Source organism: Cherax quadricarinatus, chromosome 68, assembly GCF_038502225.1.
Source record: "Cherax quadricarinatus isolate ZL_2023a chromosome 68, ASM3850222v1, whole genome shotgun sequence".
Classification (NCBI taxonomy): domain Eukaryota; kingdom Metazoa; phylum Arthropoda; class Malacostraca; order Decapoda; family Parastacidae; genus Cherax; species Cherax quadricarinatus.
Window position 1 is genome coordinate 22,016,539 of NC_091359.1, and position 72,089 is coordinate 22,088,627.

At 39.6% G+C, this 72,089-nt stretch overlaps 1 protein-coding gene across 1 annotated transcript; it reads left to right on the forward strand.

Annotated features, from left to right (window-relative positions):
• Nucleotides 1-6,650: 6,650 nt before the first annotated feature.
• Nucleotides 6,651-56,069, forward strand: LOC138854773 (copine-9-like). Its single transcript, XM_070099773.1, has 2 exons — nt 6,651-8,935; nt 37,286-56,069. Exons 1-2 carry the CDS (start codon nt 8,918-8,920, stop codon nt 37,607-37,609), a joined length of 342 nt encoding a protein of 113 aa, XP_069955874.1. The 5' UTR covers nt 6,651-8,917; the 3' UTR covers nt 37,610-56,069.
• The last annotated feature ends 16,020 nt before the right edge of the window (nt 56,070-72,089 follow it).

Here is a 72,089-nt window from a genome sequence, read left to right on the forward strand (position 1 = left end):
ATGGTGAGCAAGGTGTACTAAAATGGCATTCCCACAATGCACCACTGGGTCCCTGAATTTTTTTCCTACCACGCACACTGACCACGCAGATCCATTCTCTCACATCTAGGCCTACCAGCTGTTTCCTGCTTAATTTGAAGCCTCTAGAATTTATGCGTACTAGTACGGCACCAACCCTGGCGCATGAGCCATACTAGTACGGCACCAACCCTGAAAGGGTTAACCCTTTCAATGTAGAAGAATTTAAAAAAAAATTGTTTTATGAAATGATAGAGAATCTTTTTCCAATGGAATGACACCATAAGTACAAAATTTAATAAACTTGTGGAATTATGCTCTCGCAAAGCTAGCGGTCTCGGCTATATTTACGCATCAGCAATTTTGCCCACTTTGAGCTCTATTTTCGGCCAGTTCCATTGTTCAAGTCGACCAAACTCATAGCTATTTTGCTAGAACTCTTTTTGTTCTATCGAATGAGTACAAGAAACCGCTCATTTACTGATTTTTCAACCACTCAATAAAGTGGTCAGAAATTGGTAATTTGGCCAATATCATACGCAATTCAAAATAGGGTCCAGAATTACAATACAAACATTCCTAGCACTAAAATAACATTTTCTCTGTTCATTGGTCATGTCTCCAGCCCCTCTTATATTATGCTTGCTTTCTATTTTGAATTTTTATTCACCCAAAAAATAGAAGATTTATTGTTATGCAGACTACTGCATTATTGTAAATATGGTATAAATAATATCAGCACATTTCTGAAAGCATATTAGATCCACCTGTTGACGTGTATTGGACGCGTGATGTGATTTGTTTACTCTTAAACATCAGCAAAAATTGAACATTTCTGCTGCTTTGAGCTCAACTTCAAGGTACTTTTAGTCCATAAACCATTCAAAATCATCTCTATTTCTGTTATAAATCTTCTGTTCTTTCAAATGAGATCAAGAAAATGAGAATACAAACATGTAAATGCACCGCAAAGTCGGTGTTTTAAACTAAAAACACGTTTGGAGTTTTTTTTTCTCATGCACTGTGTGCTGCAGGATTTTTTATACCACACACACTGGCTTACCAGCTTCCTCCTGCAAGATTTGAAGCAGCATATTATGGGACCGACACTGGCTTGCAAGCTGTAATATTACAGGACCGACAGTGAAAGGGTTAAAATATGGTGCCAGTCACCTTTCAGTTACGCAGCTGTTGTATGAAAATGGCAGAAAAGCAGTAAAAGCACCAAATATAATGAACAGTGGCTCAGTTGAAAGCCACCAAAAAGAGGGAGCTGTATATATGGGGCCCTCTTGTATAAGTAAATGTAAATACAGTAGACCATTATGTTACATGGTAGTTACGTTCGGTATTGTATACCATTCTTGTACAACTTGTCAGACACTGCAACATCATGGAATCTTAGTTCAAAGGATGTCTACATGACCTTCTTCACAGCTACTACAACAACTTACCCATCCCTTTGGGTATGACCTACTTCTACTGGGAAATCCCGCCTACCAGTGACTATGCCCTCGTCTGCTACCCATCCCAATCCACCTGACGTTAGTATATAAGTGCCACCCTCCTTGCCTCTGTTCCAGAATCTTCACGACTATGGTGTTCTTCACACCAACTCCAAGGCTGAGGGACTGATTACCTCATCTTTTGTATATTGTTCTACTGTCTTCAGATTATGTCCTAGAATCTGCATTGATAAAGCCTGTTAAAAGCAGGTGGGGATATCGTTTTGGAGTGGTTGGTGCTATTATTTAATAAATGTATGGAAGAGGGTAAGGTACCTAGGGATTGGCAGAGAGCATGCATAGTTCCTTTGTATAAAGGCAAAGGGGACAAAAGAGAGTAAAAATTATAGGGGAATAAGTCTGTCGAATATACCTGGTAAAGTGTATGGTAGAGTTATTATTGAAAGAATTATGAGTGAGATGGAGAGCAGGATAGCAGATGAACAAGGAGGCTTTAGGAATGATAGGGGATGTGTAGACCAAGTGTTTGCAGTGAAACATATAGGTGAACAATATTTAGATAAGGGTAGAGAGGTTTTTGTGGCATTTATGGATTTGAAAAAGGCGTATGACAGGGTGGATAGGGAGGCAATGTGGCAGATGTTGCAAATGTATGGAATAGGAGGTAGGTTATTGAAAGCGGTGAAAAGTTTTTACGAGGATAGTGAGGCTCAGGTTAGAGTATGTAGGCGAGAGAGAGATTATTTCCCAGTAAAGTAGGCCTAAGACAGGGATGTGTGTCACCATGGTTGTTCAATATACAGTAGGGCCCCACTTTATGGCGTTTTTCCTTACGGCGTTCTGCTAATACGACGATGTCAAATTGTGACCAAAATTTGCTATGCGGCAAGTGGTCTTTCAAATATGGTACGCCCCACCCGGTTTGTTTACATTTTCCGTGACCACATCTATTATGTCTGGAAACTTTCCAAAATTTCAAGTGTTTTAAAGTTATTGCATATTTTATATGTACTCTGATAATTATACTCATGTGTACCTGTATCTAAATATGCTTACACACTGTACTGATGTGCAGGTACACATTAAAATTGCTAACTCTCTCTCTACTCTTGATGCCAATACTACATAATAATAATCACTTTTGGGCACATTAAATGTCTTATTTTGCATTAATATAGACATTTTCATTAATCCATCTATGATATTTTCCTCAAAGTTATATAAGAAACACGTTACATAGCATATAAACACAATACATACACTCGCAGAATAAAAATTGACGTAAATATGAGATTTATTTACAAAGCTGCTGTGTAGGTAGTGTCGGAAGAATTACGTTTTCTCTAGTCAAACACTGGGGGATAACTGTAGAAAAATATTCCTTTCATATGCCTTCACTCTATATATAGAAATTCATGACCTTTGTGGGTTTAACGCTTTTTTATTATGATAATAATAATATCTTCATTCACTCTAAAAATGTTGTGTTGCATGAGAATGGGAGTGTTGCTGTTTGTTTATTCTGTACTAACTTGTACAACTTGTACACAATGTAAGAGTATTTGTATTGTGAGGTAATTATTATTATAATAAAAAAATTTTGTGAGGCAAGTTTTACGAACTCTTACAAACATACGTGAATGAACTTAAAGTAGACGCATACATATGTACTTGTATTAATACGCATTTACTTATTTTGCCTGACCAAGTGATCGCCCACTACCTGTTCAGTTTGCGTTCTTACATTGTCTGAATTCTGTATCTTGTTCTCTCTCTCGTTTACTCTTTCGTTAACTATTTGGCTCTCATTGACGATGGCATCTAAGCTTAGCTGTGATAAAAAGAGGAGTTGTAAGCCTCTTGGTTTAAGTGCCAAGTTAGAGGATGATGGTGTGCTATTCTGATTTTATTCAATAAACACCCTGCCACTCACCTCTCACACATAAATATTAATGTTTTAAGGTAAGTAATAAGTGTACTCTGTGTGTATCTTACTTTTTATTGTGTGTCTAATGCCTATTTCTCTTGTTAACTTAATTTAAGTTAGTGTAAACTTGTTGTCTGGCATTTATTGCATATTTTATATGTGCTCTGATAATAATACTGGTGGACCTGTGTGGTAGCCGGGCGGAGGAACAACATTACATTTTCTCTCGTCAGGCACCAGAGAAAACGTGTATGAATCTGCGTTTGGCCCAGCCACTCCCCCAATCCGTGTTTGTTTACAATTTTCAGCATGAATTATTCATTACTTCTCCCTTCGTTTATCATGGCATCTAAAGGTAGTTGTTAGAAATGATTAAATTCAGTGAACAAGGTATGTCAATGCTAATAATATAGCTCTGGGCCACAGTGTAGGTAGCCGGTAGGTGTAGCCCAGGCTACACCTACCGGCTACCTACACTGACTTCCTACAAATAAATACTACTCACCTCTCTTCCTACATTAAGACTACACATATTTTAAGGTAAATAATGAGTGTACTGTATGTGTATTTTAACTCTCTGGGATGTTTTAAATATCGTATATTAAGTATGAGACGTGGAGCCAGTGCTACCTACACCTGACTTCCTACAAATAAGTAATACTCACCTCTCACCCTACATTAAGATAAGTAATGAATGTACTGTGTATGTATTTTACTTTTTGTGTTTTTTAATGCCTAGTTCTATTACTAACTTAATATAATTTAGTGTAAACTTGTTGTCTGGCATTTATATGGCGTTCTGCTTTCCGGCGATAGCCTGGACCCTAACCCGCCGTATAAGTGGGGCCCTACTGTATTTATAGATGGAGTTATAAGAGAAGTGAATGCTCGGGTGTTGGCAAGAGGTGTGAGGCTAAAAAGATAAAGAATCTAACACAAAGTGGGATTTGTCATAGTTGCTATTTGCTGATGACACTATGCTTTTGTGAGATTCTGAAGAGAAGTTGCAGAGGCTGGTTGATGAGTTTGGTAGGGTATGTAAAAGAAGGAAATTAAAAGTGAATATAGGAAAGAGTAACATAACAAAAATTAGGCAACAGAAAATTGGATATCAGATGGGAGGGAGAGAGTATGGAGGAGGTGAATCTGTTTAGATATTTGGGAGTGGACGTGTCAGCAGATGTGTCCATGAAGAATGAGGTGAATCATAGAATTGATGAGGTGCACCGAGGAGTCTGTAGAGGCAGAGAACTTTATCCATGAAAGGAAAGAGGGGAATGTACTAGAGTATAGTTATACCAACACTCTTATATGGGTGGAGGCATGGGTTTTGAATGTTGCAACAAGGAGAAGGGTGGAGGCAGTGGAGATATCATGCCTGAGGGAAATGTGTGGTGTGAATATAATGCAGAGAATCCATAGTTTGGAGATTAGGAGGAGGTGTGGGATTACCAAAACTGTTATCCAGAGGGCTGAGGAGGGGTTATTGAGATGGTTTGGACATGTAGAGAGGTTAGAACAAACTAGAATGACTTTGAGAGTGTATAAATCTGTAGTGGAGGGAAGGCAGGGTAGGGGTTGGGGGTTTTGTGTGTAAGGGGCTTGGACTTCCAGTAAGCGTGCATGAGCATGTTAGACAGGAGCAAATGGAGACAAATGGTTTTTAGGATTTGATTTGATGTGCTGTTGGAGTGTAAGCAAGGTAACATTTATGAAGGGATTCAGGGAAACCAGCAGGCCGAACTTGATTCTTGGAGATGGGAAGTACAATGCCGGCACTCTGAAGGAGGGGTGTTAATGTTGCAGTTTTATAGCTGTAGTGTAAGCATTCTGGCAAGACATTAATGGAGTGAATGATGATGAAAATTTTTCTTTTTCAGGGCACCCTGCCTTGGTGGGAAATGGCCGATGTGTTAATAAATAAATAAATAAATAAATAAAAATCCCCTCTTTGTGACATCTATCTCTCTGCTTCTAAAGCCTTCTTTTCACAGTCTTCCTCCCTCTTTGAGTACCTGTTTATTCCTTTACTAATATTTTTTAACACATTGGCCATCTTCCACTGAGGCAGGGCAACCTCCTAAAAAAAAAAGAAACAAGTTTTTCTTCTTTTTACATGTAGCAGTTTATACAGGTACACGATGGTAGAATTGCTAATGTTATTTTTCTGTCGCATAAACATGCAAGATTTCAGGTAGGTCATGCTACACATTCATGTACAAGCATATATATATACACACCTCTCTGGGTTTTCTTCTATTTTCTTACTAGTTCTTGTTCTTGTTTATTTCCTCTTATCTCTATGGGGAGAAGTGGAAAAGAATTCTTCCTCCGTAAGCCATGCATATCGTAAGAGGCGACTAACATGTCGGGAGCAAGGGGCTAGTAACCCCTTCTCCTGTATACGTTACCAGCTATATCCCACCTGTATACATTACTAAAGTAATGTATACAGGTGGGATATAGCTGATGTGGATGTTTCGCCATCCAGTGGCTGGCTGGATGGCGAAACGTCTACGATGGGGATGCCCGGGTGTTGCGCATGTGTCTTAATTTCATCTTGTCGTACTACTACTACTACCACCACCTCTTCCTGCCTATATATAGCCGTCCTGCTACTTCTGGTTATTGACTTTGTACAAGTCGGACCGAAACGTCGTCGTACTTTTATGTGCGGGTTATTTGTGTACCAGTCACTGTACCTTTTTTTTTTTATTTTATTTTATTATCGATTCCTGAAAAACTTTCACCATCATTATATCACTGTCTTGCCGTCACTGTTTTTAAACTCCACTTCAGAGTGCAGGCACTGTTAGTGTGACTTCACACTGTCAATTTGTGTTGCGCATGTGTCTTAATTTCATCTTGTCGGTATTATATACCATTCTTGTACTACTACTACTACCACCACCTCTTCCTGCCTATATATAGCCGTCCTGCTCCACTTCTGGTTAGTGTGACTTTGTCAATGGTCCAAGTCGGACCGAAACGTCGTCGTAAGCTTCTCTCTTTTATGTGCGGGTTATTTGTGTATCGTTCCAGTCACTGTATTGTGCCTTTTTTTTTTTATTTATTAATGGGATATAGCTGGTTTGTTGAAAGAAGAAGAATTTGTACATGAGAAAGGGTCATTAGCCCCTTCTGGCATTTTAGTTGCCTCTTACGACATGCATGGCTTAATGAGGAAGGATTTTTTCTCCACTCCCATATTAAACACATACAGTATTTCAGTAAGTTGGTGATTATCTGTTTGTGATAACAGTACAGTATTTATCTGGTGTTTTCTCTTTTGAGATGCAGTCAAGGGTGTGCTTACTTAAATCAAGAACATTGTAAAAGCATGCATTGCTTATTTAAGTCACATTTCCTACTGTCTTATTATTTCTTCTCCACCATAGGAAATAACCTTGCCAATAAAATCCCAAGCTCAAATACTCCACCCAATGACTACCTCACTGGCAACTACCCGAACACACTGTTCCTAGCTCCGACTAACCCAACAGAAGTTTCCCTTATTATCAACACACTAAAAAACAAGACAGGAGATTTAAATATCTTACCACCCTTTATATACAAAAAAGCATCGCAAGTGCTGTCACCAATCATTGCAACACTCTTTAACAAATCCATCGAATCCTCTACCTTCCCTACAGTTCTCAAAATAGCGAGGGTCACCCCGATCCATAAAGGAGGAGACCAAACAGACTTGAATAACTATAGGCCAATGTCCAACTTACACACACTCTCTAAAATCTTCGAAAAATTAATTCGTAAGCGAATCTATTCCTACCTCATCTCCCACAACATACTCAACCCCTGTCAGTTTGGGTTCAGGCCTAATAAAAATATGAATGATGCTATTATACACATGCTAGAACACACTGCACTAGAGAAAAAAGAAGTCCCACTGGGGATCTTCATTGCTTTATGTAAAGCTTTGATACAGTTGACCATGACTTGCTCCACATAAAATTGTCGTACTATGGTATAAGAGGGCACTCTTTCAACTGCCTAAAGTCATACCTCAGCAACAGAAGCCAATATGTGTACACAAATGAAGCAAGCTCTTCTGCACAGCCAATTACAGTTAGTGTCCCACAGAGAAGTGTCCTTGGCCCTCTTCTCTTTCTCGTTTGCATAAATGACCTACCAAATGCATCACAACTACTCAAACCCACACTATTTGCAGATGACACTACATACGTCTTCTCTCACCCGAGCCCAGTCATGCTAGCCAATACTGTGAATACCGAATTACAGAAAATATCAACCTGGATGAGGACTAACAAACTTACTCTCAACATTGACAAAACCTACTTCATTCAGTTTGGTAACAGAGCTACAGATGTCCCTCTTAACATAATGATAAACAGATCACCTATCACAAAGCTCACAGAGGGAAAATTCTTAGGAATCTACCTTGATAATAGACTCAAATTTCAAACACATATACAACAAATTTTAAAGAAAATTTCCAAGACCGTAGGCATACGATTGAAGATACGGTACTGTGTTCCACAGTCAGCCCTCCTGGCCCTATATCACTCACTTATTTACCCCTATCTCACCTATGGAATTTGTGCATGGGGCTCAACAATAAACCATCTCAGACCATTAATTACCCAACAAAAGGCTGCAGTCAGAATGATAACAAATTCCCACTACAGGCAGCACACTCCACCAATATTCAAAACTCTAAACCTACTCGCTGTACAAAACATCCATACTTATTATTGTACCTACTACATACATAGAACACTTAACTCGGATATAAACCCTACCCTCAAACGTCTCCTTGCCAACCTCAACAGAACACATGACCATAACACAAGGCACAGATCACTCTTTGATGTTCCTCGTGTCCATCTCACACTGCAAAAAGTCAATGCACATAAAAGGCCCAAAAATCTGGAATTCATTACCTGTGAATATAAAAGAAACACTGTCTGTTTATAAATTCAAGTCTCTTCTTAAAAATCACTTACTCACCCACAACTAAATAAATACTGAATAATTGTATCTCATAAATGTTTAACCTGTGACCCAATCAAACTTTGTTATTTTTAATTACATTACCTAACAGAATACGCCATTCTACTGAATGCACAGCAACACAGTAAATGACCATATGACCTGTCTTTGAAATACTCATTTGTGCTTAATTGTTATCTGTTTACAATAATGTTTACCACTGAATATATCATTGCTTAGTTAATCTTAAGTTAATTTTAAGCCTGCCCATAATGCTCTGCATACAAGTAGCTTTGGCTTGTTACACTTAACCACTGTATTTCTTTGTACTTCTATGTATCAGGTTCAAATAAATAAATAAATAAAATTTACAGGAGTTCTAGGTGCTTACAACGAATGTTTGACTCGTGTTCAGCTGTATGGTCCCACAAACTTCGCTCCTATCATCAACCATGTTGCTCGCTTTGCTTCCTCTTACCTGACTGGTGACAAGTACTTCATTCTTCTGATACTGACTGATGGCATCATCACTGACATGCCTCAAACTAAAGAGGTAAGTGATAGATTGTTTGCATGTTACTATGTTTGCTGTTTCACAAGGAAACACATTCATCATTTTTTTTCAATAACTGTATTGCCAGAAGTGCACTAACATCAGAATTTAAATGATCCTTTGAACCACAACATCTCCACCCATTCTTTAGAGTTTAGGCACTGTACATCACCAGGGCCGGATTAAGAAGTCTCCGGGCCCTAGGCTATTCAGATTGGCAAGGCCCCTTTGAGTTACGGGTAAGCGAAGCGACCCCTTCCAGCTTGGGGGTGGGAGGGGGGTCGGTGTGAGCCTGTTAAAGGTCTAATTAAATACATTCTGGCTATTTAGATTAAATTTAATAGGGAAAGTACATCAAGACAACCAAAACCATTTACCAACAGCCATTATAACTATCTTGTTAAATCATGCATTTTAAAGAGAATAAACTCAAGACAGCATTACTAGATTAGGCTATTAAAGTAGTGACATCATGTACCTATTATATTCAGCATAACCACTACAGCACTATTATTCCCTTTATAAATCACTGACCATTATTGTTATCATTGCATCATGCATAAGACTATCAAATCATATAAACTCAAGAAAGTAAAGAATTGTTTATATTCACAGGCACTTCTTAAATAAACTTTTTTCTGGATTTCATATTGGCAAAATCATCAATTATATTCTGAAAATCAATATTTCTTGTTAGATCAGACTCAATGGTCAACAAGGCTAGGTTACACAATTTGTCTTGGCTCATTGTTGAACGGAGCTGGTTTTTCACTCTTTTCAAAACAGAAAATGAACGTTCTCCTTCACAGTTAGTAGCTGGAAGTGTTAGGTAAAGGCGATACACTATGTCAACATTAGGGAAGGTTTTTGAGATACCTGCATTTCTTAAATGTTTCAAAGCAGCTGAGGGCGCACATTTTTCAGGTGGAGCTTTAATCTGATTCATATACCCAGAAAAATGAACTATTTCTTCAACAAATGTGTCCTGAACATCTGCTGAAAGGTGTTGTTGCAACTTTAATGCAGCTTCTCTCAATTCTGCATCTGGCAAAGTAGTAATTTTGAACAGAAATCCAAACTTGTCATTGAGATTCTGGTAGATTTCTTTTCTTTTCACCAATTCTGTAATCAGTGAATCCAGAATGACGAAGTATGTAGCTGTCTTACATTTCTGCCTTGGTAGCAACACAATTTCATTGTCTGGCTCTTCAAAATTGCGTTTCCTCTTCCTTGACCGCTGATGATCAGCCCGGTAACTGTAGTCTTTCACCAGCAGTTTAGCTTTCTCTTCAAACATTTCAAAAGCTTCATCATTGCGAGGTAAGCTTACAAATTTCACTAAGCCTGCATAGAGGTTAGCACAAGTAGCCATTTCAGTTTCAATTTTCTGAAGTGTCTTGTTCGTGGCATTTAACCGTTCCAGTATACAGTCCCAAAGCACACAGAGTAAGGCCAATTCAAAATCTTCCAATTTTGATGCTAAGCTGGCTGCTTCGCTTCTTGTAGTTGCTGTCTGGTCTTCATCCTCTGCTATTTGGATCATAGCAGAACGTATTTCAGCAAAGCTGTCTTTCAAAGCATGTGTTGCATCATGCTGCTCTGACCACCTTGTTGTTGATAATGATTTGATGACATCTCCATGAATGGTTGACTTGAGTATACTCCACCGATGCGTTGAAGCAGAGAAAAAATTAAAGAGTGCTTGTAAAAGTCCAAAAAATGAAACTGCAGTGACACAACACTCCGCAGCACATGACCCAACAAGATTAAGAGAATGTGCTGAGCAGGGCACATATTCAGCAAGTGGGTTGATTTGCTTGATACGGACTTGCAATCCATTATATTTACCCGACATGTTACTTGCATTGTCGTAGCTCTGGCCACGGCAATCCATAATAGAGAGATCATGTTCAGGCAGAGTATCCAGTACTACATTCATCATTGTTTCTCCATCATGGCCTGAAAGAGGAATGAATTTTATTAAGCGCTCTACAGGCTTACCACTGGAGTCGACAAAGCGAACAATGAATGTCAATTGATTTGTATGTGAAATATCTGGTGTTGAATCTACACTTATTGCAAAGTATTTTGCAGTTTTCACAGCTGCTATGATGTTATTGAGGACCTTCTTAGTCATCAGTTCAATAAATTCATTGCATATAGTAGATGACATGTAAGATACAGTGGCTCTTCCTGCATTCCCAAGGCGTGACACATGATTTGCTAAGAATGGATCGAATTGTGCTAACAGTTCTATGATCCCTAGGAAATTGCCATTGTTTTCCGAGCCAAAAACCTCATTTTCTCCACGGAAAGCAAGTCCTCTTAGAGCTAAGAATTTTACAACAGCAACAACTCTTTCTAGAACTTTTCTCTAATAAGTGTGCTCTTTTTCAGTTTGATTTTCCAAATGAGAATCCAATAAGCCTTTTTTCTGTGCACGAAATACACTGGCTAAAATGCAGCTCCTGTGGGTGGTGCTGTTTTCATGTTCCGCGAAACGCTTGGAATTTTTCCAGTCATTGAACCCCTGTGTGAAGGTATTTTCTTTGGTAGAAAATAGCTTGCATGCTGAACAGTACACTTTTCCTGAGCTTTCAGAGTATACCATCCATGATCTTTTCACAGTTTCTGAATTTGCAAGCTTCCTATAAAACATAGATGGCTTTAAACAACAACGACTTCCATCATCATAAATCCTTGCTGATTTCCTAAAGTCAATGTTCAGAGTTTGACTGAAGTTTTCTGCAATGAAAGCATTACGTAGAGAATCTGGGATTACATTTGGCCATGAGGCAGGATCTTTTAAGACAAATCCTGTGGATGAAATGTCCGTTGAGACATTGAGAGGAGACACAAAAGAAGTAGATGCTGGCTGAGAAATAATGGAGGGAGGGCTTCCTGTATGATCTGACGTATCTGCAGATTCAACTGTACTGGTAACATCAGAAACTGTTTTCGTGAGCATGTCTGTGATCTTTCTGCAGCTTCCTACATCTTTCTTTTTCTGTTCTTCTTCTTGAATTTTCTTCTTTCTTTTCTGTGACCCACTCGCATAAGAACGTCCAACATCACGTTCACGAGATGCCATAATGAGGATGTATCACTGTTTGTAATCATGCAAATACAAATTTTTCATTATCAATTGTTATTAATTTTTTATTATTAAATTTTTTTTTTCTGTCAATTGGGGGGATATGGACCTTGTAGCCCCCTTTCCTCTGGCTGCGCATCTAAAAATTCAAAACGTTACCAGAAAGGAGTCATATACAGAAGTTTTACCATAGATTAGGTTAGTGATTTGGGCTACGAATATTTTACTAATTCATCCTCCTTGATCTCCAATTTACTTAAACAGAAATCATACCGAGTTCAAGAACAATGCACAATGGTATTTATATTACCATTTTCATAACTAATCATTATATTTTGCATGATATATGGCCTACCACCATAGATAAGGACATGAGAATTAAAGAATGCAGGGACAATTTTCAGTTTCACCCAACCAACGATTTTCTGATGTGGCTTATGTGTTTCTGGGGAAATGTGTAGTAAATTAATTGATGTTCTACATCACTTCCATTGCAACTTGAAAACTAAGCATTTGCGACGGAAGTGATGCAGAACATCAATCAATTGAGATCTGTTATTGAAATGATAAAGACTTAAAGAGAGGACAAAGTGCTTTTAAAACCTACAAACGGAAGTCAGTTTGTGTTTTTAGGTTTTTCTTTATAGTATTTTTACCAAAAATGCATCTTTACTGGTCCAGTAACCCTATCAGGTACCTCCCTTAACATTTAGAGGCGAAAACAAACATTTATCCATACACATCAATGTCTATCAACAACACTTCAGTTAATTTGTCACAGTACAAGTCTAGATAACGTGTAATTACTACAGAAAATTGGAGAGGAATCTCCCATACTCACCCATTAGCGGGAAAACACAGCTGTTCTGATGTAAACAAAGGCGTGTTGAGTGTTGCCATCTATGGTTAGGTTTATTTATTTTTATTTTATTTTATTTCATTATTTATTTTTGTTTTGATTAATTTTTAAAAATCAATTTTACTCTCCAAACACTTGAACTTTTTAGGTAGGGACCCCTTTGCACTTGCACCATGTGCGCAGTCTTGGATGAGCCCCTGAACCCCTTGGACCGCGGGGCCCCCAAATGCACGGGGCCCTAGGCAAATGCCTAGTTTGCCTATGCGGTAATCCGGCCATGTACATCACACCTTCATAACCAAAGTTTGGCTCGCATGTACATTTAATAATTTTTTTAATGCACTAGCCATCTTCTGCTGAGGTAGGATGATCCAAAAAAGAAGAAACACTTTCACCATTGATCATTCCAGCGCTGTCTTGCTAGAGGCGTGTCAACACTACAGCTCAGATGCCCTTCCATACTTCAGTATCCCCATTCATCCTTCAGAGTGCAGACACTGTACTTCCCACCTCCAGGACTTAAGTCTGGTTAACTGGTTTCCATGAATCTTTGTATAAATATTACCTTGCTGACACTCCAACATGTCATAAAGTCATAAATAATAAGATAAAACTGATAATTAAATGTCTGCCATTAAATAATAAATAAAACCCTTCATTATTTGCAATCTGTTTGCAGCCTTTTTACCTAAAATTGATCAGAGACTAAAATTCAAGATTCTGTGGAAGGTGTAATATGAAAATTTGGAGTACCAGTTGTAATAACAATGGGAGAACTTAATGTACAGTAAGATGTTAGGTAAGAAATATCTTTTTCTCCTTTAACCCGTAAACGGTCCAAACGTATATATACGTTTTTTCAACATTTGAAAGTATGTAAAAAAAGTAGATCTTCTTTTTGTTTTTTTTACATTTGAAAATGTGTAAAAAACTTTGATCTACTTTTGTAGCACTACACATGTGAACGTAGATCTGCTTGGACCGTTTACGGGTTAACCCTTTGACTGTTGCAAGCCCCTTTCTGAAACTGTCACTCTATGTCGATAAATTTTTGGAAAAAAAAAAATTATTTTTCCTTATGAAATGGTAGGGAATTTTTTCCCAATGAAAATGACACCAAAAATACGAAATTTGGTCAGAAATTCACGGAATTACGCTCCCGCAAAGTTAGCAGTCTTGGCGACATATACGCATTGGCAATTTTACCGACTTTGAGCCCTGTTTTTGGCCAATTCTGTTGTTCCAGTTGACCAAACTCATAGCTATTTCTTTAGAACTCCATTTTTTCAATCGGTTGAGTACAAGAAACCGCCCATTTACCGATTTGAACTACCCAATAAAGTGGTCAGAAATTGGCAATTTGGCCAATTTCACGCAAATTGAAAAAGATGCCAATTTCAAAATAGGGTCCAGAATAAACAATGTAGACATTCTTGGCACTAAAATAACATATCCTCTGTTCATTAGTCACGTCTCTAGGCCCCTCTTATATTACTATTGCTTTCTATTTTGATTTTTTATTCATACAAAAAAATACAAAATTTACTGTTATGCAGACTACTGCATTATTGTAAAAATGGTATAAATAATATCAGTGCACTAGTGAAAGAATGTTAGACTCCCCAGTTGAAGTGTATTGGACATGTAGAGTGATTTGCTTACTCCTGAACATTGATAAAAATCGAACATTTCTGCTACTTTGAGCTCAATTTCAAGGTCGTTTTCTTCATGAAAGTAATCAAAATCATCTCTATTTCTGTAATATGTTTTCCATTTTATCACCTGAGACCATGAAAACGAGAATACAACGATAAATGCTATACGAAAATACACCTCAAAGTCGGCGTTTTAATCCAAAAAAACGGTCAGAGTTTTTTTTTCTCATTACGCACTGCATGCTGCAGGATTTTTTTTATGTGGTGCACACTGACCACACAGACCCATTCTCTCACATGTGGGTCTACCAGCTTTCTCCCACTTGATTTGAAGCCGCTAGAATTTACACGTATAAATACGTCAGAAAGAGTGGTGCGTAAGACGTATATATACGACCGAAACAGTCAAAGGGTTAAGCATAACCTATCTATGTAAGATATGATGCAAGAACAAATAGGTACACTTTTATTTACTCAAAAAGTCATATACAAATCCTTTATAAACATTGCTATATTTATGAGATACATGTACTGTTTAACAGGCTAATATTTTTTCAACGTGGAAAAAAAGGATTTTTCTGCAAGTATATCTGGCACAGCACAGAAGTCTGATCAGTTCCCTATAATATAGGTTGGCCATCACTAATCCGGCATCACTGGGACCTGTAGGGTGCTGGATTAGTGATTTTGCCAGATTACAGAGTTGTTACTTGCGATTTCACCCACTTTACACACTATTTTTGGCCTATTCCATTGTTCCAATCTACCAGACTCATAGCCATTTTGCTATTATTCCTTCTATTCTGTCAATTAAGTACAAGAAACTGCCCATTCACCTATTTCAGCTATCCAGTAAAGTGGTCAGAAATTGGTAATTTGGCCAATTTCACACAAATTTCAAAAGATGCCAATTTCCAGAATAAAGACTGCAGACATTCCTGGTCACAGCTCCAGGCCCCTCTTATATTACTCTTGCTTTCAATTTTGAATTTTTATTCACACAAAAAATAGAAGATTTACTGTTATGCAGAGTACTGCATTATTGTAATAATTGTATAAATAATGTCAACCCATTCATGACTGCTTGTTTGACTGACCAGTTGGACATGGATGGTGACATTTGTTTACTGTTGAACATCGGCAAAAATCGAACATTTCTGCTAATATTTTCCATAAGAAATTATGTAAATACAGTTAATCCGTTCCAGACACCCAAAAATATTAACAAAAAATACATTTTTTAAAGAATAACTATAGTTTTACATACAGAAAAAAATGAGAGCTAAATATAAATGACTAATTTTAACGATAAATGAGCATTACATACCTTTATTGAAGACTCTTACTGGCGTATTGAAGAAGGCCAGGAGAGAAGAGGGAGTTGAGGTTATTGTAAAATCTGTAATATTATAATTTGGAATGGAAATATTGTTGTTATCACTTGGAAATCTCTTAGGAATATATGAGATTTTAAAATTTAATATTTAAACATCACGTGCCCAATAATTCATTTATAAAACAGAGGCATTTGCGACCAGTTCAGTTTGTTTCATAGTTCAGTGTTAATACTGCATATCTATCCGTAAGTGAAACATTTGGATATTGCATTTCGAAGGGTCGTTTGAGTGTGATATTTGCACACTAATGACATGACAGCTACTGAATGATGGTGAATGAGTTTTCTTTTGGGGGGAAGGGGGGCACCATGCATTGGTTGGAGATGGCTGATGTGTTTAAAAATATATAATACAATTTTAAGAAAAAAAAGATTGTCCCCCCTCCTGGGTAAAAAGCAGAATGTATTTACTGTACTCTGTATGCTTATGTATTAAGAATGTATTTACATATTACCAGAATACACAGCAAGGGAGCTATTGCCATCTATTATTCGAATAAACTATTATGTTGTAACACCATATGCTTCAGTGATGAATATGGGAAATACATATTTACCAACTTCTCTGTAAAAAAACTCAAGACTTCTATTACAGTTGGTGCTATATACAGGATGCCTCGTACTAATATCCCAACATTTAGTGATAAACTAAAATCACTAATAATAGGCAAACAAATGAGCAAGCACCACCTACTACTAGCTGGAGATTTCAGTATTAACCTTGGCCTAACAGATGACCAACCTGTAACTGATTTCGTTAACAGTGTGAAAAATACACTGCTCATACCAGTTATAACAAAACCAACAAGGCTAATCGAAATGAGTGCAACTATAATTGACCGTACATGGATAAATATACTAGCTCCCCTTAAATCAGGAATAATTACAGAGAACATTACTGACCACTACTCTTTCTTCCTCCTAACAAACATTTGTATGCAACCAATGGAATATAGTAAAACATCTTTTTAACTCCATGATGAGGCATCAGTAAGTAAATTCACTGCAGAGCTAAGCTCAGTTGACTGGCCTACAAAATTTTCCAATGCCAATGGTATTGATGAATGGATGGATTTCTAAACAAAATAGTACTTAGATTGCATAACATTGTCCCATAAAAACTAAACATCACTAATAAAAGACTAGGTTGCCTATGGCTTACTAACAGTATTCTAAGATCCAATGATAAGAAACATCATTATGAAAAACAATATAGATGGGGCTTCAAAAGTAAAGAATTTATTAAACACTATACATCAGTGCTCACCAAACTACTAAGAAGTCTAAGCAACTGTACTATTCTAATAGATTCATAGAAATGATAGGAGACATATAAAAGACCTGGAAGACACTCACTCAGATCCTGGGCATGCACAAACTGAACAAAGCTAGAAATGAACAACAACTCCAGCCTATTGGTGTCATTCACTCTGTGAACCTTGCTACATGCAGGCCACAGCAGCTCCTGATTCTCTCCAGTGCCTTACAATCCCCAAGCCTGGAAGAGGCTTTATACCTCAGATGCTATTTGTTGGACATTCTTACTTCAACCTCAATCACAGACTGGTACATAGCTGGCATCCCGCCCAAGGGCAGAATGTCGACCTCTGCACTCCTGCAGCTGAGAGATTTTCCTCACCTCAGCCCTGGGTGTCTTCTGCTGCCTTTAACTAGCAGGACCACATTCCCTCTGCTCTCTAAGCAGAGGCAACCATAGGCATACAGCCACCCTCAATGTAAGTTCAGTGTAAACCATACCTCTGAGAATAATTTGATAGCATCTCTGATGACCAATATCTTTTTTTTGTGTGACAAGGTGTTAGATATCTCTTGCGTCATAGTTTTCCAATAGGCCAGTCGAACCCTCTTCACTGAGGTAGTTAAAGATACCCACACAGTGGATCGGCTAGACTACACCACTTGGAAAACACAAATGTCTTTCTCTTCTCTCTAATTAACTTTCTTCTGGACCAGTTGGACCTGCACCTGTGTTGATAGGAGTATTCGTCTAACCAGTGCCTGTGGCTGGAATCCTCCAGGTGATTAGCGCACAGGACGCCAATCTTGGCAGGTACACACACACTGAGAACATACGCATGATGCCCCACGATCCTTAGTTGATTCACTAAAACGTTAGGCTAGCCTGCCCTATGATTAGCTGTCACGATGGAACCACTGCAAGGTACTCCCCCACCCCTGTTGCTACCCCAAAATATCCCCAACCCGTCCTCCAATCCCGGCTCCACTTAAGCAACCCACTTTATCTCTCCTTCTCAAGTACTCAAACCCAGACCACCACACTACCCCAGCTAGGGATACGCTAGTCAACATCACACAAACACAGCAAACTGGAGTATACAAAACAAACACTGGCTTCAAACTTATTCTTGATAAACATTCTTATAGCGTCTACACTGCGACTAAAACTCGACAAAAGCTTAGGGACTCTGGTTACTCCATCATCTGGAGCCCTGAACACCATGTCAAGAGCACAGTAATTGCAAAATATATTGACTCATCCCTCCTTACTGCTTATGGGATTGGCAAAGAAGACCTCATGAATGACATCAGCATTAGAAACAAGGTCATTGTAGATGACATATACAGACCTCCGAACTCCAATATTCTAAAAATACGCTGCTACACTCCTAAAGAGGCTACCAGCCTATTCAGTAAAGGAATTTTGGCAAAAACCATTCGCGTCCCTTCTGATACTTTATTTAACCTCAACTACCACCACTTAGTTCAATGCCTAAAGTGTTACAAATTTGGACATGAAAAAACTACATGTAATGCCCCAAAAACCTGCTCCAGGTATTCAGCTATAGGCCACTACTGGACAACCTGCAATGTCGATGTCAAATGCATCAACTGCCTTCAACCTCATACTGCAATATCAAACTTCTGCCCAAGACGGAAGGAATATCTCAACACTCTTAAAGGTGACGAGCCTCCCTTCCTGCCCAACCCTCACCCCACCTCCCCTCTCCCCTCCCTGGAACCCCCTCCTCCTCCCCCAGTGCCTGGGCACCCCACTCCCCTGGACCCAACCACCCCCCAAAAAAAATCAAATACCCCACAACCTCTCAATAACACACTCAACCACAGCACCCAAGTGTTAACACACACATGATCATATTTCTACCTGCAAAATCATAACAGCAGTACACTCACCCATAGCAATGACCCAACTATTCCAGCTGGACTACTCACAACCCTGCAGTGTCATTCTTGCAGCAAACAACCTTCCCCAACTGACTATCCCACCTCTCTCCAGCTTCACTAGGAACATCCCCTCCCCCCACCAACCTGTTGAACACAGCCATGCCACCCCTGGAGTCCCCCTCCCACCCCCCCTTCACCTGCCACCCAAATCCCCCCCATACCCTCTACCTCCCTTTCCTCCTCCACCCCCTCCACTTCCCGCTCTTCCTCCTTCCCTGCGCCCACCCCACTTAACTCATCAAGACCCATCCAGATACACAACACAACTAGACCCACCACAGTAAGGGGCAAAAATCATCCAAACCACAACCTGCACCAACCTTTGAAAGGCAATCTAGAGAACATGAAAAAGCACAGAGTAGACATGTCTCCCCTTCCCCCTCTAGGAAATGCCCCCGAGACCTTACTTACACACACACACACACACACACACACACACACCTCTGGAGGAACCACCACCATGGGCCTTCGCTCTGACTCCTACACGATCCACAACATAACTGGGCCTGGCCCTTCACAGGAACAAATCAGCAACACTGCTGAAACCAACCCTGCACAGGAACATTCAAGGTAATTCAACTAAATGTATATCATTATTTACCCATCAGACACATGATAGCTGAGCTCATTGAAGCAGAGAGACCTGAGGTAGTTTTACTAAACAGTACCTGCCTCCATGCACCTCAGTGTATTTGCCACTTTGGCTACACCTCACAACAGTCCCCACATGACCCACATGATGGGGTTGCCATTCTTGTCAACTCCACTATTAAACATGAATTCCTACCACTCCAATTTACACATTAACACTGCATTGCTGTCAGACTAAACACACACCTAGGGCCTTTCATCTTCTTCACCACGTACGTAAGACCCAACACTGCTCTCAGTATACAAGACCTCTCCCTAGTCTTCAATTACATGAATACCCCTTCCTACCTCCTAGCAGACATGAACGCCAAACATCCAGCATTCCACCACGTCACTACCAACCAAATAGGAACACAACTACTCAACTTTACAAACCACAAACACCTGCTGCACCTCGGTCCACATTTCAATACCTTCTATGGACACCAAGGACAAGGGAAACCTGACATAATACTTGCAAACAGAGCCAGCTCCCTTTTCCAGCACCATGTCGCCCCTGGACCCATCACTGGTTCTGATCACATCCCACATCATCCTACATCTTTCAACAAACCCAATCCTTATTCCCACATCACCAACACTTGCCTACAAGAAAGCAGACCAGAAAGTTTTTAAATAACAAATAGATAACACCAACCTCACCTATGACTACAATAACAAACCTGCCACAGACATCGATACACAACTCAACCTCATTCAGGAAACAATCACACAGGCAACCAACACAGCTGTACCCAAGAAAACACACACCATAAGATACACAATCATTTCCTTCTCAACACACACAGATTCAACCAAGTATGACAGGACCTCACATACCTCAAAATCAACATACTTCGTAGCCTAGAACAGGACCAGAACACACATTAGGCCGGGCTCATCTACCAGGCTGATGAGCAACGCATAAAAGACCCAAAAACATTCTGGAACTTCATTAACAAAATCCGAGGTAATGCCATGAACAGCAAATTCAAACATATCACCCAGGATAACACAAACATCACCAATCCACAAACGGCAACCAACATCTTTAAGAATATTTGGGAGAACATCTTCCACCCTCACCCCGTACGACCCAATGCTCTGCTACACACACAACAAATAGACCAATGGAACACTGAGCATATACACCAGACGACACCTGACAGATACATCCTACTTGATTCACTCGCCTCCACTCAGGAACTAGACACACTCATCATAGACATTGATATTAATGCACTCCTCAAACGCCTCCCCCCAAAAGCCCCAGGAGCCTCCGGCATAAACCACATCATCTTAAAACACCTCCCTGACTCTCTCATATCAGCCTACACCAACCTTCTCAATGCATCACTTGTGTCTGGCTACTTCCCTCCTCTCTTCAAAGCAGCCACAACTATCCTCATTCCTAAACCCAACAAAGACCACTCTGACCCAAAAAACTACTGCCCCATTAGCTTGCTTGAAGTACTGGGAAAAATCTGTGAGAAAATTATAAACTTATGCCTCCGCAGATATCTTGGACACAGCTCCCTCCTCTATGATGACCAATTTGGATTCAGAACCAACCGCTCCACTCAGGATGCTCTAAACATAATACTCAACTACATCCACATAAACCAAAACTGGGGAAAAAAGACAGCCCTGGCAGCAAAGTATGTGGAAAAAGCATTTGACACAGTGTGGCACAATGGATTAAAGTACAAACTATGCTCCAACTTTGACCTCCCACCAACCATCTGCAAGTTACTGTGTAACTTCCTGGATGGTAGGGCTATGAGGACAAAATTCCAAGGATGCTTTTCTCAGTACTTCCCACTACATGCAGGAGTCCTCCAGGGATCTGTCCTTTCCCCAACCCTCTACATACTGTACACAAACGGCATTCCAGCACCAGCATTCGAAAACACCAATACCCTCATGTATGCAGATGACATCACCCAACTCATCACCCACTGACAAATAGCTTCACTAGCTCGTAGAACACAAGATGAAGTAGGCCAGATTGCCAACAGGGAACAAAAATGGAGGATAAAATCAAACCCTACAAAATCCAGAATCACCTACTTCGGCTACAGGAAACATGAACCCCCTCCCCCAGTAGAATTCAAGGCAGAAGATACCCACACATACAGCCCTACCTCCAAGACAACCAACATCCTGGGAGTCACTCTAGAACACAACCTGCGAATACATAGTCACATTGCCGCAAAACGTGCCATTGCTGGTAAGGCCATGTCAGGGCTATTCAAGCTAAGACAAGCTTCCACATGAACAAAACTGCACCCCTACAAATCCCTCATCCACCCCCTAATCACCTATTGCCCACTAGCCCACTCCCTAGCAGCTAAGACAGACTAAAACTACAGCGCATCCAGGGTGTTTGATGTCCGCTGGGATGACTTCCTCACAAGCGAAGCCATTCATGCCCGAGCAAACATCCTTGCGTTGAACGTGCACTGGAAAACGCTTAGTGACAAACTAACAGACAGATTAGAGACACGACACGACTATTGGACCTCATACCTTGACATTGAAATACGTAGACCTCAAAACACACACAACCTATTCTACTCTCTACTAGCCCCTGACCCTAATCCCTTATACAAATAATCAATCTGCAGCCATGACAACCCAACCTGTATTCACAGGTGCGGACCTTTAAAATAATGTCCGTTTTTTTGTGTACGCCTGTGATTCAGTTTTGTCCCCCCCCCTCCGTCCTCACCCACTCCATGCTGCATCCCCTGAATCTCCTGAATCACTATCTGCCTAGCTACTGGGTTAAGCCCTGGTACTATATCTCCTACTAACAACCGTCCTCTAACCAACCTATTCTTCCCCTATCCCCACTTCCCTACTCACCCATAAGGGTCTTACCTATTATGTCTTATCTTGTCTTGTCCAGCCTATTGATACAGCTAACAAGATAAATGACTTCTCAGCCATAGGATCAAGTTTCCCCAGTAAAATTTCAGGCATCAATATCTGAGTGAGTGATTACTTAGATGGAAACTTCCCATCATCCCTCTATTTTGCACTAACCGAGCCCACTGAAGTCACCATGATTATTGATTCACTAAAAAATAAATCAAGAAATCCAGCTCTTGTCCCACCACTGTTCTTCAAACGAGTGGCTCATGTCCTCTCATCCACCATTACATTACTTTTTAACAAATCACTAGACACTAGGACTTTCCCAACATTACTCAAGATACCAAGGGTTACACCAATACACACAGATGGAGACCCAACAGATGTAAACAGTGTTACTCACATTATACTGTTCACTGATCTACCCCTACTTCACTTATGCTATTTATGTTTGGGAAACCACAACAGCAACTCGCCTATCTTCACAGACCTAAAGCTACTTTTTATACAAAACATTCATTCTTACTACTGTGAATCCTACATTTACAAAGCAAGAAATTCTAATACAGTGGACCCTCACATAACGCTATTAATCCGTTCCGGAGAGCTCAATGTTATGCGAAATTATCGTTATGCGAATGAATTTTCCCCATAAGAAATAATGGAAATCAAATTAATCCGTTCCTGACACCCAAAAGTATGAAAAAAAATCTTTTTTACCACATGAAATATTAATTTTAATACACACAAACTGAAGAAAACATGCACAGTTACATGACACTTACCTTTATTGAAGATCTGGTGATGATTGATGGAATGGGAGGAGGGGAGAGTGTTGATGGTCTTAGTGTTTAGAAGGGGAATCCCTTTCCATTAGGACTTGAGGTGTCAAGTCCTTTTCTGGGGTTACTTCCCTTCTTCTTTTAATGCCACTAGGACCAGCTTGAGAGTCACTGGACTTCTGTCGCACAACATATCTGTCCATAGAGGCCTGTACCTCTCGTTCCTTTATGGCTTTACTTAAGTGGTTCACAACACTGTCAGTGTACAGGTTGCCAACATGGCTTGCAACAGCTGTCTGAGGGTGATTTTCATCCATAAAGGTTTGCACTTTAAGCCACATTGCACAGATTTCCTTAATCTTTGAAGTAGGCAACTTCTTCAATTTCTCTCTCCCCTCCTCCGGAGCAGTTTCCTCAGGAGTGGCCTCATACTGTTGAAGATGATCTATCAGCTCATCAGTGGTTAGTTCTTCATTGTCCTCCTCCACCAACTCTTCCACATCCTCCCCACTAACCTCCAACCCCAAGGACTTCCCCAATGCCACAATTGATTCCTCAACTGGCATACGCCTCTCAGGGTTAGCCTCAAATCCTTCAAAATCCCTTTGGTCTACACATTCTGGCCACAGTTTCTTCCAAGCAGAGTTCAAGGTCCTCTTAGTCACTCCTTCCCAAGCCTTACCTATAAGGTTTACACAATTGAGGATATTAAAGTGCTCTATCCAAAACTCTCTTAGAGTCAATTGAGTTTCTGAGGTCACTACAAAGCATCTTTCAAACAGAGCTTTTGTGTACAGTTTTTTGAAGTTTACAATAACCTGCTGGTCCATGGGCTGCAGGAGAGGAGTGGTATTAGGAGGCAAAAACTTGACCTTAATGAAGCTCATGTCCCCACAAAGTTGCTCTGCCAAGTCTGTAGGATGACCAGGGGAATTGTCTAACACCAGAAGGCACTTAAGATCTAGTTTCTTTTCAGTTAGGTAATTTTTCACATTGGGGGCAAATGATTGGTGTAACCAGTCATAGAAAAAGTCCCTAGTGACCCATGCCTTACTGTTTGCCCTCCACAGCACACACAAATTAGCCTTGAGGATATTCTTTTGCCTGAACGCTCTGGGAGTTTCAGAGTGATACACTAATAAAGGCTTCACTTTGCAATCACCACTAGCATTGGCACACATGAGAAGAATAAGCCTGTCTTTCATAGGCTTATGTCCTGGGAGTGCCTTTTCCTCCTGAGTAATGTAGGTCCTGCTTGGCATTTTCTTCCAAAACAGGCCTGTTTCGTCACAATTAAACACTTGTTCAGGTTTCAGTCCTTCACTATGTACTTCTTGAATTCCTGCACATATTTTTCAGCTGCTTTGTGGTCCGAACTGGCAGCCTCACCATGCCTTATCACACTATGTATGCCACTATGCTTCTTAAATCTCTCAAACCAACCTTTGCTGGCCTTAAATACACTCACATCATCACTAGTTGCAGCCATTTTTCTAATTAAATCCCGATGCAACTTCCTAGCTTTTTCACTTATGATCGCTTGAGAGATGCTATCTCCTGCTATCTGTTTTTCGTTTATCCACACCAATAACAGTCTCTCAACATCTTCTATCACTTGCGATCTCTGTTTCGAAAACACAGTTGCACCTTTGGCAAGAACAGCTTCCATGATTGCCGTTTTCTTGGACACAATAGTAGCGATGGTTGATTGGGGTTTACTATACAACCTGGCCAGCTCGGAGACACATACTCCACTTTCATACTTAGCAATGATCTCTTTCTTCATCTCTATAGTAATTCTCACCCTTATTCCTGTAGGGTTGGCACTAGAAGCTTTCTTGGGGCCCATGGTCACTTAATTTGCAGATGAAATCACCAAAAACGATGTAATAATACAAAATGTTCCGATTGTATGCTTGGATTTTACAGCGGAGGCTGGCTGGTAAACAATGCCACCGGCGGAACATGTGAGGCTGGCTCAGGCCGCACATTAGACGCGTCTTGGACGAATAGCGTTGAGCGAGTTTTTTAGCGGTATACGAGGCAAAATTTTAGCGATAAAATGTATCGGTATGCCGATTTAACGTTATGTGATGCCAACGGTATGCGAGGGTCCACTGTATTAATCCCAACCTGAAGCACCTTGATAGTTGCAACAGAACCCATAGACATAACACTGGGCACAAAAATCTCCATGACATTCCCCATGTCCAGCATTTTCCTTGAGGAAATGTATGGGCCCTCTTCCTCTTTCCCCTTGATCTGTTTTTTATAGGCCTGCTTTAGTTGTTGGAAGTGGGTTTTTACTAGGTAAGTAAGTAAGTAAGTAAGTAAGTAAGTTTATTCAGGTATACACAAATACAGTTACATAGAATTATCATACATAGCAGCATATGTGTAGAGAACCTAGGATAACCCAAAAAAGTCAGACAGAGTGACTTATTTCCATTGGGGTCCTTTTACCTTATTATTATAGTATAAAGGTTATAATATTTTCTTATTATTCTACAATGAAGATAACATCTTATTATCATACTAAAAAGACTATCTGCTACATCAAGGTCATTAAGACTATCTACAATACGAGGGTCATTACAAGGAATAAGGTAAAATTTACACGTATGTTAGCTAAAAAATAGAAAATCATTCCCCTCCCTTTCTGTAGCTACATTCATCAGACACCTTTTGGCACTCTTCTTGAACTGGTTCACGCTATGACTGGCTTTGACATGTGCGGGTAGTCTGTTCCATTCCTTTATTGCTGTACAATAAAAGGTGTTTGAAGCCTGGCCACTGACTGTGGGTACTACAAAGTTGTGCTCTCTCCCCCTAGTACTATGATTGCTTTGGTTCCCAACCTTGACAAAATTGACAGCAAGATATTCTGGACATTGTTTGTGAGCAATTTTATAAACATGACTTAGCTTCAGTTGTTTTACTCTGTCTTCAACATTCAGCATATCCAACTGCTGTAATTCATCCTGGCCTACATGTTCTCTTGGTCCCAGCCCCAGGATGAATCTTACGATTTTGTTCTGGGTGATTTGCAGTCTATCTTTCAGTTTTTTTGTCAAGGCAGAGTACCAAGAAGAGCAAGCGTAATCCATATGGCATTGTATAAGGGCTAGACATAGGGTCCTGCGAGCCTCAGTAGGTAGACACTGTGCTTGTCTATACAGGAACTTCAGTTTGGCATTCGCTTTCTTTACTACACTGTTCCCTATCAATTCTCCTGACATGCATGGGTCAAAGGGGATTCCCAAATATTTTACTGATGAAACCAAAGTGATGGGCTCCCCATTACATTGAACATTAAAATTATTTACCCTTCTCAGTTTATGTTTCGTGCCAAAGAGAATGGCTTCAGTTTTCCCTAGGTGTAATGATAGTTTGTTGTCTACTAACCATTTGCTGCAGGACTCCAGTTCCAGTGTTAAAACATTAGCAATATCTTGCGGGTCTTTACCTGACACTAACAGAGCACTGTCATCTGCATACAGTAGGAGTTTGCACTTGACACTGATAGGCATATCATTGACATAACATAAGAATAATAAGGGACCCAGAATACTACCTTGGGGAACTCCACATGTTATCGGCAGGGGTTCTGATTCTGTTTTGTTGATTTTGACTATTTGTCTCCTGTTGCTAAGGTAGGACTTAAACCAGTCTACAGAACCTATACCAATAGCATGAAATTTATTACATAATATATTATGGTTGACAGTATCGAAGGCCTTTTGCAGGTCTAAGGTTACCATGCCTATGAGGTTCCCCTTTGACATTTCAGTTCTCAGGTAATCCATCAGATTAATAAGGGAGGTGTCGGTTGAGTAGGATCTTCTAAAGCCCGATTGATAGCTATGGAGAATGTTGTTGTCATTAAGGTACTTAACTACTTGAGAATACACCGCCCTCTCTAGAATTTTAGATATTATACTGAGTATACTAACAGGCATATAGTTGCTTACATCAGACCTACTATTTTTCTTGAAGATAGGAGTGACTCTGGCCTCCTTGAACCCCTCCGGTACTGTATTAGTGGTGATTGATAGATTTATTATGTGAGCAATAGGGATTGACAGTTCAGAAGCACCATCTTTTAGGAACTTAGACGGGATGTTATCAGGGCCTGTGCTCTTAGTTGGGTTTAACCTGCTTAGTTCTTTTTGAATAAAGTCATGAGATACACTTACTAGTTGACAACTGTTTGGGGTTACCCCTTTATTGGTATAGTATGTTTGAAACTTATCAGAGTCTGTGTTAAAGGTATTTGATGCAGCTGGTAGTTTACTTACTAGTGTTGATGCAACAGATGTGTAGTAGGAATTAAAGCTATTTGCCACCTTAGATGTTTCGTGGCATACCTCATTATCGATAGTGAGTACTATGTTAGACCTATCTACTGGCTTATGGCTATACCCCAACTGTTTTAGTTGTTGCCAGAGCTTTCTGGGGTTATGCTTATACTCTTCAATTTTTGAGCAGTAGTGCTTTGCCTTTGCTCCTTTTATAAGTCTCTGTACTCTGTTCCTCACCCTTTGGAATTCATTTAGTGCTGCAATATCCTGTCTGTTTGCTTTAAATCTTTTTAGCAGCTGGTCTCTGAATTTCATATTATCTAATATCTCAGTATTCATCCAGGGTTCAGTTCTTCGTTTAATCCTAACCTCTTTAACTGGTGCAATATTATCAAGGATGGTAGTGAACATTGTTTTGAATTTTTCCCAGGCATCGTTTACGTCCGTGCAACTTGTTATCTCTGTCCAGTCACAATTGTGTAGCCTATTTACCAGTGTTTCTTTACTGTAGTTTCTAGTTGACCTCATTTTTATTGTCCTGTGTAGGCCTATCCTATCCCTAGTTATTTTCCTGGTGCAGTAAATGATGAAATGATCACTAAGACCTGTGGTAATGACGCCTGACTGACTAATGTTCTCAGAGCGGTTACAAAGTATGTGGTCAATTAGGGTGGCTGAGAACTGTGTGATCCGGGTTGGAGTATTAATTAGTTGAGTGTAACTATTTAATCCTAGAATTTGCTTATACCTTTTGCATAGCCCGTTATTTTGCTGCTGAAAACAGATATTAAAGTCGCCCAGTATTATTGTCTCGCAATTGTTTTCAACTCCGGACAAGACTCTGGAAAAGTCTTCTAAGAACTGGTCCTGGGTAGGAGGGCGGTAACTAGTTCCTACTAAGATGGGTTTGGTCTTAGGAAGCAGCACTTCAAACCATAGAATCTCCAGTTTATTGTTATTTAAATCAGGTCTTGGGTTGTAAGCTAAGTCATTTCTAATGTAGGCACATACTCCACCACCCTTTCTGTTCCTATCTAAGCGTTTTATATTGTAACCATCTATTTTGACCTCGTCGTCAGTCACCGTATCATCCAACCAAGATTCAGAGATGGTTATAACTGCCGCCCTAATTTTGTTAGCTAGAATCCTAATCTCTGCCAATTTAGGAAGAAGTGATCTTGCATTGACATGAATAAAGTGAAGGCCTGTTTTCATAAAACAATCATAATCATCAATATATGGCAATGGGTCATTTGTATTAAAATTAGGTAAATCAATGTCATCACTGCTAAAGGGTAACTGTGCCAAAGTGCATTTGTTACACACAAAATGAATTCTGGCACCGTTGCTATAATTGTACATACATCCATCATGCACCCACCCCTTACACATTTTACATAAGGTGCCTTTTCTGTTTTTCATGCGTACTTTAGTACAGTGTATGCACCTGTTTGGTAGTGTTTGAGATAATAATGGCTGTATTGTCTCACATTGACCTATGTATGCATTACCTATGGAGTTAAGGTTATCATTCCTAGCTACTAGACCGTCATTATTGCCGTCATTTATCTGTCTGTTTTGCCTCTGCACAATAGTTTGAGGTCCTGGATTAATTTGGATATCACCACTTAAGAGCGCTACAATAAGAGCTGTGTGCCACTGTTTTTGTTTAGGTATGTGGTGTTGCCATACCTTGCGGCGATAGTGACATTTACTTTTCTGGTAGGATGGCAACTGTTGGGCTTTTACTGTCCAGGGCGCTGTTACTCCATTCATCTTTTCCAGCCCCCATGACTGATTACTTTCTTCATGGAATTGAAGAAGAAATATAAATATAATTATGGCAGCCTGAACCCCCCTAATGCCTGCCATTTTCACTCTTCGCTCTTTTACTCATATACAATAATATTTATTTCTCTTTTCCTTTCCCTAGTACACTTAGTATCTGCTTTAGCAATCACCACTGAATTACTAGTAAAATTTCCTCTTCAAAACCCTCTTCACTGCTCACTTTTCCCTGGTTTTATCCTTCCAAATCCCCCTCAGTTCCATTTATCGGGGGTTGTGTGGTGTTGTTGTCTCCTGACCTGTTTTGCTGACTCAGCCATTTTTAAAACACTGGGGGGAGTAACGCCACCTACAACCTGACTTTCCTTGAGTTTATAGATATATTTGGCGTTTTCTGCTATGATTCTCTCACTGTACACTGGTCAGCTGAATATAGGTCAGCTACTATAACATTAACCTTGACTGTTTAACTATTCACTTCTTTCTCACGACTGGCACTGAGGGATATCCGACCTATAACCTTGGAGTTTTGTACTGTTGATTTGACGATGTCTCCTGTGTTTCCCTCTCGTTAGCACTGGTACAGGTGATATGATGGTGGTACAGATATGATGCTACTGTCAACAGATGAACGTCAGTAAAGATGAGAATTTCACTTCGCTAGTTGTACGTCTGGCAGTAGCGGCTGTTTGGATGCCGGTCAGCCATGTTTAAATGCTCAATTCTTTCCCTCGTTTGGCACTGAAGAAAAAAGTCCTACAGACCTGTCATTTCCTTGGAGATTTAGTTGATCAGGTTTTCTGCCATGTTGTCTTCCCGTTAAACACTGGTGCAGTTGATATGGAGGTCAGTTATTTCATTGTAGTGGAAAACGTCTCATGTCTGGTTCACGTCTGGCAGCAGGTCTGGTACTTGAATGCCGGTCCCTCTTTTGTCATATTTAGTCCATTTCGTTGTCGTCACCGTCAGTTTTTATGTCACTATAGGTTCCTTGCATGTTGTTGCAGCAGTACTTGCCAACTTGGCCATCACTGGAGTTCGGATAGGCCCAGGGGACGGCAAGATGTAGGAGCAGCCTTGTTGCTGCTTGCTGCGGCTGCGGCCGCAGCAAGTTCTGCTTTTACTAGTTCTGCTTCAGTTGTTGGAAGTGGGCTTTTACTAGTTCTGCTTCAGTTGTTAGAACAGCCTAAACCATAACCAGTCATTCTTAGTTATGTTTTATTAGCTTAGAAATGGTAAAACTTCAGTTTCTTGTGGGATGATGGACTCAAAATGGAAGGTAGGTGTTATATGGAGAGGTCTTCATACATGATTAGTGAACAGAAGAGAGGTTGTTTTAGTGGCTGCAATGCCTATAGTGTTTATTTTGGACTGTGTTTATTAATTGGAATTTGTTTTACTTTGTGTAACATTAGCCAAATTACTGACTTCTGGCCATTTTATAGGATAGCTCTCATAATTGAATGGGAGATTCATGTACTCAGTAGAATGGAAGGCATACCAGCAAAATAGCCAGGAACTGGGTTGTTTGAGGAGTGTAATTAGTTTAAAATAGGTCTGGGCAAAATTACTGATGTGTTAATTGTGTCCATACCTCCAACTTTGCATTTGTATAATTCCAAAAATTTTGTATTTTTTTTTTCATGCCAGTGCCTTCAGAAAAAATCTTTACCTTGTTAAAATATAAAATTATTATTTTTTGAAAAAAAAAAAAAAAAAAACTGAAAAAGTGCAAGTTAAGAATGTGTTTACTGTACTCTATGGTCAATGTGTTTTATTATTTTTTTTTATTATCACACTGGCCGATTCCTACCAAGGCAGGGTGGCCCGAAAAAGAAAAACTTTCACCATCATTCACTCCATCACTGTCTTGCCAGAAGGGTGCTTTACACTACAGTTTTTAAACTGCAACATTAACACCCCTCCTTCAGAGTGCAGGCACTGTACTTCCCATCTCCAGGACTCAAGTCCGGCCTGCCGTTTTCCCTGAACCCCTTCATAAATGTTACTTTGCTCACACTCCAAGAGCACGTCAAGTATTAAAAACCATTTGTCTCCATTCACTCCTATCAAACACGCTCACGCATGCCTGCTGGAAGTCCAAGCCCCTCGCACACAAAACCTCCTTTACCCCCTCCCTCCAACCTTTCCTAGGCCGACCCCTACCCCGCCTTCCTTCCACTACAGACTGATACACTCTTGAAGTCATTCTGTTTCGCTCCATTCTCTCTACATGTCCGAACCACCTCAACAACCCTTCCTCAGCCCTCTGGACAACAGTTTTGGTAATCCCGCACCTCCTCCTAACTTCCAAACTACGAATTCTCTGCATTATATTAACACCACACATTGCCCTCAGACATGACATCTCCACTGCCTCCAGCCTTCTCCTCGCTGCAACATTCATCACCCATGCTTCACACCCATATAAGAGCGTTGGTAAAACTATACTCTCATACATTCCCCTCTTTGCCTCCAAGGACAAAGTTCTTTGTCTCCACAGACTCCTAAGTGCACCACTCACCCTATTCACCTCATCTTTCATAGACCCATCCGCTGACACGTCCACTCCCAAATATCTGAATACATTCACCTCCTCCATACTCTCTCCCTCCAATCTGATATTCAATCTTTCATCACCTAATCTTTTTGTTATCCTCATAACCTTACTCTTTCCTGTATTCGCTTTTAATTTTCTTCTTTTGCATACCCTACCAAATTCATCCACCAATCTCTGCAACTTCTCTTCAGAATCAACCAAGAGCACAGTGTCATCAGCAAAGAGCAACAAAGACAACTCCCACTTTATGTGTGATTCTTTGTCTTTTAACTCCACGCCTCTTGCCAAGACCCTCGCATTTACTTCTCTGACAACCCCATCTATAAATACGTATATTAAACAACCATGGTGACATCACACATCCTTGTCTAAGGCCTACTTTTACTGGGAAATAATCTCCCTCTTTCCTACATACTTTAACTTGAGCCTCACTATCCCCGTAAAAACTCTTCACTGCTTTCAGTAACCTACCTCCTACACCATACACCTGCAACATCTGCCACATTGCCCCCCTATCCACCCTGTCATACGCCTTTTCCAAATCCATAAATGCCACAAAGACCTCTTTAGCCTTATCTAAATACTGTTCACTTATTTTTTTTTTTTTTTTTTTCAACAAGTCGGCCATCTCCCACCGAGGCAGGGTGACCCAAGAAAGAAAGAAAATCCCCAAAAAGAAAAATACTTTCATCATCATTCAACACTTTCACCACACTCACACATTATCACTGTTTTTGCAGAGGTGCTCAGAATACAACATTTTAGAAGCATACACATATAAAGATACACAACATATCCCTCCAAACTGCCAATATCCCAAACCCCTCCTTTAAAGTGCAGGCATTGTACTTCCCATTTCCAGGACTCAAGTCCGACTATATGAAAATAACCGGTTTCCCTGAATCCCTTCACTAAATATTACCCTGCTCACACTCCAACAGATCGTCAGGTCCCAAGTACCATTCGTCTCCATTCACTCCTATCTAACACGCTCACGCACGCTTGCTGGAAGTCCAAGCCCCTTGCCCACAAAACCTCCTTTACCCCCTCTCTCCAACCCTTTCGAGGACGACCCCTACCCCTCCTTCCTTCCCCTATCATTCTACTTTGATCCATTCTCTCTAAATTACCAAACCACCTCAACAACCCCTCTTCTGCCCTCTGACTAATACTTTTATTAACTCCACACCTTTTCCTAATTTCCACACTCCGAATTTTCTGCATAATATTTACACCACACATTGCCCTTAAACAGGACATCTCCACTGCCTCCAACCATCTCCTCGCTGCTGCATTTACCACCCAAGCTTCACACCCATATAAGAGTGTTGGTACTACTATACTTTCATACATTCCCTTCTTTGCCTCCATAGATAACGTTTTTTGACTCCACATATACCTCAACGCACCACTCGCCTTTTTTCCCTCATCAATTCTATGATTAACCTCATCCTTCATAAATCCATCCACCGACACGTCAACTCCCAAGTATCTGAAAACATTCACTTCTTCCATACTCCTCCTCCCCAATTTGATATCCTGTTTTTCTTTATCTAAATCATTTGATACCCTCATTACCTTACTCTTTTCTATGTTCACTTTCAACTTTCTACCTTTACACACATTCCCAAACTCATCCACTAACCTTTGCAATTTTTCTTTAGAATCTCCCATAAGCACAGTATCATCAGCAAAAAGTAACTGTGTCAATTCCCATTTTGAATTTGATTCCCCAAAATTTAATCCCACCCCTCTCCCGAACACCCTAGCATTTACTTCCTTTACAACCCCATCTATAAATATATTAAACAACCATGGTGACATTACACATCCCTGTCTAAGACTTACTTTTACTGGGAAGTAGTCTCCCTCTCTTCTACACACCCTAACCTGAGCCTCACTATTCTCATAAAAACTCTTTACAGCATTTAATAACTTACCACCTATTCCATATACAGTGGACCCCCGCTTAACGATCACCTCCAAATGCGACCAATTATGTAAGTGTATTTATGTAAGTGCGTTTGTACATGTATGTTTGGGGGTCTGAAATGGACTAATCTACTTCACAATATTCCTTATGGGAAAAAATTCGGTCAGTACTGGCACCTGAACATACTACTGGAATGAAAAAAGTTCGTTAACCGGGGGTCCACTGTACTTGCAACATCTGCCACATTGCTCCTCTATCCACTCTATCATATGCCTTTTCTAAATCCATAAATGCAATAAAAACTTCGCTACCTTTATCTAAATACTGTTCACATATATGTTTCAATGTAAACACTTGATCTACACATCCCTTACCCACTCTGAAACCTCCTTGCTTATCCGCAATCCTACATTCTGTCTTACCTCTAATTCTTTCAATTATAACCCTACCGTATACTTTTCCTGGTATACTCAGTAAACTTATTCCTCTATAATTTTTACAGTCTCTTTTGTCCCCTTTCCCTTTATATAAAGGGACTATACATGCTCTCCACCAATCCCTAGGTACCTTCCCCTCTTTCATACATTTATTAAACAAAAGTACCAACCACTCCAACACTATATCCCCCCCTGCTTTTAACATTTCTGTCATGATCCTATCAGTTCCTGCTGCTTTACCCCCTTTCATTCTACGTAATGCCTCACGTACCTCCCCCACACTTACATTCTGCTCTTCTTCACTCCTAAAAGATGGTATACCTCCCTGACCAGTGCATGAAATTACCGCCTCTCTTTCTTCCTCAACATTTAAAAGTTCCTCAAAATATTCTCGCCATCTACCTAATACCTCCATCTCCCCATCTACTAACTCCCCTACTCTGTTTTTAACTGACAAATCCATACTTTCCCTAGGCTTTCTTAACTTGTTTAACTCACTCCAAAATTTTTTCTTATTTTCATTAAAATTTCTTGACAGTGCCTCTCCCACTCTATCATCTGCTCTCCTTTTGCACTCTCTCACCACTCTCTTTACCTTTCTTTTACTCTCCATATACTCTGCTCTTCTTATAACACTTCTGCTTTGTAAAAACCTCTCATAAGCTACCTTTTTTTCTTTTATCACACCCTTTACTTCATCATTCCACCAATCACTCCTCTTTCCTCCTGCCCCCGCCCTCCTATAATCACAAACTTCTGCCCCACATTCTAATACTGCATTTTTAAAACTATTCCAACCCTCTTCAACCCCCCCCACTACTCATCTTTGCACTAGCCCACCTTTCTGCCAATAGTCGCTTATATCTCGCCCGAACTTCCTCCTCCCTTAGTTTATACACTTTCACCTCCCTCTTACTTGTTGTTGCCACCTTCCTCTTTTTCCCATCTACCTCTTACTCTAACTGTAGCTACAACTAAATAATGATCCGATATATCAGTTGCCCCTCTATAAACATGTACATCCTGGAGCCTACCCATCAACCTTTTATCCACCAATACATAATCTAATAAACTACTTTCATTACGTGCTACATCATACCTTGTATATTTATTTCTCCTCTTTTTCATAAAATATGTATTACTTATTACCAAATCTCTTTCTACACATAGCTCAATTAAAGGCTCCCCATTTACATTTACCCCTGGCACCCCAAATTTACCTACTACTCCCTCCATAACATTTTTACCCACTTTAGCATTGAAATCCCCAACCACCATTACTCTGACACTTGATTCAAAACTCCCCTCGCATTCACTCAACATTTCCCAGAATCTCTCTCTCTCCTCTACACTTCTCTCTTCTCCAGGTGCATACACACTTACTATAACCCACTTTTCACATCCAATCTTTATTTTACTCCACATAATCCTTGAATTAATACATTTATAGTCCCTCTTTTCCTGCCATAGCTTATCCTTCAACATTATTGCTACTCCTTCTTTAGCTCTAACTCTGTTTGAAACCCCTGACCTAATCCCATTTATTCCTCTCCATTGAAACTCTCCCACCCCCTTCAGCTTTGCTTCACTTAAAGCCAGGACATCCAGCTTCTTCTCATTCATAACATCCACAATCATCTCTTTCTTATCATTTGCACAACATCCACGCACATTCAGACTTCCCACTTTGACAATTTTCTTCTTCTTATTCACTTATATGTGTATTAATATAATTTTTCCTACTTAATGTTTGTTATTATATATGTATGGTTTATAGTAGTTTTGCTTTATTATATGAATTTATGAATTTTTTAACATGCTGACTATTTCCTGCCAAGGTACAGTGACCCTGAATAAAGGAAACACATTCTTCATCACTCATGCAATAGCTATCTTGCCAAAAGTGTGCATGCATCTTAATTTGAGTGACATTCCAAACTATATCATCAAAACCACTCCTTCAGAGTGCAGGCACTGGACTCCAGGACTCAAGTCTGGCTAACTAGTTTTGCCTGAACCCCTTTGTACATGTTGCCTTCCTTATATTCCAACAACACGGCAAGCCATAAAAACCAGTCTGTACTCACTCCAGTTTAACATGCTCACACAAAATTTGTAGATGCTCAAACCCCTAGCACTCAAAACCACCTTTCCTCCTTCCTTCCTGGGATGACCCCTCTCCCTCCCTCCCTCTTTCCTTCCATCCTTAATGTTCCATTTTCTCTAAGTGAGTGAGTTGTGGATTTGTTTGTAGCGTACTATATGGTACTCTAAGGGCATTTTGAAAAACACAAAAATTAAAAGAAAAAAAAATGCAAACGAATGTGCTAGGGGCTTAGATTTCCAGCATGTGTGAACTTGTTATAGAGGAATGAGTGGAGGTAAATGGTTTTTATGATGTGCTATTGGAGTGTGAGCAAAGTAACATTTATGAAGGGATTGAGGGAAGCTGGCTAGCCAGACTCAAGTCCTAGAGGTGGGAAGTACAGTGCCTGTACTCTGAAGGAGAGGTGGAGACAAGATGCAGTTTTTGGATTGTAGTGTTGGCATGCCTCTTGTAGGACAAATGTAAGTTAATTAAAGTTAGTCTAACTTAAGCTGAAATATCTCAAACTTTATTTTGGTCTCAATTTAGATCTTGTGAATATTGAGGAACTGTAATGTGTTACAAAATGAGCTTTCTAGTCATAGCAAAGGTTGAATTATTTCCTTACACGACTGTCTGTAGATTTAACTTCAACCCGATCTAAAATATAATTAGTGGCCTTTATTTTTGCCTGCTAATATATTATATTTTCTCCTTTTACTTTCAGGCAATTGTTAATGCTTCATCATTGCCCATGTCTATTATCATTGTGGGAGTGGGTGGAGCTGACTTTGATAATATGGAGGAACTTGATGGAGATGTTGTACGTCTTTCCAGTAATGGTCGCTATGCTGTACGAGACATTGTGCAATTTGTGCCTTTTAGGGACTTTCAGAAAGGAGACAGGGATTCTCACATGGCTAGGCTTAAGCTAGCTAGGGAAGTCCTTGCTGAAGTACCAGGCCAGGTTCTTTCTTACATGAAAGCTAATAACATAACTCCACAACCATGCAAAGTTAATAATGCATTACTTCTGCCTGACCTTGACTGAACATTTTGCCTTTGGTTTCTAAGTATCATAGGTAACCTTTGTGTCTGATTAGTACTCTAAGGCACTGGTGCTCAACACATATTCATTTCTAATTTTAGATGTATTTGTAATTTTAGATGTATATTTGTAATTTTATCAAACTTTTGCAAATCTTTTTGTACCAACTATTGTGTACTCAGTAAATGTTGAAAAATATAGTAACTGCATGTGATAAACAGTTAACATTGTACATATATTGATTGTTATGTACAATCCCACTAAGTGATTTACATGATGATCATGAAGCATTGTGAGGGTTATAATTACATGACCCACTGAAGTATACATGCATGTCCATCTCTGTACAGTAGCAGTATATACCAGATATTTTAAACACATTTTCATTATCTGCTACTCAAGAGACTGGCATTCTTGTAGGTATAACCATGATTTTTTTTTTAAATATTGCAAACTATATTTTTCACGTTATTAAAATTATTTTTGCTGTTATGTAGACACTGGTGAGATTTCTAAATTAAGTTTTTTATTTGATAAAATATTTATGCTTTACTGGTTTAGCACTTTTCAAGAATGTGATAATATTTTTAGTGTTTCATTGTTATTTTGGTTGTGGGGCCCTGGGGAAATATGTCACACTGCATTCACAATAATACTTACCTCTTTATGCCCCAGCAATGTCTTGAAGTGTTTTTTCTGCTCTGTAAATACCTATATTCATCAGTTATTGCTCATCTTTTTTTTTTTATTATTATTATCACACTGGCCGATTCCCACCAAGGCAGGGTGGCCCGAAAAAGAAAAACTTTCACCATCATTCACTCCATCACTGTCTTGCCAGAAGGGTGCTTTACACTATAGTTTTTAAACTGCAACATTAACACCCCTCCTTCATCTGTTATGATAAACATTAGTTGCAGTTGTCAGAGTGTACTGAAATCCAGTTGTTAGTATCTTCAGCATCAACAGTTGGGTTTGTCCTCCTCCTGTGGTATCCCTGTGACCAATTTTGAGGGCTCTTCTACCCTACCAGTCCGGCCTTTAGCCAAGCTTCCTTGTTGAGTAAAAAATAAAAAGGCACAACACACAAATAACCCACAGTTAGGAGAAAAAACTTCAGATGTTAATGGTTCAAGTAGGACTGAAACATTGTCATAAGTTTTTCTCCTACATGCGGATTATTTGTGTATTCCTTGCTGAGTGCCTATTCAATCAAGCTGTTGCTCTTAGCTGCCCAATGATCTACATAGCCATCACAGCCTGGTTGATTTGGCACTTGGCAGAAGTAGTGATCCAGTTTTCTCTTGAGGACTTCTGTATTTGTTCTGGCATTATTTCATATATCATCTGGTAGCAGGTTGAGTAGTCATAGACCATGGATGTTGATACAGATCACCAGCATGACTTGTCTATAAAATTTGTTTGCAGTCTCTTCTGCTCTTCAATATTTTCTTCTTTGGAAGATTACTCTCTTTGGCACAAAAGACTTGTCAAACTATTCTGATTGCTGATGCTCAGCAGTCAAGCTGGAATGCTCAACTTGTTTGCAGTTGTGTGTGTTTAGTTTGGGCTGAGTGCTCTGTTGTGTAAGACCATGCCTCTCCCAGTGCTTTGAACATTAAATAGCTGCCACTTTCATTGGTGGGCCAAAGAGGGATGAACAGTCATAGCACATTCTGGTCTTTGGTAACACACTGAATGTGGAAGTGTTCACTACAAGGACTTATGACATTACCAGGACCTCCATCTTTATATTCTTAGACCCTTTTGCCATCAACAATGCCTCCCTCAGCTGGTGGAAATACAAATTTCCTTATGTTTTCCAGCCAACTCTTATCACCCTTGTTTTGCCTCACTAAGATACTGTTGTTGTCCTCATTGCTTCTTGATTTTCTCCTGCATCCCTGGCTCCCAGATTTGAGTCTCTTATGTATATTCTTCCTCTGCTCTTTGATTTCTGTTTTCTCAACCCTCAGAGGAAAGATTGGTGCTGGCTCTGGCCTATGTGTCTTCTGTTCTTTATGCTGGGCTATTATGAGGAGTCAGTCACCTCCATGGCTGTGTTCAGCTACAGCTTAGGTCAGCTCTTCAGAGCTAGGTGCATATTGTCTCCTGCTCCAGGTTGTTAGGTTAGTGCTTCCAGCATTTGACTTGTTGGTGTTCATGATCTACAGCTATCTTGCCTTCACCTTGTCAGCTAGGACTCCAACAAGTAATATGGTTTTAAATGTTGTCGGGTCGCAGTGCACTCCCAACCTTTTTCATCCCCAATGGTACCTATTGGAGGGATAAATTTAACAAATGTTGATTTGTTTGGGCTGACACAAGTTTCTGACTTAGGCCTCACAAGTACATTTTGTTTACAGATGTCCTGACAGCAGCCTGCTGACCTCAAGTCTTCTCTATCTCCATACCAGATTCCTGTTGGGCCTTGTGGTGGTACTTTTTTTTATTGTATTCATCTCTGAAAACCACACTGCAGACAATTCACACATGATACATAACCTTAATGCAGACTTGGAGTCAGTTATTCTGTGGAGGACTGTATGTGTATACTCAACTGGCTGTTCATTAGTGTCAGCCTATTCACCTAGAGCCCAATAGCCTCTCCATGAGCGCTGTCAAATAGAGTGGTCCCCCGTTTTTTGTAATTAATCTGTTTCAGAGAGTGCTACTATTATCGAAATTGATGATTTGCGAAACCATTTTCCCCATAAGAAATAATGTAAATACAATTAATCCGTTCCAGACACCAAGAAGCATTAAAACTAAATTTTTTTACATGAAATATAGATGTACATACACAGAAAGCAATAAGACATGAAGAATGAAACATTAACAGCATAACACTTACCTTTATTGGCAATTCTTCTTAGTGTATGGAAGACTGGAGGAGGGGAGAGGTTGGATTAATTACTGTTTGGAAGGAGAATCCCCTTCCATAAAGACTTCAGGTACCAAGTCCTTTTCTGGAGTTACTTCCCTTCTTTGTTTTTTAATGCCACTAGGACCAGCTTGAGAGTCACTGTACACCTGTGGCACTAAATACTTGTCCAGAGAGCTCTGTTTCTGGCATCTCTTTAGAATTTCCCTAAAATGGGACAAGACTTTGTCATTGTACATGTTGCCGACATGGCTCCACATTGCACAAATCTCCTTAATTTCTGAAGAAGGCACCTTTGTCCATCTCTCTCCCTCCTCTGAAGCAACATGCTGAGCTGCAATCTGTTGCTGTTCCAGCTGCAGCTCTTGCAACTCTTCAGTGGTTAGCTCTTCGTTGTGGTCCTCCACCAACTCTTCCACATCCTCACCACTCACATCCAACCCCATGGAACTCCCCAGTGACACAGTAGATTCCACAACTGGCAAAGAGTCCTCAGGGTCAGCCCCAAACCCTTCAAAATCCCTCTTCTGGACACAATCTGGCCACAAATTTCTCCAAGCAAAGTTCAAAGTCCTGGAAGTCACTCCCTCCCAAGCCTTTAAGGCTTATGCAGTGGAGGATACTGAAGTGATCATTCCAGAACTCTCTTAGGGTCAAGTGAGTGTCTGAGGTCACATTAAAGCACCTTTGAAACATTGCTTTGGTGTAGAGTTTTTTAAAGTTTGAAATGATCTGCTGGTCCATGGGCTGGAGGAGAGGAGTGGTATTAGGGGACAAAAACTTCACTGTGATGAAACCAAACTCCTCCACAATTAGGTCATCCAAGTTTGGAGGATGAGCAGGTGCATTGCCCATTAGGAGGAGGCACTTGAGTTCCAGTTTATTTTCCAGGAGGTATTTCTTCACACTGGGGCCAAACACTTCATTGAACCACCCGAGGAAAATGTCCCTCGTGACCCATGCCTTATTATTACCTTTCCAAAACACACAATTTACTCTTCACAACATTGTTTTTCTTGAACACTCTGGGATTTTCAAAGTGATACACTGGTAAAGGCTTTACTTTGAAATTCCCATTAGCATTACTACAAAACATGAGTGTTAGCCTATCTTTCATAGGCTTGTGCCCTGGGAGTGCCTTTTCCTCCCGAGTAATGTAGGTCCTCTTTGGCATTTTCTTCCAAAAGAGGCCTATTTTGTCACAATTGAACACTTGTTGAGGGAGGAATTGTTCAGTCTGTATGTACTCCTTGAATTCACTTATGAATTTTTCAGCTGCATTTTTGTCAGAACTGGCAGCCTTGCTATGCCTTATCAAACTATGTATGCCACTATGTTTTTTAAATCTCTCAAACCAGCCTTTGCTGACCTTAACCCTTAAACTGTCCAGATGTAGATCTATGTTCGCACACTTAGTGCTCTGAACGTAGATCTACGTTCAATTTTACATTCTTTCTTATGTAAAAGAAAATGTAGATCTACATTTGGAGCGCTACTTGCACAAACGTAGATCTATGTTTGGATGGTTTAAGGGTTAAAATCACAAATATCAGTACTCATTGCAGGCAATTTCTTTACGAGGTCGTCATGTAACTCTCTTGCTTTTTCACAAATAATCGACTGCATAAGATTATCTCCTGCTAATTGTTTATCGGTGATCCACACCAACAATAACTTCTCAACATCTTTGAGTACTTGCAATCTCATTTTTGTGAGCATATTTACCCCCTTTCTTCTTCTCTTTTTTAGTAAGTGTCTACAGGAGAAGGGGTTACTAGCCCATTGCTCCCGGCATTTTAGTCGCCTCATACGACACGCATGGCTTACGGAGGAAAGATTCTTTTCCACTTCTCCATGGACAATAGAAGAAATAAAGAAGAACAAGAGCTATTTAGAAAAAGGAGAAAAACCTAGATGTATGTATATATATATATGCATGTGCATGTCTGTGAAGTGTGACCAAAGTGTAAGTAGGAGTAACAAGATATCCCTGTTATCTAGCGTGTTTATGAGACAGAAAAAGAAACCAGCAATCCTACCATCATGCAAAACAGTTACAGGTTTCTGTTTCACAGTCATCTGGCAGGACGGTAGTACTTCCCTGGGTGGTTGCTGTCTAATGTTGCAGTTTAAAAACTGTAGTGTAAAGCACCCCTCTGGCAAGACAGTGATGGAGTGAATGATGGTGAAAGTTTTTCTTTTTCGGGCCACCCTGCCTTGGTGGGAATCGGCCAGTGTGATAATAATATAATAATAATAATTTACCCCCTTTGCAACAGCAGCTTCCTTGATTTACTTTTTCTTGCCCACGATGGAAGGGATGGTTGTATGGGGTTTCTTATACATCCTGGCCAGCTCTGCCACACGTATGCCATTTTCATATTGTTCAATGATGTTTTTCTTGAATTCTATCGTATTTCTCACCTTCTTTACTAAAGACATGGCACTAGGAGCTTTCTTTGGAGGCATGGTGGCTTATTTAGCAGTTGCACGCACTACAATGAATGGAATATTATGTAATGTATTGTATGAACACGTGAGGCGATGGTCACTCGCTGATAAACAATGGCACACTGGCTGGGAATGGAGTATGAGGCTGCTCGGGGCCGTGTGTACGCGTCTGGGATGAATGACTATTTGCGAGTCAATGTTTTGACGAAAAAACGTTACGATTTTCGAAAATTACGACTTTCAGTGCTTACAAAAAACGGGGAAGCACTGTATTTGGTGAACACTTTTCTTCCACAGGTGGCCATCAGAAATACTTACCATTATGATGTCCTTGTTGACACCTAGTTCCTGGTTATTTACCAGGCAGAATGAAAATTGGACAGACACATGTGATGTTAGACACTCAGCTTAATTGTGAGCTGTTGCAGTATCCAAATGTCATTAAATCATTGTAGTTGACACTCAGTCACTTGCACCAATAAAGTCCTTGAAATCAAGTCCACTTTTTAGAGTGCAGACCTTGGTTGAAGTTCAGGAAGTCCACTGCCTTAAATGAATCTTGGTAGTCTCTCATGCATGTCACTTAATAGATGTTTGGAGCACACATCAAATTAGGCAGCAGTGATTAATCACTTATCCGGCTCCCTGGTGCTCATATCACGGTAGATGCACATTGTAGTGTGTATTGTATGTTGCAAGCTGGAGACTGCTGATCCCAGGCCTTCAAAAACACAACCAGCTTAAATGCTGGTTGTACCTGGAAAAAATATTACCAAATGGTTGGCAAAGAAGAGAATCACTCACTCTCCATTTGTCAGACTGACTCGTGAGTCATGATGACATTCATAAACTCATCAGAGTTCAGAGATTTAGTGACAAATGGGTTTCATTTTCTAATTTTACAAGGGCCACCTGCTAGGCAGTTGTAGTAGGCATGGCACTCTATTGGCCTGAAACTCGACTCTTAAGGCTGTGGGAAAAAGGTTAACCCCCCTTCTCCCACATGATGGTGAGGGGAATAATGATCACACAGGCACACTAGAAAAGGGAAGAGGATTGCTACCCTGTCTTTAAAATATTCTAACATCATCATCTTTCAACAAACCAGCCGTATCCCACCAAAGCAAGGTGGCCCAAAAAGAAAATAAAATTTTTTTTCTTTTTTAACTTTAATAAAGTATACAGGAGAAGGGGTTACTAGCCCCTTGCTCCCAGCATTTTAGTCGCCTTTTACAACACGCATGGCTTGCTGAGGAAGAATTCTGTTCCACTTCCCCAAGGAGATAGGAAATAAACAAGAACAAGAACTAGTAAGAAAATAGAAGAAAACCCAGAGGGGTATGTATATATATATGCTTGTACATGAATGTGTAGTGTGACCTAAGAGTAAGTAGAAGTAGCAAGACGTACCTGAAATCTCACACGTTTATGAGACAGAAAAAAGGCACCAGCAATCCTACCATCATGTAAAATAATTACAGGATTTCATTTTACATTCACTTGGCAGAACGGTAGTACCTCCCTGGGCGGTTGCTGTCTACTAACCTACTACCTAGAATATTCTAATTCTTTCTTCTTTCAACACACCGGCCGTATCCCACCGAGGCAGGGTGGCCCAAAAGGAAAAACGAAAGTTTCTCCTTTTACATTTAGTAATATATACAGGAGACGGGGTTACTAGCCCCTTGCCCCTGGCATTTTAGTTGCCTCTTACAACACGCATGGCTTACGGAGGAAGAATTCTGTTCCACTTCCCCATGGAGATAAGAGGAAATAAACAAGAACAAGAACTAGAAAGAAAATAGCAGAAAACCGAAAGGGGTGTGTATATATATGCTTGTACATGTATGTGTAGTGTGACCTAAGTGTAAATAGAAGCAGCAATTTATGCATATTTATGAGACAGACAAAAGACACCAGCAATCCTACCATCATGTAAAATAATTACAGGTTTTCATTTTACACTCACTTGGCAGAACGGTAGTACCTCCCTGGGCGGTTGCTGTCTACCAACCTACTACCTAGAATATTCTAATATGCTGGGATTAAAATTCCCACATACTCAGATGAGGTTCATACATTCATTGTGTCAGAGGCTGGTACAGCCTGGTCCTTAAAAATTTCTGCAATATTCCTTACCCCTATCCTGGCCTAATTACCTTCAGTGCATCTTGCTTTTGTGGATGGATGAGGAATGCTGTACCTGGCAAGATTATTTTCTTGGGCTCTGTAATTAGGGAAAAGGGGGCATCTACATGCCTTGATGGATCTTGGTGGAATCATTTCCCATTCTGTAAAAGTTGTCACCATGATAAGCCACCTTTATCTTGCCTCCAGTTAACAGCTGCCTTTGTCTTGATGTAGGTAGTATTATTCCAGGTGGGACCCTCAGCAGAAAATTGCATATTGACCCTATTAGAAAGTGAACTTCTGTAGAAAGGGCTCTGGGAGCCCAGCTGTTGTATTAGGTTGACATTTAGGTTTCCTGTGCACCCTGTAAGTTGCAGGTGATGTTAGTCACTGGAGAAAAGGAGAACATTATGCAGCAGAAAGAGAGGATATGAGCTTTGATGGGGTGTACAGAGGTGAGTATCAGTGTAGTGAGGTATATTATAATCCAGGTAGGAGAGACTTCCTGAAGAAATCCATCTTTGAAGACAAAATGTGATTTTTGGAATGTTTGAAATGTGTTCCAATACTGTATGTATTAGTTGTAGTTTTTTAAAAAAACTGAAAGTTACTGATTGATCTTTGTATAATTTCCTACAGTATACTTTCATGATTAATGAATTTGACTTGTTTTTTCTTGATGAAACTGAATGTATAGTAGTCAGCCTGTTAGTGCCATGGTAGTTGTTACTCAAATAAGAATACAAATTCTTATATTATATGATCAAACTCAGATTGTAAATATATCTGCACATTTTAGTGTCAGGATGTACAAAAATATTGGATAAATAATTATGTGTTGGTTTTGTCATCACACAATATTTTCAACACTTAAAAGTTTATTTCTTAGAGACGTCTGTCAATGATATCAGTACTGTACATGCGAATAAGTCTTTGTAATCTATAGCATAGTAGAATCTTTGGAATATATGTATAAATATTTTTAAACCCATAGCTTAGTAATTTTTGTTATCTTCATGTGTTTACCATGAACAAATGAAGAAGTTGTGTCTTCTGTAGCAGTATTAGCTGTTAACCCTTAAACGGTCCAAACGTATATATACGTTTTTTCAACATCTGAAAGTATGTAAAAAAATGTTATCTTTTTTGTTTTATATTTGAAAACGTGTAAAAAAAAGTAGACCAACTTTTGTAGCAATACGAATTTGAACGTCAGTCTGTTTGGACCGTTCAAGGGTTAAGTGACCAGGCACAATTGAGGCATAATAATCGGTAATTTTGATACCACTTTATTGTGATTTATGTTTGCTCTCTAAGAGGCACAAAACCCTTCTACAGTAAACCCTCCATATAATGGACATTGATATAACACAATATTATGAGCAAATTCACTGGTTAAATTGTACTTTTAACTCTTTTATTTTCAACATTAATTGTGTGTACAGTACTATATTAGGTGTACACTGGAATACTTTAGTGCATAGTTTTCCTATTTTTACCACTATTTTGATTTAATGGTCACTTAGACAATCCTCCCTACTTGTCTGTTATATCAAGGGTTTACTGTACCTTTTATACGGCATTGACCATTTTCCACTAAAATAGGGTAACCCAAAGAAGGAAACACACTCACCATTGTTTATTTAATAGCTCTCTAGATGTTCATGGATATCACAATTAAATTGACTCTTCAAACTACAACATTTTCACCCATCATATAGAGCACTGTCACTCTGCTCCCCTCTGTACTTAATATTATATAATATATTGAATTTTTAAAGGTGTATATAGCTTTTGGAGTGCATGTGAGGGGTCTACCTGGCAGATAGCGAGTGTTTGATCTTTCCACAGATGATGATGTACTTTACTAAGAGGCAAGCTGCCTGAAGTTGTACTTTGAGTGCATCTGTGTACTTATGACTTACTCATAAAGTATTTAGCATTGGTCAGGCACCCAGGGATCTCATTTTACAAAAGATTTAAGGGTCAGAGAAGGCCTAAATAGAGCCCTTAAGGGCAAAAAAAAAAAAAAAAGGTACATGACTGTATGGCCCCTAGGGGTCATACAGCATGAGTGAAATGGAACACAATCAGATTTGATCCATGGAAAGTGAGAGTAGCTCCATTTTCTTGGATCAGGAGCTCTTCACCAGCATGAAGGTACCTCATTTGAAGGGTGGAAGAAGGGTAAAAAGAATGCTTTTAATGGATACCACTCTGGCCAAGTGTTGTGGGTTGGGATGATGACAAGCTTCCTGGTGTGACATCCTTGCATGCACCTGTATGACGTTTGTCGAAGTGTAGAAGTAAACTTTTCAACTCGCATGTGACAATCTGGCCTTACTGTACAGTGCTATGTACATGCACAGCAGCATTTGTTGTACATTCACCACTGTACTATTTAACATACAGCTATCATATTTTATGTGCATTCATCATTAGTGTGTTATAATGTCATAATATACCGATCTCTTCAGTATTGATTACCCTGAGGGGTGTTCATCTGGTGTGCAGTTCTGATAATCAAGTTGTGAATTAATATATTCCTTACTGAGGTTTGTGAATTACACTCTTGAATATATGTAAAAGCATTTATGAGTAGTATTGTTATTTTTGTATTATGCAGAATCTAGTTTGGATTTTGTTCATGGGTTTACCCTGTGAGAAACAGGAAACCTTCAGCGTGTTCATGGTCTCTTATCTAAGCTTTCTTCTTTGTCTTCATGTTTACCTATTTACTGCAGGTACTTTCTTAGGTTCTGACAAATTGTTCAGCACACACAACTACCATGCTCTCTATACACACACAAAAATACTACACGAAATTTGAGGGTATGTGAGGAGGAAGGCTGAGATAATGCAGGGAGTAAGAACAAGATTATGACTTTATTAAGACAAAATGAATGTTGAATATTTTGCTCATATCCGTTCATGTTGAGTAAGCAGCACCTAGTTAATCCCTTCAATGGTGTACCTTGATTTTCTTGAAGGGGTTTTTGATTCAGAGAATTAGAGCTACTCTCCCCTTGTTTAGATCACAACCAGTTACTTCCTGCTCCCCAGGCACTGTATGACCACTTATAAAAGAGCATGAGTACTTAAGCACTGTTGTATGATCATTACAAACACTAACCCCACTGGCATCGAGGATACTGCTGGTGGTGAAGTGCCTGGTATTGGGCAATCATCATGAATACAGTAATACAGCTAATCACTAAAGCTTCTGTTGTAGATGTTTAGCTAAAGTGGTGGCACTAGTTTTCAGAGAAGCTACTATGTTGGGACCATATTATAAAAGACAACTTCACTCAGTATCATAAACCTTCTTGTCTTGCAATACTCTTCCATTATTTCTAGTTAAGTGACTCTCCACTTTATGAAAGAAGTGGAATGATGATGATTTTAGTATAATTTTAATTGTGTATTCAGTTGACATGTTTCTGGTAATGATGTTTACATTTAGATAATGATGAATCTATGCACATTTATTTTTAATTTGCATGGACTGGGGTGTTAAACTTCTGAAGTCATATGCTGTGCCACACTGAAACACCTTCAAATGAATTTAATGCTCTATCCAACCAGTACCATTTATGTCTGAACATTAACCATCCTTCCTTTTTCTCCCTCATCCTCACTTTGTCTCTTGCTCTTCACTATTGCTTTCTTCCTTCTCTCATCTATTACTCCATCCTTCTTGTGACCGTAATGGTACCAGGAGAAATCTGTACTCAGCTTCCATCTTTCCCAGTAAATATCCTTGCATGTTTTACAATACAACTTAATGATTATGGTGATTCATAGATACGTCAAGAGAGAAAATCTTTTACTTAACATTTTTGCCCACTGGAGGAAAAATGTCATTAAATAAAGATTTATTCTCTGGTGTCTTAGATTCATCTTTTTTGACTTTTGTCATCTACTACTGTACCTTTGTACATTAACTCTCCTCACCCAAATTTTCATAGCAAGGTAGCCAAAGTAGTCAGACAAACTGCAACTTGGGTCTTTGTCTGTATAGCCAAAAAAATTCAGTTGGAATATGTTTAATGAAAGTCCAAAGGATAAAATATTTTTTGAAGGAAAATTTATGTTAGCTGTGTATTTTTACATGTTTTGACAGATTGCATGACCTATTTGAAAACGAATTATGTGTGATGGCATATGACTAAAAAATTATCCTGTGTGATGGAGCTTGAAGGAAAACTAGTCTGTGTGATGGAGTAGCGGAGGAAAACCATCCTGCGTGATACAGTATAACAGGCAAACTCTCCTGTATGATGGGTGTGTAAGGAAAACGGTCTTTCTCTAATCTTTTAAAATGTCTTACAGGTCAAGGTAGACACAGAGTAGTTTATCCAATTTTAATAATGAAAGTATATAAACCTAACTCTAATTATTACTTTGTTTATACAGTGGACCCCTGCATACCGATTTTAATCCGTGCAAGAGGGGTCATTGTTATGCGAAATAATCGGTATGCGAATGAATTTTCCCCATAAGAAATAATGGAAATCAAATTAATCCGTGCAAGACACCCAAAAGTATGAAAAAAAAATTTTTACCACATGAAATATACATTTTCCTACACACAAAGAGAAGGATACATGCACAATAGTAGAGTAGTACATGCACAGTATATATTGTGCATGTACTAGTCTACTAAATGAAGAATAAATGACACTTACCTTTATTGAAGATGCAGCAATGACTGATGAGACACTGTGTCCTGGGAGTGCCTTTTCCTCCTGAGTACTGTAGGTCCTGTTTGGCATTTTCTTCCAGAACAGGCCTTATCACACTGTGTATGCCACTACGATTCTTAAATCTCTCAAACCAACCTTTGCTGGCTTTAAATTCACCAATATGAGCACTAGTTCCAGGCATTTTTCCCTGTTCACCTAGGTGTTAGTCGACTTGTGTGGGTTGCATCCTGGGAGACAAGATTAAGGACCCCAATGGAAATAAGTTAGACAGTCTTCGATGACACTGACTTTTTTGGGTTATCCTGGGTGGCAAATCCTCTGGGGTTAATTGTTTCTTGGTATTCTCAATAAGCCACACCAACAACGGTGCTACAGCAGCAGCAGCAGCTGACGGTGGTACAGCAGCAACAGACGATGCTACAGCAGCAGCAGACGATGCTACAGCAGCAGCAGACGATGCTACAGCAGCAACAGACGATGTTACAGCAGCAGCAGACGATGCTACAGCAGCAGCAGACGATGCTACAGCAGCAGCAGACGATGCTACAGCAGCAGCAGCAGCAACAGACGATGCTACAGCAGCAACAGATGATGTTACAGCAGCAGCAGATGATGCTACAGCAGCAGCAGCAGCTGTACCACCAATAGTAGCGATTATTGATTGGGGTTTATTATACAACCTGGCCAGCTCGGAGACACGCACTCCACTTTCATACTTATCAATGATCTTTTTCTTCATCTCTATTGTAATTCTCACCCTTATTGCTGTAGGGTTGGCACTAGAAGCTTTCTTGGGGCCCATGGTCACTTATTTTCCAGAAAAAGCACCGAAAACACTGTAATAATACAAAATATTCCGATTGTATGCTTGGATGTTACCGCGGAGGCTGGCTGGTAAACAATGCCACCGGCGGCACATGTGAGGCTGGCTGAGGGCGCACATTGGACGCGTCTCGGACGAAAATCAGTGAGCGGGTTTTTAAGCGGTATGCGAGGCAAAATTTTTGCGATTAAAGCAAGCGGTATGCGGATTAATCGTTATGTGATGCCATCGGTATGCGGGGGTCCACTGTAATTTAGTTTTAAATCAGTGAATTCAGTTTTAGCTGGAAGGAACAAATGTATTATTAATAGATGTTTGACATTTTTCTTGTGATTATTTCAACTCCATGGCTGGTTTGTGACAAGAATTTTTGTAATACTTGGGGTGAACCTGCAGTACAGTTTGTATTTAGTTTTGTTATGTGTTTGCTTAGTGTTTGAAATATTTTAATACATATATATTATTGTGAAAAAATAATATAACAGTGGCAATAACTTTTTATATTGTTTTCAAAGCAAATTATTCAATACCAGTCTTTATATTCTTGGAGTATTTAAAGAGTGAAAGTTGCAGTACAGTAGCTGGAACAGTTCACATCTAACTCACATCTGGGGAGGAGACTTTGGACAATGTTTCAGTACATCAGAAGTATGTAATTGGACAAGATATTGTGTGGCAGTAACAGTGAAGTATTCATGTATTGGTAATGTGATCTTGATGGTATGGAAATTATACACCTATAATCAAGTGCTGTACTGTAATTGTGGTACTATTTTATAGAAAGCTAACACATTTCTTAGCATTTGCCAATTGATAGCCTCGTCTCATGTGATTTTGCTCAGATGTACAGCCTACTCGAAATTGAGAAAGAATTATTCCATAATATTACATTCACTAGCCCATTGTTCTCCCTTTCCGCAAACCAGGTACTACGGGACACGATGCCTCCCACTATTGTCCCATTGCTCTTACTAGTGCAGTTTGCAAAGTGATGGAACATCTGGTAAATCGACGTTTAATGTGGTATTTAGAGACACACATCAGTCTCTCCACTAGTCAATATGGCTTTCTTAAGGGCTGTTTTACCATAGTCCTTAATAGGCTTGGATATGTATGTTCGTAATGCCTTTGCAAATAACCACTCAGTTATTGCCATATTTTTTGATCTTGAGAAGGCTTATGACACGACTTGGAGGTATAATATTTTAGCCCAAGCCCACTCCTTAGGCCTCCAAGGCAATCTGCCATCCTTCCTTAAGAACTTCTTAACTGACAGACATTTCCGTGTTCGGGTTAATAATATGCTCTCCCCGGACTTTGTCCAAGCTGAAGGTGTCCCCCAGGGATGTGTTCTGAGCACAACACTTTTTCTCCTTGCTATAAATGATCTGGCCTCTCTTCTTCCATCCAGTATTTGGTCATCCCTCTATGCTGATGACTTCGCTATTGCTTGTGCAGGCGCTGACTGTCACCTCATTATAATTTCTCTCCAGCATGCGGTCAGCCGTGTTTCCAGTTGGGCCACCACGCATGGGTTTAAATTTTCCACTACTGAAACTCACCAAATTTCTTTCACCAGACGCTCTGTCATCTCTGATCATCCTTTGTGCCTCTATGGCTCATGTATCCCTGAACGTGATACGGTCAGGTTTCTAGGCCTTCTCTTTGACCATAGGTTATCCTGGAAACCTCACATTACCTCTCTGAAGGCAACTTGTCACAGCCGGCTGAACCTTCTTAAAACCCTTGCTCATCTTTCATGGGGAGCTGATTGTCAAACTCTCCTTTGCCTACATTCAGCCCTCATTTTATCGAAACTCGATTATGGTGACCAATCTATTTGGCGGCCTCTCCTGCTACTCTCCCTAGCCTTAATCCCATCCATCACCAGGGATTAAGTTTATGCCTTGGTGCTTTTCACTCTTTCCCTGTTGAAAGCCTGTATGCTGAAGCGAATATTCCATCCTTGTTCAATTGCCGTGATGCCCATTGCCTTTGCTCCTATGTTCGCTCTCATGATCTCCGCAACCCTACCATATATAGAATAGTCACTGATGTTAGTAGACATTCTTTATTTGTTTGTCGCCCCTGTTTACTCCATACCTTTTCTCTTCGCCTCCATTTGCTCGTCTTCCCTTCAGTTACCACCTTTCTATGTTCATGTAGCATCTCACTTTTCCCTGACCCCTCCTGGGAAGTTCCAGCTGTTTGAGTCTGTTCCTTCTCACTCCCTTGTGCACAAGCCCAACTGCCTATGGTAGCTTCCCACTCTCTTTTTCTTGACCACTTCCACTCTCATTCTCATACCATCACTGTATACACAGATGGCTCTTGGTCTTCTGACGGCGCCGGACAGTGTCATGCGTGGACATTTACTATCCTCGGCTAGCATTTTTACTGCTGAATTGTATGCCATTCTTGTAGCACTTATCCGTATTGCATCTATGCCTGTGTCACCATTTGTGGTTGTTTCAGACTCCCTTAGTGCTTTACAGGCTATAAGAAAATTTGACACACCTCATCCCCTAGTTCTCCGTATCCAACTTTGGTTACGCCATATCTCTACCAAGCATAAAGATATGTCATGTTGACATACAGGGCAATGAACAGGCAGACACTGCTGCGCAGTCAGCAGTACATGACCTTCCGGTTTCTTATAGAGGTGTTCTATTCACGGACTATTTTGCTGTAATTGCTACCCACCTTCACACCCGTTGGCAACAACGTTGGTCTGATCTGCTCAATAGCAAACTTCATTCTATTAACCCTTAAACGGTCCGAACGTATATATACGTTCACTTGCTCAGCGCCCCGAATATTTTGAAAAAAAAAAAAAAATTATAGAAAAAAAAGAGCACATTTTTTTTAAGTGTTTTAGAATAAAAAAAATTAGGGTTAGTACTTACCGAGATATGAGGCCACGAAGTTGGCACTTGGCGATCACCTGACGGCAACATGGAGCACTGCCGCTTGCAGAAATTCTACATATTTGCCGTTTTCTTCAAATTTTTTTTTATTTTCTTGGTTTTCGTGATATGATAATTATGTTTTGTGACAAATTTTTTAATTTCAATGCCAGTTGTTGTTTATACATCAATATTATATATGAAATTATTATCATATTGCCATAAACACACATGTACACACTGACAGGTGATTTTGCACACCTGGCTGAATCACATTCCATTATCTACAACTATATACAAGTATTTACAAGTCCTACTTATGTTTCTAGAACTCCACGGTTGTATGATACTCCATGAAGCATGGATTCATACAGAATGCCACCCCACACTGGTGACAAATGAATCGTGTGTCCTTCCGCTGTTGAGGTCGTTTTTTGGTGTAACACACACAACACACTTTTTCTGGGCGTTCTTCTTCTTTTGGGTAGGTGGTATTGGTACCAGATAGTGACAGTTAGGAGTGATTCGGTCTGGAACTTCCCCCACTGGCTGTGGTTGGGGGACAGGTTGTGGTGTGACAGGTTGCTGTGGTACCATACTTTCTTGCTATCTGTTTGACAACATTCAGAGAGAATTCTGCAAAATGTTGTTGTTTTCCAGTCTATTTCATACATATTGAATGCATTGAGCACTGCAATGTCTACAAGGTGAAAAAACAGTTTTATATACCACTTTCAACTACTACGCACACAGTCAGCAAACCCTATCATCATGTCACACTTGTCAACTAGTCGCATATTGTTCGTATAGTCCACGACAGCAGCTGGCTTTACAATAGGTTCTTTGTTGAACTTGCTCAGTCTGTCTGTCTGTACCATCTCGTTTCTGTGAATGGTTGACAGCAATGTCACATCTCGTTTGTCATGCCACGTCAGTGCCATGATGTCATTAGCATGAAACACTTGCACTGCACCTTCACCACTGCCTACACTGAACCTTGGCATAGGTTTTCTATTCCTTCTCACTGTTCCACATATATCAGTACAGTGGACCCCCGCTTACCGTTGGCCTTACATGACGTTAAATCCGCATACCGATACATTTTATCGCTAAGATTTTGCCTCGCATACCGCTAAAAAACCCGCTCAACGCTATTCGTCCGAGACGCATCTATGTGAAGCCTGAGCCAGCCTCACATGTTCCGCTGGTGGCATTGTTTACAAGCCAGCCTCCGCGGTAACATCCAAGCATACAATCGTAACATTTCGTATTATTACAGTGTTTTTGGTGATTTTATCTGCAAAATAAGTGACCATGGGCCCCAAGAAAGCTTCTAGTGCCAACCCTGTGGTAAAAAGGGTGAGAAATATTATCAAAATACTGTGGTACCATGGTCAACTGCTGATGCTGCTGCTGCTGTAGCACTGTCAGCTGCTGCTGTAGCACCGTCAGCTGCTGCTGCTGTTGTAGTACCGTCTGCTGCTGCTGCTGCTGTAGTACCGTCTGCTGGTGCTGTAGTACCGTCTGCTGCTGCTGTAGCATCGTCTGCTGCTGTAGTACCGTCTGCTGCTGCTGTAGCATCGTCTGCTGCTGCTGTAGCACTGTCAGCTGCTGCTGTAGCACCGTTGTTGGTGTGGCTTATTGAGAATATCAAGAAACATTTAACCCCAGAGGGTTAGCCACCCAGGATAACCCAAAAAAGTGTGTCATCTAAGACTGTCTAACTTATTTCCATTGGGGTCCTTAATCTTGTCTCCCAGGATGCAACCCACACCAGTCGACTAACACCCAGGTGAACAGGGAAAAACGCCTGGAACTAGTGCTCATATTGGTGAATTTAAAGCCAGCAAAGGTTGGTTTGAGAGATTTAAGAATTGCTGTTGGTGGATCAGTCAGCTGTTGCTGGATCAGTCAGCTGCTGCTGCACCACGGTCAGCTGCTGTTGCACCATCAGCTGTTTCTGAACATGACTCGTCCCGAACCTGTACCGAACCTGTCCGTCCAGCCTGAGCGCCTGCCTTGCCGTCATTGTTTACAAGCCAGGGTGGCTGGTTGCATGCATACATTCGATACATTTTGTATTATTCCATTATTTATAGTGCTTGTAACTGCTAAATAAGCCACCATGGGCCCAAAGAAAGCTTCTAGTGCCAACCTTGTGGTAAAAAGGGTGATAAATACTATCGTACCACAGTCAGCTGCTGCTGCACCACAGCTGCTGCTGCACCACAGCTGCAGCTGCACCATGGTCAGCTGCACCACAGCTGTTGTTGTTGCTGCACCACCATCAGCTGTATTACTCGAAGATGTGGAGAAAGTGTTGTTGGTGTGGCTTAACGTGAAACAATTAACCCCAGAGGGTTAGCCACCCAGGATAACCCAAGAAAGTCAGTGCATCATCGAGGACTCTCTAACTTATTTCCATTGGGGTCCTTAATCTTGTCTCCCAGGATGCAACCCACACCAGTCGACTAACACCCAAGTGAACAGGGAAAAATGCCTGGAACTAGTGCTCATATTGGTGAATTTAAAGCCAGCAAAGGTTGGTTTGAGAGATTTAAGAATCGTGCATCTTCAATTTATTTATTTATTTATTTATAATTTGAGTGACATACAAAGTGTGATAAGGCCTGTTCTGGAAGAAAATGCCAAACAGGACCTACAGTACTCAGGAGGAAAAGGCACTCCCAGGACACACTGTCTCATCAGTCATTGCTGCATCTTCAATAAAGGTAAGTGTCATTTATTCTTCATTTAGTAGAGTAGTACATGCACAATATATACTGTGCATGTACTACTCTACTATTGTGCAAGTATTCTTCTCTTTGTGTGTACGAAAATGTATATTTCATGTGGTAAAATTTTTTTTTTCATACTTTTGGGTGTCTTGCACGGATTAATTTGATTTCCATTATTTCTTATGGGGAAAATTCATTCGCATAACGATAATTTCGCATAACAATGAGCTCTCCTGCACGGATTAATATCGTTATGCGGGGGTCCACTGTATTGTTCACACGTAGGAAATCAGCGAGCATAGGGCTTGTATACCAGTTGTCTGTGTACAGTGTATGTCCCTTGCCCAGGTATGGTTCCATCATCCTGTGAACAACATCACCGGAAATTCCCAACATCCGTCTGTCATCAGCGAGTGTATTTCTCCCGGTGTATACAGTAACATCCAACACAAGACCACTCTCACAGTCATACATAACAAAAAGTTTTATACCAAAGCGATTACGTTTGCACGGTATATATTGCTTGAATGACAAGGGTTCCTTGAACAGAATCAAGGACTCATCAACAATAATATTCTTGAAGGGATAAAAGTATGCACTGAATTTCTGCTTCATATACATAAACACTTCCCGGATTTTGTATAGAAGGTCATTTCTGCTTGGCGTATTTCTGTCTGAGAAGCGCAACATTCGTAGCAACAGAGTGAATCTGTTGCAGGGAAGGAGGTCATGGAAAACTGGAGTACTGATGAAGTGGTCTGTGGACCAGTAATTACGTATATTGTTCTTATAGATATGTGGCATAAGCATGACAGTGGCAAAGAATAAATACATTTCAGCCACTGTTGTGTCCTTCCACCTGTGCAGCCATGACGATTCTCCAACCTCTGTTATGTTGTCCATGACATATCGGTAATAATTGTTTGTCTGGGTCACTATCAAGTTCATTATAGTCTTGTCAAAGCACAACTGGAAATAGTCTAACTCTGTAGACTCTGGGACATTCTGGCTGGATACCACTTTCACTCGCATCAAAATCACAAGGCTGTGGCACGAATATACTTTGCGTCCAGTTCCACTCACGATCACGTGGTGGAGGGTGGACCTGTGGCATGGGGCAGCAGGAGGAGGGACAGGAGTGGAGGCAGCACATGGTTGAGGAGATGCCGGGCAATCCTTTGTCTGTCCACCCACTGCACCATGTGGTCCAGGCACCATGCCACCCACCACTACTTCCTCCATCCCCACATACTCGCCTTCATGATCACTTTCACTATCAGTGGCCAGGGTTTTGCATCGTGACCTGCCACGACCCTTGGGGATTGCATATGGCACACTGCCTGAACGTAGATAACGACGCCTAAAAGTATGCTTCACTGGTGAATAATGAACTTCACTATCACTGGACGAATCCTCGAATGGCATAAAATCAATTTCGTCACTTACATCACTTTCACTATTGCTAAAACACCGGGAAAATGATAGTTTCCTCTTGCGAAGTTGCCTATGGGTAACACTCGCCACTCCAGAAGTGCTTGGCCTAGGGTCTGCTGTGGCCACACTGGCTACCCCAGATGTGCTTGGCCCTAGGACGGGTGTCGCTACCCCAAAGGTGATGGGCTGAGGGTCATCTGGGTTATTGTTGACATTTTCACAAATTCCTTGAATATTACTGCCCCCATTGGTGTCAAATTCACTAAACTCATAATCTATATCACTTTCCTTGAATAGTAGAGTGTTAATACGACGAGGCGCAAGTGAATCATGAGGATTTGCCATGATGTTGACCCAAGATGGAGCTGAATGTAACTGGTTCTACCATGTGGTACCCAGGCATCCCAGATTTTTTGTATACCATGCACACTGAGTGCGCACATCCATTCTCTCATGTCTAGGCGACTCAGGCCTATCGCGCCAATTTTGAATGAATGAAAAATAAAACGTATATATACGTTTGGGGCGCTACACGAGAGAACATATATATACATTTGGACCGTTTAAGGGTTAAACCGAGTCTAGGTTACTGGCCGTCTTCTTGTCATCAGTGTTGAGGTTGGGAGACTACTCTCTCCTGTCTTTGCATTGGCCACACACGTCTTACTCACGGGTATCTCATGGAGAGGCACCCTGTTCCTCTCTGTGAGAGTTGTCAGGTTCAGTATCTGTTAGATTGCCCACTCTATCAACGAGCATGCAAAATTTACCTCCAACGTCATCTCCGCTCTTCTGCTCTCTCTTTACCTTCCCTTCATCCGGACTCTCTCATTGACTTTTTGACAACAACTGATTTACTCCACAAACTCTGAAGATGTTGTCTTTAGCACTCCCCACAGCCCATTCTACCTCAATCTCTTGCTATCCTCTACCCCTGCCCTATCCACTGCCCCGCTGTCCTCCATAACCTACTAACCATCCCTTTTGCCACCCAGTACTCTCGCTTCCTTCCCTGCCCTGTAGCGCTGTATGGCCCTTGTGGTTTAGCGCTTTTTTATTATAATAATAATACATTCACTAGCGAAAGCATAATTTTGATACTGTAGGCACTGTATGGACAAACATTTTATCAGCAGAGTCAATTTTGTTAAAATATTAATTTATTGCTGCAGAGAACTTTCATTACAATTTTGATGTACAGTGGTACCCCGAGTTTTGAACTTAATTCATTGCAGAAAGCTGTTCAAGTGCCGATACTGGATGAATTTGTTCCCATAAGAAATAATGTAAATTAGGTTAGTCTGTTTCAGACCCCCAAAAATGCACTTACAATAATAAACTTACATGATTGTTCGAGTTGGGAGCTGTTCGAAACTTGGAGTACTACTGTATTATACTAATAAATGTATTAGAATTCTTCCTAGTAAATAATATATAGATTTTTAGCTGTACCTTAAATTATCACATAGATAACAATATTCTAGATCACTGCCAGTATCTTTCATATTCATATAAGAGATGTATACATAACACAAAGTTTTTTTACTCTTATAAGATTTTGCTTTAAAATAAACTTTGACTCATCTTGAGTGTAGAAAAGACAGATGCAAAGAAAGTTTTTATTGTGACATTTCACTCAGCCTCTACATAGAACCGTTGTCACAGTAAAGTTCTATATAGAGAGAAATGTTACAATTACGCTCTACATGGAGAAGTGTATTTGCAAAATGTATGATAGATATATGATAATTAAGAAAACTATGTAGGGAAATGTGTATAGTAACATTCTATAAAGCATTTATGGTATAGTATTAAAATTAGCATTTTGGGCAACACATCGATGTCATAGTAATTATATTTATGTTCAGTGGGAAAAAACTGGGTAAATGGGTAAAGCAAAGTTTACTGTATTTACAGGAATAGAACATAAAATACCAAAGATAATGTGAAAGGTATTGTGAGGCAGGAAATGTAACAAATTAAAAAAATAAAGTTTTTTATAATGTATTTCTTATAATGTATTAGTAAAAAACTAGTTCCTAGCTGTGTTTTCTTGAATATAAGTAGAGGATGGCACTAAAATCACACAAGGAAGAACTCCTAGTTATGCATGGCATTTTAGGCAGTCTAAAACTAAGAAAATATATCAAAACACAAAATCTATTGGATATTGCATAGACCTACTGGACATGCAAAAATATGTAAAATTTTATAAAGCTGTAATCCAAATTCCACTGAAAATGTAGTGCATTTAGTGTAAGACATTAAATTAAATCTTGATGTTAATTTGGAATGTAACTATAAGAGAACTAAATAATTAAATAAATAAATAAATAAATAAATAAATAAATATATATATACACTGTATGTCGTGCTGAATATGTAAAACTTGCGATCTTGGCTTAAATAACAACGCTCATCTTGCCATATAAGGCAAGCAAAAATTTGTGTATGCAATAATTTCACAAAAGTCATCCTGAACCTAACGAAAAAAAATATATTTAATTGTGTTTGTTTAGTATTAAGTTATTGTAAGCATATCTAAAATATATTTAGTTGGATTAGGCTAAAATAAATTGCATTTGTTATAATAAGGTAAGTTTTCTAAGGTTCTTTTGGTGCAAAATTATAAATTCCTACATTAACATTTATGAAAAAAAAATATCTTTAAATGTATAAGAGAAAATTTTAGAAAGGAGTTAATTTTAAATGAGTCCTTGCTAATTGACCAGTTTTACTTATTAGGCACGATATATATATATATATATATATATATATATATATATATATACAGTATATATATATATATGGAGAAAAAGAGAGAAGTTAAGAGAGTGGTGAAGCAATGTAAAAAGAGAGCAAATGAGAGAGTGGGTGAGATGTTATCAACAAATTTTGTTGAAAATAAGAAAAAGTTTTGGAGTGAGATTAACAAGTTAAGAAAGCCTAGAGAACAGATGGATTTGTCAGTTAAAAATAGGAGAGGAGAGTTATTAAATGGAGAGTTAGAGGTATTGGGAAGATGGAAGGAATATTTTGAGGAATTGTTAAATGTTGATGAAGATAGGGAAGCTGTGATTTCGTGTATAGGGCAAGGAGGAATAACATCTTGTAGGAGTGAGGAAGAGCCAGTTGTGAGTGTGGGGGAAGTTCGTGAGGCAGTAGGTAAAATGAAAGGGGGTAAGGCAGCCGGGATTGATGGGATAAAGATAGAAATGTTAAAAGCAGGTGGGGATATAGTTTTGGAGTGGTTGGTGCAATTATTTAATAAATGTATGGAAGAGGGTAAGGTACCTAGGGATTGGCAGAGAGCATGCATAGTTCCTTTGTACAAAGGCAAAGGGGACAAAAGAGAGTGCAAAAATTATAGGGGGATAAGTCTGTTGAGTGTACCTGGTAAAGTGTATGGTAGAGTTATAATTGAAAGAATTAAGAGTAAGACGGAGAATAGGATAGCAGATGAACAAGGAGGCTTTAGGAAAGGTAGGGGGTGTGTGGACCAGGTGTTTACAGTGAAACATATAAGTGAACAGTATTTAGATAAGGCTAAAGAGGTCTTTGTGGCATTTATGGATTTGGAAAAGGCGTATGACAGGGTGGATAGGGGGGCAATGTGGCAGATGTTGCAAGTGTATGGTGTAGGAGGTAGGTTACTGAAAGCAGTGAAGAGTTTTTACGAGGATAGTGAGGCTCAAGTTAGAGTATGTAGGAAAGAGGGAAATTTTTTCCCAGTAAAAGTAGGCCTTAGACAAGGATGTGTGATGTCACCGTGGTTGTTTAATATATTTATAGATGGGGTCGTAAGAGAAGTAAATGCGAGGGTCTTGGCAAGAGGCGTGGAGTTAAAAGATAACGAATCACACACAAAGTGGGAGTTGTCACAGCTGCTCTTTGCTGATGACACTGTGCTCTTGGGAGATTCTGAAGAGAAGTTGCAGAGATTGGTGGATGAATTTGGTAGGGTGTGCAAAAGAAGAAAATTAAAGGTGAATACAGGAAAGAGTAAGGTTATGAGGATAACAAAAAGATTAGGTGATGAAAGATTGAATATCAGATTGGAGGGAGAGAGTATGGAGGAGGTGAACGTATTCAGATATTTGGGAGTGGACGTGTCAGCGGATGGGTCTATGAAAGATGAGGTGAATCATAGAATTGATGAGGGAAAAAGAGTGAGTGGTGCACTTAGGAGTCTGTGGAGACAAAGAACTTTGTCCTTGGAGGCAAAGAGGGGAATGTATGAGAGTATAGTTTTACCAACGCTCTTATATGGGTGTGAAGCGTGGGTGATGAATGTTGCAGCGAGGAGAAGGCTGGAGGCAGTGGAGATGTCATGTCTGAGGGCAATGTGTGGTGTGAATATAATGCAGAGAATTCGTAGTTTGGAAGTTAGGAGGAGGTGCGGGATTACCAAAACTGTTGTCCAGAGGGCTGAGGAAGGGTTGTTGAGGTGGTTCGGACATGTAGAGAGAATGGAGCGAAACAGAATGACTTCAAGAGTGTATCAGTCTGTAGTGGAAGGAAGGCGGGGTAGGGGTCGGCCTAGGAAGGGTTGGAGGGAGGGGGTAAAGGAGGTTTTGTGTGCGAGGGGCTTGGACTTCCAGCAGGCATGCGTGAGCGTGTTTGATAGGAGTGAATGGAGACAAATGGTTTTTAATACTTGACGTGCTGTTGGAGTGTGAGCAAAGTAACATTTATGAAGGGATTCAGGGAAACCGGCAGGCCGGACTTGAGTCCTGGAGATGGGAAGTACAGTGCCTGCACTCTGAAGGAGGGGTGTTAATGTTGCAGTTTAAAAACTGTAGTGTAAAGCACCCTTCTGGCAAGACAGTGATGGAGTGAATGATGGTGAAAGTTTTTCTTTTTCGGGCCACCCTGCCTTGGTGGGAATCGGCCGGTGTGATAATAAAAAATAAAAAAAATATATATATATATATATATATATATATATATATATATATATATATATATATTATATATATATATATATATATATATTGTCTATATATATATATACACACACACACACACACACACACACTGTACATAAGGAGGTAATGATGTTACAGTGGTTGGAGATATGATTAAGTTTCAGATAGGAACATTGTGTAAGTTATAATTTGAACATAAAAGTGTAATAACTTAAGAAGTTATGTTAAGATTGCTTCAGGAAAATACTTAAGCATTAAGAACACAATTTTTTTTTAATGTGGCAAGTTATTCCAAAATTGTTGACTTTTTTTATTTGCATGAGATTTCCATAAAAGCTGAGGCAGAAATGAGGAATATCAAAACAGTATTTGTTTGGAATGTGATGCTTATATGCTGTGTTAGTTTTCCTGAAGGGGGTCTTAGGTCAGCTTCACCATTACAGTGTAGTGTTGTCCAGATGTGGAGCGAACAGTGGCATGTGTGTATAAATAAAAGAATGGACAGAGATTCAAACTGTGGTCATCTCATAGCCATATAATTCATAAACTCAGTATAAGCCATAATAAATGACTGTCAGTAAATAAACAGAAGGATGGACAGAGGCTTAAATAAATATAAATGAATTTTATTTGTTTGTGCCGTATACAAAGTGTATTTTACATGTAATAAAGTATTGTGAAACACATTACTTGAAATTAGACTTAGGTTATTGAGTAGTAAATTTTAATTGTGCATTATTGCAAAAAAAGAGGTAGCAATTAGTACAATTTACATAATGCTTACAGACTACTAAAGAACAGTGATACTGCTCTATGTTATGGGGCCATGGTTCGAGTCTCTGTCCATCATTCTGTTTATTCATTGATAGTTGTTTACAATTTATACTGAATATGTATATATGTATGGGCTTTACATTTAATATTTTTAAGGATCTGAATAAGGGCTTAGTGTGTTGCTTAAAATTTGAGTTTGTAATGATTCTAATAGCTTCCTTTTGTGTGATAATTGGTCTGGGGTGGATAGGTGAGGTATGGTAAATGAAAAAGTATTGTTTGTAGTATAGTGAGGGGATAGTAGTGATTTTTGGCATGATTTGGTGGTTTATTACCAAAAGTTATGTTGTTATGGATTTATGAAGGATGAGGTTAATCATAGAATTGATGGAGGAAAAAAGGTGAGTGGTGTGTTGAGGTATATGTGGAGACAAAAAACGTTATCTATGGAGGCTAAGAAGGGAATGTATGAAAGTATAGTAGTACCAACACTCTTATATGGTTGTGAAGTTTGGGTTGCAAATGCCGCAGCTTGGAGGCAGTGGAGATGTCCTGTCTAAGGGCAATGTGTGGTGTAAATATTATGCAGAAAATTCGGAATGTGGAAATTAGGAGAAGGTGTGGAGTTAAAAGTATTAGTCAGAGGGCTGAAGAGGGGTTGTTGAGGTGGTTTGGTCATTTAGAGAAAATGGATCAAAGCAGAATGACATGGAGAGCGTATAAATCTGTAGGGGAAGGAAGGCGGGGTAGGGGTTGTCCTCAAAAAGGTTGGAGGGAGGGGGCAAAGGAGGTTTTGTGGGCGAGGGGCTTGGACTTCCAGCAAGTGTGCATGAGTGTGTTAGATAGGAGTGAATGGAGACCAATGGTATTTGGAACCTGACAAGCTGTTGGAGTGTGAGCAGGGTAATATTTAGTGAAGGGATTCAGGGAAACCAGTTATTTTTATATAGCCCGACTTGAGTCCTGGAAATGGGAAGTACAATGTCTGCACTTTAAAGGAGGGGTTTGGGATATTGGCAGTTTGGAAGGATATGTTGTGTATCTTTATACATATATGCTGCTAAACTGTTGTATTCTGAGCACCTCTGCTAAAACAGTGATTGTGTGTGAATGAGGTGAAGGTGTTGAATGATGATGAAAGTATTTTCTTTTTGGGGATTTTCTTTCTTTTTTGGGCCACCCTGCCTCGGTGGGAGACGGCCAACTTGTTGAAAAAAAAAAAATGTTTTTTCTATTTTAAGAGTGAGTTTATTTGTTGTTATATAGCTGTACACCTTTTTTCTCATTCATTGTAAAGTGTTTCAAGTCAGGGTTGTCAGAACCTGATGAGATATAGGTTGTATCATTAGCAAAAAGTGTTGGCTTAAGATGTTCTGTAGCATTTGGCAAGTCATTGATATATGAGGAAGAGAAGAGGGTCCATGATGCTGTCTCAGTGAACATATAATTGAACTACTGTAACAAGAGTTGAAAAAATGACATTTGTGATTACATCATTGTTAAGTAAGATTAGAATTAGCTGTATGAGTTGACCTCTAAGTCTGTAGTGATTAAATTTATGAAGGATGTTGTGATGATTTGTACCAGAAAAGCCTTACACAGATTAATGAAAACTGTAGCAGGATATTCTGTTTTCTCTCTCTTTCAAATGTTGAATAAACTGTATAAAGCATTTTTATGATTGCATCATAAGTGCTTTGTCTTAGGTCTAAATCCAAATTGGCAAGGAGTGAGCACATTATACCTGGTTAAGTGCTAATAGAGAGAAATGTCAAAATAAAGCTGTGTAGAAATTTTGCAGTAAAGCTATTTGCAAAAGTAACACAAAGCTCTAAAGAGAAACTTTTTTACAATAAAGCTCCACATAGCTACATTACAATAAAACATAACATAGCAAGGAACCTTCTCACAGTAACAGCTGTGCATCTGTGCCTTCTCTCCTAACTGTGCTCGCAGTATTTCTATGCTCAAGTTAAGAGAGAGTGCATGCAAGACTGACTTAATCATATTAAGCATTTACAATGTAAGATTTACTAGTTCCTTACAGGAAAGAAAAATATATATTTACCTATTTTGCCCTTCTTAACTCAGGTACTATACTGTTCTTTGATATATTTACTTGCTCTACCCAATTGTATTGTTGTATTACTTGTTATTATCATAATACATCAAAGTACTTTGATTCAAAGTTTTTTTTTCCCGTGTGGTTATTTCCAATCTTGAAAATTTACGTGTATGTATACTACACAAGGGTTCATGATCCTAGGCATTAGAAGGTTCTCTCCTTTTCTTTAGATTAAACCTGAATGCCTCTCATTCTCCAGGCTTTGTATAATCCCCCTAAGGGTTTAGTACTCTCCTCCTAAATAAAATAATAATAAGAATTTAAGGTATACTCTACTTTCCTATCTTGGATCAAACCTGATTTCCCCCTGCTCCCATTCTCCAGGTACTACACGAGTATGGATTTAGCATTTCCCAGTGAGTATTGTGAGAATTTGTATGTACACACATGAGCTATTAAATCTCTGCGCCAAATTCACTGCTGCTCGGACCGAGCCGTGAGGGCATTGACCCCCAAAACTCTCTCCAGGTATACTCCAGGTAAACCAGCAAATAATAGAGCCAACAAGATTGGAGAACACACTGGACCTCATCTTTACTAACAATGATCTGATATGCAGTATTACTATATCAAAAAATATACAGTGGACCCTCGGTTATCGACCGTTCCAGATATCGGCCAACTCAGTTATCGCCCGTTTTTTTGGCCAAAATTTTATTCTGGTTATCGGCCGTTATTGGCAATATTGGACGTGTCCACCCGCCCTTCTACCAGCCGTTCGCTCATTCATGAGTCAGTGTGGCTGTGTCTCTGGGTGAGTGAGGAAACTTCTGTTCATTCATCCAAACATTTTGCTATAATCCATTGTTTTTTGTGGTTATTGACTGAATGCACTGCAAAATAAGCCACCATGGGCCCAGAATTCCTAGTGCCAGGAGGAAGAGAAGAGAGAATGTGCCTTCTTCAGTGATTCTATGATATGCACACTACTAAAGAAGCAGGAGTTGATAAAGGCTACAGCACCAGCCAGCGATAAAGTTTAGCATTAACTGTGTAGCAAGTAAGTTAAGTGATTAAGCGATAGAAAAAGGACGACATGAAACTGACTCCTCCAGTGTTGTTGAAGGTATATAGGGCCAATGACAATATACGCCGTCCTGCATATCTTCCACCACCCTAAATCAATGCCAGCATCTCCTCCAAGGTATGTGTAAATATTTCTTATTTATAAAGTGTAAATATTTCTTATTTATAAATTACGTACATTGTTTCAGTGTGAATAAAGGTGGTGGCCTCTGCTGCCGCCACCACTATTTGTATGTCTTATGCTGTCAGTGGCCCTTATAGATCAACAACAACAGCCCCACCACTCCTCACATACGTAATGACATATTTTATTCATTCTAGAGTATATATCACGTTTCTATGTTACTAATATTATTTATTATGTCATATTAGGTGAATTGTAATAGATAAATAAATTGTAGAGTTGATAATAGCGTCATATTTAAGCATTTTGTCCTGTCTCCAAACAATAAACTCGCCTCCCTCTCTGCTCCTCGCCATTTTGCATGCACTAGCAAGAGTCTTCAATAAAGGTAAAAGTGATTTAAATATTCATTTATCCATTTCATTATTCATTTTATTTAGTTCTCATTGTTTTGTGTATGTAAAACTATAGTTAACCTTTAAAAAAATGTATTTTTTAAAGATTTACACTAATTGGATTTACACTAATTCTTATGGGAAATACAGTGGATCCCCGGTTTATGATCAGCTCCCAATGTGACCAATTATGTAAGTGTATTTATGTAAGTGCGTTTGTATGTGTATGTTTGGGGGTCTGAAATGGACTAATCTAATTCACAATATTCCTTATGGGAACAAATTCGGTCAGTACTGGCACCTGAACATACTTCTGGAATGAAATAATATCGTAAACCGGGGGTCCACTGTATTATTTTGGTTTTCGGCCATTTCGCTTTTAGGCCAACCTTCTGGAACGGATTATGGCCTATAACCAAGGGTCCACTGTACTCAGAGCACAACATAATAGAGGTACAGACATGTATACACGGGGCCTCAGACCAACAAAATGTGATCAGTCACAAGGGAACCTTCACCAAATTTAACTTCAGTAACAAAAACATACAGTGGGACCAAGTCAACCATGTCCTAAGTGAAATAAGCTGATGAGATATACTTAGCAACATGGATCCAAACTGACACCACCAATCCGACGACATTCATCTTTGCAAATATACAGGGGTCTAAAGCCAGCAACAAGCAACAAAATACCTTTCATCTGTGGACTGCTTATTTATTTTTATGTCTTTGCAAATAGTACATTGAGATTTTGTATTTACAATAGTGGGTTGCAATGCAAAGAGAGCCTCTGTTATGCCTAGGCATTATGGGCTTACAGACTACTTAACATTAACCCTTTCAGGGTCCAAGGCCCAAATCTGGAGTCACGCGCCAGTGTCCAAGAATTTTCAAAAAAAAAATTTGTTATTTTTTCTTATGAAATCGTAGAGAATCTTTTTGTGAAGGTAATAAAACAAAAAGTACGAAATTTGGTGGAAAATTGACGAAATTATGCTCTCGCGAATTTTGATGTGTCAGCGATGTTTACGAATCGGCGATTTTGCTGACTTTGACTCCCATTTTAGGCTAATTACATTATTCCAATCAACCAAATTCTTAGCTATTTCACTAGTATTACTTCTATTCTATCTATTGAGCACAAGAAATTGCCAAGTCAACTGTTTCAACTACAAAATAAAGTGATCGGAAATTGTTAATTTGGCCAATTTAACACAAAGTTCAAAATATTCCAATTTCAAAATAGGGTCCAGAATAAACAATGTAGGCATTCCTGGCACTAAACTAACATTTCCTCTGTTCATCAGTTATGTTTTGAGGCTTTATAAATAAATTCCATTTTGATTTTTTATTCACATAATGAATTTTTATTCACACCAAAAAATAGAAGATTTACTGTTATGCAATATTGTAATAATTGTATAAATATCATCACCATATTTGTGAATGTATATTAGACCCACCAGCTGATGTGTATTAGACGTGTGAGGTCGTTTGTTTACTCTTGAATATCGGCAAAAATTTAACATTTCTGCTACTTTGAGCTCAGTTTCAAGCCATTTCCAGTGCTAAAACCAATGAAAATCATCTCTATTTCTGTAATATGTCTTCCATTCTATCAAATGAGACCAAGAAATCGCAAATACAACTATAAAAAACATACGAAAAAACACTGCAAAGTTGCTGTTTTAATCGAAAAATCATGATTTCAGTTTTTTCTCTCATTATACACAGTGTGCTGCAGGATCTGTTTTATGTGGTGCACACATACCACATAGATGTATTCTCTCATATCTAGGCCCAAATGTACCACTCACAGTTTATCAGAGTGAGCTGAGCTCATGGCGTAGATCTACGGTTTGGACACTCACCGTAAAGCCGTAGATCTACGGGACGGACTCTGAAAGGGTTAAGGATTGTATCATAGTTGTACAGTAGGACTGTAATTATTTCATAGTTGTACAGTTGATTATTAATTATAAGTGAATCTGATTTGTATAAAACAAAAGATATATTCATATATTCAAAAATACTTTTTGTGAAAACAATGATTCAATTATATTCATGTCAACAATGGATAAAAGGTTCAAGGTAATTGTTGAATTGTTGAATTGTTGATTGTTGAATTTTGTAATGTGTACTGAGTATGTAGCATTTAGTCTAGGGTGATTAAGTGGCTTTTGAGAAGAGTCTTAAATTGATTTTCAGACCAGGTTACTTTAATATCTTCTGGTAATGAATTCCATATTTTGGGACCCTTTATATGCATATGCAATATTTGCAGTTTTCACAGAGACCCACATAAAGGATCACTTTGACAATGAAATACGGATCCCGGGTTACAACCTATACAGATGGGACGGAGTGAACAGGCAAAAGGGTAGGGAAAAGTTGGCCTGTATATCAGAGTCACTTGTATGTTCGGAACTACTAAATGCTTCAAATGATGTAGTTGAAGTTTTGGCAGTAAAGATCGAGAACCTAAACCTTGTCATTGTGGCTGTATACAATCCTCTGGATGCAACTTCCCAGGAACAGTTTTTGAAAACTGATCACTGTCTGGAAATCTTCCAGCTCCTGTCCACACCATCTTGCTCCTGGGGGACTTCAGCCTAAGGCACCTGCGCTGCCAGGAGGCAGCGCAGGTGTCTTAGGCTAAGCTGCTAGGAGGCAGCTCAGATGCAAACTCACACACACACATGAGCTTTTAAATCTCTGCACCAAATTCACCTTAAACCAGCAAATAATACAGCTTACAAGATTGGAGAATACACCAGGCTTCATCTTAACTAACAATGATGATCTGATACGAAATATTACCATATCAAAAACAATATACAGTGGACCCCCGCCTTACGATGGTATCACATTACGTTAAATCCGCCATACGATACATTTTAACGCAAAAATTTGGCCTCGCCTCACATTAAAAAACTCGCCTTACATGATTGGTCCGGGATGCGTCCCATGTGTGGCCTCAGTACCAGTGTTTACAAGCCAGCCAGTGGAGTCGCATCCACGCATACATTCGGTACATTTCGCCTTATCCCAGTGTTTTTTGTGTTTGTAACTGCAAAATAAGTTACCATGGGCCCCAAGAAAGCTTCTAGTGCCAACCCTGTGGTAAAAAGGGTGAGAATTAGTATGGAAATTAAGAAAGATTTTGAAGGGTTTGGGGTTAACTCTGGGAAGCCTATGCCAGTTGTGGTATCCATTGTGCCTACTTCAAAGATTAAGGAAATGTGTGCAAAGTGGGTTGAAGTGCAAACCTTTATGGATGAAAATCACCCTAATGGGAGGTACAGACCTCTATGGACAGATTTGTTGTGCAACAGAGGTCCAGTGACTCTCAAGCTGGTCCTAGTGGCATTAAAAGAAGAAGGGAAGTAACCTCGAAAAAGGACTTGCTACCTCAAGTCCTAATGGAAGGGGATTCCCCTTCTAAACAATAACTTCCACACTCTCCCCTCCTCCCATCCCATCAATCACCACCAAATCTTCAATAAAGGTAAGTGTCATGTATTTTATTCTTAGTAGAGTAGTAATTGTGCATGTCTTCTTCAGTTTGTGTGTATTAAAATTAATATTTCATGTGGTAAAATTTTTTTTTTTTCATACTTTGGGGTGTCTTGCACGGATTAATTTGATTTCCATTATTTCTTATGGGGAAAATTAATTCGCCTTACGATAATTTCGGCTTACGATGAGCTCTCAGGAACGGATTAATATCGTAAGGCGGGGATCCACTGTACTTGGATCACAACATAAGAGGTTCAGACATGTATGTGTGGGACCCCAGACCAAAAAATGTGATCATTCACAAGGGAGCCTTCATCAAATTCAATTTCAATTACCAAAACATATGGTGGGACCAAGTAAACCAGGTCTTAAATGATATAAACTTTGAAGATAGCCTAAGCAACACGGATCCAAGCCTATGTCTAGAACATCAAATTAACTCTGTGGCACTCAAGGTATGCTCAAGGCATATTCCTTTAAGAAAAAGGAGATGATGTAAACTAGAAAGGCAAAGAATAGCAGAGCGGCTATAAGAGGCCAATATATCTGTAATACGTAATTAGACACTGGTCAGAGAAATATCAAACATCGAACTAAAGGTAAAGGAATCTTACAAGAGTCAAGAAATGCAGAAAGAACAAAAAGCCATAAATGAAATTGAAAGAAACCCAAAATATTTATTTTTTTATGCCAAATCAGAGCCAAGAACAACATCCAATATTGGGCCCCTACTTAAACAAGATGGGTCATACACAGATGACAGCAAGGAAATGAGCGAGTTACTCAAGTCCCAGTATGACTCGGTTTTTAGTGAGCCGCTAACCAGAGTCGAAGACTTAAATGAACTTATGAAACACAAAATTTGGTAGACTCAAGCCTATCTGATATTATCCTGACACCTAATGAGGGAGCATGGACACAGGGGTCATCCCACAGCTGCTAAAAACAACAGACATAGCCCCACTCAACAAAGGAGACAGTAAACCAATAGCGCTAATGTCCAATATCATAAAAATCTTTGAAAGGGTTCTAAGAAGCAAGATTGCCACCCATCTAGATACCCATCATTTATACAACCCAGGGCAACATGTGTTTAGAGCAGGTCGCTCCTGTCTGTTCCAGCTACTGGACCACTATGACAAGGATGCTCTAGAAGATAAACATAATGCAGATAAACATAATGTTTATCTAGAAGATAAACATAATGTTTATCTAGAAGATAAACATATTTGCAAAAGCCTCTGACAAGTGTGCCCATGGTGTGATAGTGTACAAAATGCGTGATAAAGGAATAACAGGAAAAGCTGGTAAATTGATCCATAACTTCCTAACGAACAGAACACCAGAATGCCAGGACATCACATCAAGTTGGACGGTCTACAGGCTGCATCACAAGTATTTCACCTATGCGTGGTTTTCAGGGAGTTGGGTGTGAGTTCCCCCACACTCATATAGTTACACACACACATTCCCACATATGCAGACCCCCCCCCACACACACACACCCCTGCACCCTCCCC